This window comes from Brachionichthys hirsutus, chromosome 11 (genome assembly GCF_040956055.1).
Source record: "Brachionichthys hirsutus isolate HB-005 chromosome 11, CSIRO-AGI_Bhir_v1, whole genome shotgun sequence".
Lineage (NCBI taxonomy): Eukaryota > Metazoa > Chordata > Actinopteri > Lophiiformes > Brachionichthyidae > Brachionichthys > Brachionichthys hirsutus.
The window spans coordinates 908787-973690 of record NC_090907.1 but is presented as its reverse complement, the minus strand read 5'-3'; the positions used below and the strand labels follow the sequence as shown (position 1 = coordinate 973690).

The 64904-nt window shown below is 50.1% G+C and overlaps 7 protein-coding genes across 7 annotated transcripts in view; 3 read left to right on the top strand and 4 right to left on the bottom strand.

The window, feature by feature from the left end:
• The first annotated feature begins 17847 nt into the window (after positions 1-17847).
• il15l (interleukin 15, like) lies at positions 17848-19455 on the top strand. The gene is made up of 4 exons (XM_068745515.1): positions 17848-17988; positions 18427-18474; positions 18769-18903; positions 19254-19455. Exons 1-4 carry the CDS (start codon positions 17848-17850, stop codon positions 19383-19385), a joined length of 456 nt encoding a protein of 151 aa, XP_068601616.1. The 3' UTR covers positions 19386-19455.
• Positions 19456-19632: 177 nt separating this feature from the next.
• Positions 19633-20588, bottom strand: triap1 (TP53 regulated inhibitor of apoptosis 1). Its single transcript, XM_068745516.1, has one exon. The coding sequence runs from the start codon at positions 20562-20564 to the stop codon at positions 20289-20291; it is 276 nt and encodes a 91-aa protein (XP_068601617.1). The 5' UTR covers positions 20565-20588; the 3' UTR covers positions 19633-20288.
• A 757-nt stretch (positions 20589-21345) lies between these two features.
• Positions 21346-29400, top strand: supt5h (SPT5 homolog, DSIF elongation factor subunit). Its single transcript, XM_068745213.1, has 29 exons — positions 21346-21443; positions 21653-21745; positions 22282-22429; positions 22513-22578; positions 23221-23232; positions 23321-23390; positions 23467-23535; positions 23633-23698; positions 23782-23812; positions 23904-23972; positions 24186-24527; positions 24603-24673; positions 24761-24866; positions 24940-25030; positions 25237-25373; positions 25454-25609; positions 25693-25839; positions 25928-26074; positions 26150-26275; positions 26346-26430; positions 26566-26688; positions 26780-26882; positions 26992-27119; positions 27197-27302; positions 27399-27557; positions 27698-27866; positions 28164-28361; positions 28979-29074; positions 29150-29400. The coding sequence occupies exons 2-29, from the start codon at positions 21662-21664 to the stop codon at positions 29288-29290; spliced, it is 3246 nt and encodes a 1081-aa protein (XP_068601314.1). The 5' UTR covers positions 21346-21443; positions 21653-21661; the 3' UTR covers positions 29291-29400.
• A 791-nt stretch (positions 29401-30191) lies between these two features.
• On the bottom strand, positions 30192-32997 carry rnaset2l (ribonuclease T2, like). Its single transcript, XM_068745611.1, has 8 exons — positions 32734-32997; positions 31610-31677; positions 31444-31501; positions 31297-31364; positions 31023-31136; positions 30891-30939; positions 30533-30604; positions 30192-30459 (listed from the first exon to the last, which is right to left on the bottom strand). Exons 1-8 carry the CDS (start codon positions 32908-32910, stop codon positions 30235-30237), a joined length of 831 nt encoding a protein of 276 aa, XP_068601712.1. The 5' UTR covers positions 32911-32997; the 3' UTR covers positions 30192-30234.
• A 745-nt stretch (positions 32998-33742) lies between these two features.
• Positions 33743-35014, top strand: cox7a1 (cytochrome c oxidase subunit 7A1). The gene is made up of 4 exons (XM_068745450.1): positions 33743-33835; positions 34335-34421; positions 34533-34617; positions 34717-35014. Exons 1-4 carry the CDS (start codon positions 33821-33823, stop codon positions 34773-34775), a joined length of 246 nt encoding a protein of 81 aa, XP_068601551.1. The 5' UTR covers positions 33743-33820; the 3' UTR covers positions 34776-35014.
• An 11619-nt stretch (positions 35015-46633) lies between these two features.
• On the bottom strand, positions 46634-59039 carry dlc (deltaC). The gene is made up of 11 exons (XM_068745692.1): positions 58989-59039; positions 58433-58666; positions 58200-58260; positions 57680-57937; positions 56746-56937; positions 54510-54679; positions 54145-54361; positions 48786-49527; positions 48539-48653; positions 47953-48071; positions 46634-46682 (listed from the first exon to the last, which is right to left on the bottom strand). Exons 1-11 carry the CDS (start codon positions 59037-59039, stop codon positions 46634-46636), a joined length of 2208 nt encoding a protein of 735 aa, XP_068601793.1.
• Positions 59040-63544: 4505 nt separating this feature from the next.
• The window catches only part of timm50 (translocase of inner mitochondrial membrane 50 homolog (S. cerevisiae)), a 9111-nt gene continuing 7751 nt past the window's right edge, over positions 63545-64904 (bottom strand). Inside the window, 3 exon segments of the mRNA XM_068745485.1 lie at positions 63545-64322; positions 64402-64508; positions 64578-64734. Coding sequence (XP_068601586.1) covers positions 64224-64322; positions 64402-64508; positions 64578-64734 — 363 coding nt within the window. The 3' untranslated portion in view covers positions 63545-64223.

Sequence of the window (64904 nt, the reverse complement as noted above, 5' to 3'; positions counted from 1 at the left end):
TCTGAACCACGCCCACCAAGCCAGTGAGCTGGGCTTCTGACCCGAGGACAGAAAAAACAAAGAGGTTTTGTCCACATTGTATTTTTCTACGTTTTGCTCCCGATGTGGTCGCAGCTGGAGTCGAATCGAACGTCTCATCGTTGTCAGCGAAAAAAAAACAAACGCTGATAAGGATCTTTAACCGAAATCAGAGTCAGAGTAAATCTATCCGTTCCTCATTTCAAAAGAGAGTACCCAGGTGACACGTCTCACCTGAGGAAGCACCTGCGTGAAGCGCGGCTGAAAGCCCCCCCCGGTGGCCAGAGAAGCATCGGCATCCCAGTTCTGCAGGCTTTTCTTGGATGGGTTTTATAACTTCAGTATTTCTTCATTTGTTTTTCTTTGTGACTTCACCTAAAGCCCGCTGCCCCCCCCCCCCCTCTCTGTCGCCCCCCCCCCCCTTCTCTCCACAGTTCGGTGGCCGTGCTGAGGGAATGCATGAAAAACAAAAGTCTAGTTCGTTTCTTCCAGGGGAGAGACAAACGACCCTGAACCATTCTTTACCTCTGGAGACGTACCTGCTGAAACCGGTGCAGAGGATCCTCAAGTACCACCTGCTGCTACAGGTGACCCCCCCCCCCGCTGCTACCCAGTCCTACGAGTTCTATCGCTTAATACCACCCGCTGCAACAAAAACTACATCTGATACTTCAAATTGCACTTCTTGTTATAGTTACGAATATAAATACTACATCACTGCATGTAAAGCCTCAAAGTCAACCAGATCCTTCTACGTCATCTCCTTCATTTATGAGTTGCATGTAATACTTAAACATCCCCATGCAGTACCTGCAGTACTACATGAATTCACTAAAATACTTCTCGATGCCTTAGAAGGAAAGATGTGCGCCACCGTTTTAATTCTCCTGGAAGCTCGTGCCAACCGTTTGGTTTCCAGGCAACGCGTCTGTTTACATCAGTAAACGGAAGCTAAATTTACGCAACGATAAATCTTTTCTTTCGACCTGTGTGAAACGTCCAGAGGAGACGGGGGTCATCCTAGGACAAGGACGCCTCAGCGAATCACGTCGCTGCGTTTAAAGATGAACCGCTGCGGCGTGGACTCGGCCGTACGTCAGTGTCGGCGCACATCTGTGTGGTTTTACTCCGGCAGCGTATAAAATAAGGACCAGACCATGACATCATCGTGTCAGGCGAGGGCCACTGCAGCGAGGAGGGTTTTTTATGTGATTATTTTTAAAGGAATATCAAGATTTATTTGTGCAATTAAACAACTAAAACGTCTCGAGAGAGTTTGAGCAGCATAAATCCGGTCGGATGGCCGACTGAATGGGACCAATCCAGGCTGGAGATTACCTGGATGAGTTTCTGGATCACCAGGTGACAAATACTCGAAGTACTCCTGCCATGTACTTTGAGGGAAAGCTCTTGTGTCCCCAAGATATGGCTGGAAAGTCACAGCGCGGTTCAAGTGAAGAAGACGGGCACTTCTTTGAGACACTGCTTTTATTTTGGTAGGACGCCCCGGACTCCTTCCTGGGCTGGAATAGATCATTGATGATTGCATTCATGATCGCGTGTCTAATTGATTGCTGCTCTCTGTTGAATCAGAACCTTTTCAGACACCTTAACACACTCATGGTCAGCTTTCCGTGGCGTGCACACACACACACACACACACACACACACACTCAGCGTTTCCCCTGTAAACTTGTGGCGTTTCTGTACTGGTTCTGGTCCAAGCCCACCTCTGAGAGGGATGATGAAACAAAGAGACAGTCGCTTCAGCCGCTTCGCTTGCGTTTGGCCTGTTTCTTTCTGGCTCTACGGAGGCCAGTTTAAACACTGGGATTTTCCATCTTCCTCAGACGGTCCCGCTTCAGCTGTTCCCGTGCTGAAGTCCGGGCCCAGTCCGTGAGCAGGTTAGAAGCTTTGTCAGGAAGCTCTTCAAGGTTTTTTGCGTTTGTTCGTGAGCAAATTAACACAAAAGATAAAAGGAAACAAGGACTTTAATGTCCTTAATCTCAATGAAAGTTCCACCGAGATTATTTGTAGACCGGCTCCCGAGGCTCCTGATGGGGGGACATTTTCCGGCTCGTTTGATGAAAGCAGTCTGAAGACTTTGAGCCGAGGTCAAAGTGGATCCTTCCCCGGAGGATCTGGAGAGAGTTATCGTTGCCTCCACACTGGATCATTGTGACTTCCTTTATGTGGGATTAGATCCGTCTTCACTAGTTCAAAATGCAGCTGCTTCACTTTGAACTGGGAAACAAACGGGACCTTCCACTGGTTCCCAGTACAGGTCAGGATATTTAACTTTGCACTCATTCACCAGTCAAACCAACCAGTTTTCCCAGTTCAATCTCAGCACTCCTTAAATCAATGCTGGCCTCTAATGGGAGCTGAGCCTGACATCTTGATTTTACATTTGTTTTGCTCTATTTCTTTAATACCGTTGTTTTTATTATGTTTCTGGCATCTGTTATTCATTAGTTCAAGACATTTCAGCACTTTGGTCAGCGTCCGGCTGTTTTTACATTTGCTTTATGAATAAATGTGGAGACATTGGGGATAAATGGATGGATCCAAATTGTATTTTTTAACTTTCAGGATAAGGGACAGATTTAGGACACCAGATTAAAAACATTTGGTACCATTTCCGTTCTATGATCCTTGTAATTTCCCCCTTTCTGGACTAATAAAGGGAATATCTTATCTTATCTTATTTTATTAGCATCAAAGCTACTGCAGCACAATCTGGGAGAGATTTTCCTTCCGTTCAAGCGTCGTCTCTCTTCTCAGGAACTTTCAAAGCACTTAGACAAGAGCGACCCAGGATACGAGGTCGTCGAGGACGCCATCATCACCATGACAGCGGTCGCCTGGTACATCAACGACATGAAGAGGAAGCAGGAGCATGCCGTGCGGCTGCAGGTATCCACACAGATTTTTGGACAGTTTTTGACACTAAATGACCTGAAATAACAAATAAAATACATAAACATAACATAAAACATCTCATGAACACAAATGATCTACAAAGGAAACCGCTGCTCACACCAGAAGTGTAGGGACTCTCAAACGGCTCCTTGAGGAATGCCTTCCAGAGTTGTCACGTCCACTTCCGAGTTTTTTCCACAACTTTTTTTGAGCGTTCTCTGAAGGTAAACACTATAAATACTTTTACTTGCATGCTGTTTGCTACGTAAAGAGAGACTTGGCATGAGCCGTTGTTTTTGACGCGCTGTGCTCGTCTGCCTTTGATCCAAGTCGCTGATTCGCTCCACATGTGGAGGGTTTTTCTGCTGAGCTTCAAGAACAATGCTGGCAATGTTTGTTTAATTGTCAATAAATTCCATGAAGTTCCTCAAATAAAATGTTTTTTGGGATTACCAACTTCTTCAACCAGCTGCTCAACACGATGTGTTTTTTTGGGGGGGGGGGGGGGGGGGGGTTCTGGTCTACGGAGGAATTTTCCACATTTGACGCTTTGGTGAACATTTGTGGCTGTAGCGCTGTGGATATAGCGATGATGATGATGATGATGATGATGAAGGTCCCGGTTCAGCAGCTCCTTACATTTTCTCTCCTTTCTTGTCGTTTGGGCCGGGTCTTTACCTCCGCCACGTAGACGTCGTATTCACCTTTGACCTTTGACAAACTTCCCACAGGAAATTGAATCGCTGCTGGTGAACTGGAGCGGGCCGGACCTGAGTGGGTTTGGGGAGCTGGTTCTGGAAGGTTCCTTCAAGGTCCAGAGGGTGAAGAAGGAGAGAGCGTTCTTCCTGTTTGATAAGATGCTGCTGATCGCCAAGAAGAGGCTGGAGCAGTTCGTCTACAGCACACACATATTCGTAGGTTTGGTGGGAGAATGTTTACTAGTTATTAATGTTTATTAATGTTTAATAGTTATTAATGTTTACTAGTTATTAATGTTTATTAATGTTTACTAGTTATTAATGTTTATTAATGTTTACTAGTTATTAATGTTTACTAGTTATTAATGTTTATTAATGTTTACTAGTTATTAATGTTTACTAGTTATTAATGTTTATTAATGTTTACTAGTTATTAATGTTTATTCGTGTTTACTAGTTATTAATGTTTATTCGTGTTTACTAGTTATTAATGTTTACTAGTTATTAATGTTTATTAATGTTTACTAGTTATTAATGTTTATTAATGTTTAATAGTTATTAATGTTTATTAATGTTTACTAGTTATTAATGTTTATTAGTGTTTACTAGTTATTAATGTTTACTAGTTATTAATGTTTATTAATGTTTAATAGTTATTAATGTTTATTAATGTTTACTAGTTATTAATGTTTATTCGTGTTTACTAGTTATTAATGTTTATTAATGTTTACTAGTTATTAATGTTTATTAATGTTTAATAGTTATTAATGTTTACTAGTTATTAATGTTTATTCGTGTTTACTAGTTATTAATGTTTATTCGTGTTTACTAGTTATTAATGTTTATTAATGTTTACTAGTTATTAATGTTTATTAATGTTTACTAGTTATTAATGTTTACTAGTTATTAATGTTTATTAATGTTTATTAGTGTTTATTAATGTTACTAGTTATTAATGTTTATTATTTACTGTGTCGATTCATTTTTTATTACTTTGTTGACATGCAAAGGTGAATCGAGGTGAATCTGTAGCTTTGATGCAAATATTGCAGGTACTGTACATACCTATACTTTTCTAAGCCTAATTGTTAACCCTTCGTGCTCGCCGTGCTGCAGTGCTGCAACCTCCTGCTGGTGGAGACGCTGAAGGATCCTCTGTGTTTCCGGGTGTCGGATCAGACCATTCCCAAACAGCAGCACGTCGTCCAGGTGAGCGACATTCCCAGACTCTGATCTTTGTGATGCATGGATCCCATCCGTCACCGATTGGATGTCCCCGTATTCCCCCCGTACGTGCTGCGGTTCCAGGAGCCCGTTCGCAGGCGCAGCCTCTCCTCCGTGTGAATTTGTCTTAAAAGCCATCTGCAGGTTTCTCTACACCAGCAACTGTAACTCGTCTGTCAGGCTGAGCCCGGAATGAAATAGAATTCCTAAAACGAGGTTGCTGCTGTGATACCAAATTAGGAAACATCCTCTTTTATCTCATCTTAAAAGTGAGGCCTAAACAAGCCTTTGCCAAATGTTGTCGCCAACTCCTGATGAAACTGAGACGTGAGATGAGAATCGGGACAAATGACATGAATTCTCATTACAGACCAAAAACCAGGAGGAGAAGAGGTTGTGGGTTCACTACCTGAAAAGACTGATTGTAGAAAACCATCCAGCTTTACTCCCACAGAAGGTAAGGAGGGCGAGGGAGGGAGAGAGAGAGGGAGGGAAGGAGGGAAGGGAAGGAAGGAGGGAAGGAAGGAGGGAGGGAAGGAAGGAGGGGAGGGAAGGAGGGAGGGGAGTACTGGCAGTTTTGCGGTGAACTGTGCTGCCACCTGCTGGCCATTCATCGAAACACCTTAAATGTGGAGGACCAGGCTCCGTAGAAACAAACGGCGTCCTCCCCTCCTTTGATGTTTTCAGTCCTCCTCGCGGTGCGATGGCGAGGAAGCGTTCATCCTGTGGCTCCCGTCGAGTCGCGTTGAGTTTAACGAACGCTCTCTCTCTCTCCAGGCGCGGCAGGTCCTGGGAGACGACTCCTGCCAATGTGAGTCCACGCCAACGTTTGGATTTGAACAATGTGTCGATGGGGTGACGTCACTTCCTGTGTTGCAGCGCCTCAGTTCGATCAGGACAACCTGAGGATGTGCTCCACGCCATCGCGATTGGACGACATCCACGGCTATCACAGAGGCAGGCGCCAGTCAGGTCCGGGTTAGCCGTCTCTTGGCTCACCTCCACCTGGACCAGAGTCTTCCTCACACTGTTCTTTGTCCCTGCAGAACCTCCAGAGCTGCTCATGTACACGCCTGAGAAGTCCAGGAAGGGTTTGCCGCTCCTGCTGGAGGGAAACCTTCCGTACAGACGCACCAGGAGGCAGTCAGGTAGATCCATCATCTCCTGCCTTCAGTCAGCAGCTCAGGGCCCACAAACCCACACGCCAGAACATTACTGTGACACAGAGTTTATGAGATCGTCAACATTTGTCTTTCCAATAGCAGAAGGAGAACTTTAACTTAAAATCTGCTGTTAGGCAGGACGTTTTCTGCCCCCCCCCCCCCCCGGTTTGTTGCCGTGGCGTTCGTCATCACAGCAGGTAAAAACCTGTATAAACCTGCTTGCTTGTTTCCTCTCCAGCTCCGGCCAAAGACATTGAAGCGATGTTTCTTCCAAACGGTGAGAAACTGTCGCGCTAATGATGCAACGTTAAAATCAGGCCCGGCGGCTTGAAACGGAGAGACTCCGTTCCTCAGGATGGGTTTGCCGTGTTTTCTAGTTTCATACGGAGCCTTCGCACGTTCACTTTGTTTTCCTCAGTTAATGATCATCTTGTTCTTTTATTGATTTATTTTACTCAAATGAATGAAAAATGATTCCACACTTTTGACAAATAATAAAAATAATCATCCTTGCTTTTTTTTTTGATTTCATTTGCTGTTTCTGTAAATAATAGCCTCTTAACTCCGTCTTCTGGAATTCGTGATTTATTAATGATGTTTCTGGCAAGTGTGATTTTTGGCAAAGCTCTCCAGTGAATTTCTAAACAGACCTTTGAGCCAATAAAACGTCCGGGACGCTTTCATGGGACTTTTTCATGCTGGAGGGAAGATGCCAAGTTGTTGAGTACCTGTCAGCACTAAGATCCTGATAACATCTCTCTCTCTCTCTCTCTCTCTCTCTCTCTCTCTCTCTCTCCAGCAGGTCTGAAGGTAAGCAGCGTTTCGGGACGTTCATGCTGCAGGTGCAAACGTGTTCTCCGTGTCACGCACGGTTTCGTGTTCCTGCAGCAGGCGGGCAGCGAGGGTGAACTGTGCCAGGCTGACAGCAGCACCCTGGCATCCTCCGTCATCGAGGTGGGGGCCGAGGGGCCCGCCCCCAGGCTGGCGCCGCAGCGGCAGCTGAGCCGAGAGGAAGAGGTGTGGGCCGACGTCCGATTGGAATACCGTCGATTAGATTATGTAGAAATATCTTCTTACTTCACTGCATTCTTGTCCATCCTGTTTCGGATGAGGAGGAGGAGGACGACGAAGAGGAGCTGACCCCCCTCAGCCCTCCTCCCACCCTGTCCATCACGGAGGAGATCCTGGAGTTCATCAACCAGAGCCGAGCCAGAGAAGGACTGGCCGCCATCCGCGCTGATGAAACGGTTCTTAAAACGGCCTTTGTGACATCAAAGACTGACGTGTACTTTAAAAAAGAAAAGTATCTCCAAATTACAACAATTTAAAAAGTCACGGGCTGCACGGTGGCGTAGTGGTTAGCGCTGTCGCCTCACGGCGAGAAGGTACCGTGTTCTAGTCCTGCCTGTGTGGAGCTTCAGAAAATATGTTTACCGTGTTCTGTATTTCTTTATTTTTTTTATGGAATATTTGTAACGGTTTTATTTCTACACAAACGAATACTTCTGTGTTGTAATCCCGGCCTCACGGTTTTTCTTCCAGGAGCAGGTCTTGGATCAGCCCCAAGAGAGTCAGCCGACATCTGACCGGACCAACTTCACCTCCCCGCTGCCTCCTGTCGCCTGCCCCCCCAGCCCAGAACAGGCACCCACAATGCAACAGGAGGAGGAGGATGCAAATACGGAGGACGTCGTCGCCGTCCAAAGTCACGCTGTTGGCTCTGCAGAAGAAGACGGACCTACAAACGAAACCAACGAAAATCTCGATGAAGCAAGTCGACTGGAGGCGGGAGTGGGGGCCGTTGGGGAGACACGGGGAGGAGAAGAGGAGGAGAAGGACGGAGAAAGTATCGTCCCTGTCCCGACGTCAGATCTTCACCCCTCGGTCTCAGCAGAGCAACGAAAAAGCCGTCATTTATTCCAGGAGGAGACGAGTGCCGACGTCCCCTCGACCTGCCCTAATCCGGACCCCCCCGACCCCATCGGGAGAACTCAGCCCCCCACCAGAGGCTCCCACCTCGCCGGGCGCGATAAGACGATCATCGAGAAGATCAGGAGTTACTATGAAGCGGCAGCCAAGGCCGAAGAGGAGGAGGAGGCGGAGGAGGAGGAGCAGCGGGGAGGAGGAGTGACGTCGAGGAGGAGAAACAGTTTCTCACAAATCCCGTCGGGCTTGGTGAAGGAGTCTGTGTCGCGTTTCGATGTGAGTGGACAGCAGGGGGAGCCAGAGAGTGGACAACCCAGGCGTGAGACAGCTGGAGGGATCGATGGCGAGGCGTCTTCTCCCATCATTTCACCTCCTTCTGTCAGTGCAGACCCAGAGGAGGAGGAGCCAGTCTCTACAGAGACCCCGACCCAAGTGGGTCTGAATCTGCAGTCTGACCCGAGCAGGCTTACAGAAGAAGTGCCCGAAGTTCTGGAGAAAGATGGAAAGGTCCGCGTCGGGCTGAGGAGGATCCACGAGGAGGAGCCGAGGGGCGTGGCTACTGCTCAAGGGGGTGGACGAAACAGAGACGAAGCGACGATGAGAAGTGTTGACCAGCAAGCGGTGATGAACGGGTACGACCCGGACCGGGAAGGCCAAGCGGAACCAAGTGGAAGCCACGAAGAACTCTCTGAAGAACCCTCTGAAGAACCCTCTGAAGAACCCTCTGAAGAACCTCTGCCCCCTTCAGATCCCTGGAACAAGCCTGAGAGCAAAACTCAGTCCTCTTGGACAAGAACCAATCAAAAGGATCTGCTGAAGACCAGCAGGAACCTCGAGGGTCCTCCAAGGCAGTTAAAAATGGGTCAACGGTCTCACCAGTCCAGAATCGTCACCGCCAACCGGGCCTTGTTTGAGGCCATGGGACCGGACGTGGCGGGCATCGGGCTGTTTGAGGTCAGCCCCGTGACGGACCCCGTGCTCGTGGAAAACTCCGAGCGTATTCTGAGCAAGGTCCAGACTCTGGCCCAGATGTACGGCGCCAAAGCCAGCACCACGAAAGGCCCGCTGCATCAGAAGGGAGCCAGCGCTTCACGGAACCCGCCCTGGGGTTCAAATAGACCGTCTGGACCCTCAGCTCGGACTCAAAGCCCGACACATGTTCAGTCTCAGGCTCAACCAGAGACCCATCGGCACACGCAGTGCCAAAGAGAGGTCAAAGTTCAGGACCGACCCACAGCGGCGATGATGCAGCAGTCACAACTCCAAACCAGCAGTCAGGCAGGGTCACAGTACCAGATTCAGACCCAGACCCAGATCCAGAACCAGACCCAGAATCAGACCCAGATCCAGAACCAGACCCAGATCCAGACCCAGAACCAGATCCAGACCCAGAATCAGACCCAGACCCAGATCCAGAACCAGACCCAGACCCAGAATCAAACCCAGATCCAGACCCAGATCCAGAACCAGATCGAGAACCAGAATCAGACCCAGATCCAGAACCAGACCCAGATCCAGACCCAGAACCAGATCCAGACCCAGAATCAGACCCAGACCCAGATCCAGAACCAGACCCAGACCCAGAATCAAACCCAGATCCAGACCCAGATCCAGAACCAGATCGAGAACCAGAATCAGACCCAGATCCAGAACCAGATCGAGAACCAGAATCAGACCCAGATCCAGAACCAGATCGAGAACCAGAATCAGACCCAGATCCAGAACCAGATCCAGATCCAGACCCAGATCCAGAACCAGAACCAGAACCAGATCCAGAACCAGAACCAGACCCAGAACCAGAACCAGACCCAGACCCAGACCCAGAACCAGATCCAGAACCAGAACCAGAACCAGAACCAGACCCAGGAAGCCGGGCCGATAAAGGGAGCCCAGAGCCCCGAGGCTGGTGGGTTTGGGTTTCCTGTCAGGCTGCTACGCGGCTAGCATCTTAGCATCCTATTCTAATGTAAATTACGATCCACCAGTGATGCTTTTGTTTCGTTGCTGATCTCCAGATCTCCAGGAGACAAAGATGTCCTCCTGGGAACCTCTGCCATTCGTCAAGGAGCAGCCGACCCCGCCCTCTCACCACCAGACAAATGGAGTCATCCTCTCCAGACCCAGGGACTTCATCTCGGCCTTATCCAGAGAGAGAGATCCCAGCGAGGCCTTTGGACCTGGGGTCAAACCCGAGGAAACCCCAACCACGCCACTGAGTGATCAGACATCCAATCAGGCGCGAGCTCCCAGCTGCACCTGGAGGTCCGCCTCCGCTGACGCGTCCTCGGCACCCAGGCACGACCTGACCCGCCAGCCTGAACATCAGAGCTCCGCTTCGTGTTCCTCTGCTAGCGGTAGCCTGCTGATGCCGCCCGTGGCCCTGGATCGCAGAATCGCCGAGTCCACCGCTTCCACCGTGAAAGAAGCCGCCTCCCACCAAAGCGGGAAGCTTTATTCTGATACTGAAGAGACACAGACGAAGGAAGGGTGAGTGGACATTATTCTTTATTTCCCTTCAGTGTGTTTGTGCTATAACGAACTGATGCATGGTTGCAGCTCCGACTCCGGTGCCGCGCCCTGAGGCCCCGCCTCTGTTGTTACTGATGCATGGTTGTAGCTCCGACTCCGGTGCCGCGCCTTGTGGCCCCGCCTCTGTTGTTACTGATGCATGGTTGCAGCTCCGACTCCGGTACCGCGGCTTGTGACCCCGCCTCTGTTGTTACTGATGCATGGTTGTAGCTCCGACTCCGGTGCCGCGCCTTGTGACCCCGCCTCTGTTGGTACTGATGCATGGTTGCAGCTCCGACTCCGGTGCCGCGCCTTGTGACCCCGCCTCTGTTGTTACTGATGCATGGTTGTCGCTCCGGTGCCGCGCCCTGAGGCCCCGCCTCTGTTGTTACTGATGCATGGTTGTAGCTCCGACTCCGGTGCCGCGCCTTGTGGCCCCGCCTCTGTTGTTACTGATGCATGGTTGCAGCTCCGACTCCGGTACCGCGGCTTGTGGCCCCGCCTCTGTTGTTCCATCCAGTAGTCCGGGGGGATTTGAGCCATTTCCTCCTTCATGCTGGACATTCTTTTAATTCTCCTGCCGGTTCTCTGCAGGCTGGGGCTCGGCGCCGGATGCCCAGTTTACCCGCCCAGAGAAGACTCTGTAAACATCGTTACTCATCCCCCACACTCCGTGCCAAATCCCGCCAGTAACAGCACGCCGTGGTGGGAACGGTCCAAAGATGGATGTGAGCGGGGCGATGCCACGGTACGGGATCAACAGGTTCAACACAACCTGTCCACAGGACATCCTGATGTCAGAGAGGTGCACAGGCCTGACTGTCTGGACCGCACTGGACCCGCGGCTGGACTGGAACTCATAGGAACATCTGCTCCGAGCCAGGGATCAGGACTAGCTGCAGAGCGGGTCCAGAGGGGACCTGTCTACCTGCTGGGGGGTTGTCCGGCACCGGTGGAACCCTCTCAAAGGCCAGAGAAAGATGAGACCATGGAATTACGTCAGACAAAGAATGTTGTGGATTATTCTTCACCACAAACCAGGATGACTCTGGAAGGCGCCACTGTGATCTTCACCGGACCGGTTTATTACACATCAACGGGAGAACCGGGTCAGTCTGTGCACCTGACCTTTGACCCCACACAGGTCTCTGTTCGCACAGTCAGAGAACCTGTAGAGGATGGCCAGGCGGTCCCAAGTCCATGGTCATGGGCTCAAAACTCTGAACCGACTCTGTCCCACCCTTCAGTGCTGTCTGTGGACGTCCTGCCAACATTCCCCAGCCAGAGACCCACCACCACGGATAAACGGGCTCTGTCTAACACCTGGAATGAGAATAACGCTTCTCCCTATGAGCGCAGGTACGTTTGGAGACAATAAGACATGTCAAAAGGTCATCGTAGCTATAGACCACTTCACTTGTTTAATTACGTAGATCTTCCACGAGCATTTTTGTAGACAGCTAAAGTCCTTCTGAACTTGCGTTGGCAGGATTTCAACACAGTTAAAAATACACATAAACTCTGATTCACTTTGACTTTTCATCGGTGTATAAAGATACCAAGAACAATCTAGAACCTTCTGGTGCTGATCCAGATCAGCATGTGGACGGTGTAGATCCAGCTAGGAGGGGGACGAGCTGCTTGGAGGAGGTCTACAGTCTCTGAGTGCTTTTCTAGTTTGTGTTATGCTCTTTAGCAAAGACATTAAAATTAAAAGTTATCTTCGTAAACAATTCAAAAATCCCTGCATTTTTAAATCTGTGCTGTTTTGTCAGTTTCAGGGAACCAGACCAGCAGGGCTCACAAACCTTCACAAGCCCACCCCCCTCCAGTCCTTCAGGCAGCCACCTGTCTTCTAGCCCCCCCTTGGAGACCTCTGGTCCAGTGGACAGACGTAACCCTGCCCAGGACACAAACGCCAACACAGTCCCCTCAACTTTCAGACCCAACCTCAGAGACTGCTCCCCTTCCCCCATTGAAACGCCTCCTTTTTCCACTGTCCAAGCACCTCCTTGCTCCTCACCATTCCGGATCATTTCAGTATCTTCTCCCACCCCTGTATCTGCTGATGATGCCTCCATGGACACTGTCCCTAGGTCTACTTCCTGTTTCTCTGCTACTCCCTCTGCTTTGAGGAGTTCCCTAATGCAAGTACCTTCCCCCTCTCCTGCACCATCCCCAACTGTCATTCCTTCTTCTTCGTCTTCTGGGAGATCATCCCTAAGAGCCGGTCCTCCTTCCTCCCTGGGACGATCTTCCCTTCAGTCTCCTCCATGCTCCTCCCCCATCGCTTCTTCCTCCGCATTCACCCGATCATTAGCTGCTTCCTGTATCAGCCAGTCTATCAGTCAGAGTATTGCGAGAACAAACACCGCTTTGCAGCAGCCGCCATCCACAAACACTGTCAATGAAAGACACTCCCCTTCGCCTAGACCCCCTCCTTGTCAGCAAAGCTCCAACAGACCTACTCTTACCCAGCAGGGGTGCACTAAAGATGGACACCTGGGGTCAAGGTGTGCACCATCCTCTCGCTGGTCCTCTAGCCCTTCACCTCCTCCCCCTGTTTCCCAGCGCTCTCCCTCCCCATCTGTGACTCTCACCTGTCAGCCTTCACACTCTTCTTCCTCTTTCCCTCGGGCCTCATTTCTCCACTCCAAACCCGAATTGTCTCAGAATACAAACAACAACAACAACAACAGTGTTAGCTTAGCTGATAGAGCCTCCGTGGCCAGCCTTGGGAATGCCACCGGCTGCAGCATCAACCACGGTGTCACTCATGGAGGTTGGTCAGTAAGGTCACAGAATGCGCCGCTGGCTAATGGTAGCGCTAATGCTACGCTAATGCACCAGACCCCTGATCCTCTCTGTTTGGCATCGCGTAATCGTGTAGCGCGACCATTTTCTGCCTCTGAGCCCAGCTCACGAGTTCATTCCCCGTCTCCTACCCCAACCCCTGCCTCGTTTGTTCGCCTTTCTTCTCCACCTCCTCAACATAACTACTCATCCCCCATGGCGCACAAACCTCCCCATCCTCGGAGCACAAGGGCAGGAGGTACAAATTCCTGTAATCACCTCGGACTCACTTTGGAGCTATCACGGGCTTCTTCAACATCTTCAACATCTGGGCAGTCTTCTTTTTGTCCGAGCCCTCAGATCCTTTCCCCACCTCCTATTGGTGTGTCAGTGAATGTTTGGGCAAATAACGTGGCTACACCTCAACCCAGAAACCCTAGAAATACACCTTCCTCTCCCTATCCTCCCTTTACTTCCTCTTTAGGGTCACCGACATTGGAGAATGCCTCCTTTCCAACTCCCACATCTTCTTTGGTACCACTGCGTATTTCCAGAACCTCTTCCCCTCCTTCTCCTTGTCCTCCTACACATCAAACAGCTTCTCAAACCCTCCGTAGGTCTTTCTCATCCAACCTAGCAGACATTCCCCCTAGTCCAACCCAAAGCAACCACAGTGGACTGAGTCGGTCCTGGGTAGACACTAGCCGCAGGTCCTTTGGTTTTAGTGGTAATGGTCGAGGCTCCTTTGACAAGCAGGAGTCCTGTCCAACTAGTCCAAGGAGTGGACGGTCCTCATATGGCAACTCACCACCCTGCCTCAGCCCTCAAGCTGGGCTTCAGTCCCCACGCTCACAAAACCGGCTTAGTCCAGAGAAGGGCTCTCTTGGTGGGCAGCATTTCACCAGTGTACCCTGGCCAGATGTATGTGAGCTTTCAAGCAAATATAATGGGGCTGAAAGCCACGAGGAAACTCTTATCATCTCCTCCCCTGTCCCATCCGACGGTCAGGCAGAATGGGGAGACCCTGAACTCGTAGACGATCATTGTCGAAGCCAGTTGATATGTGCTTATGTTGCCCGGCCTTCTTGCAAAGAAAACCCGCCCTCTGCAGGAATGACTTCACCTCCACCTACCCCCTACCACAATTACCAATCCCAAGTTAATGCACAGCCTCAGGTCCAAGTTGCCGACACACCACCTCCTACATCCTCAAACTCTTGCAGGTTGCCCTCAAGCCCCCCATCACCCCTGCCTGTTGGCCGTTCGTCTCCCACCAAACATGGGAACAAGACCAGTTATGCCACCACGGTCAACCTCCAGATAGCTGGAAGTGGCCGGATAACTTCCTTCAGTACTGCTCAAGTCAGCCTGACCCAAACCTTGCAGAGCGGACCTGGAGCCGCAGGACCAGCAAAGGGGCAGGTGAGGAGGAGAGTTAGTATCAATGGACTTTCACACCTTCCTCAGAACTGCAAAAGACTATGAAGGTATTTCTTTCCTGGAAGACAAGGCGAAAAGGGATATGAGGAAAATGTGACTAAAAAGGGGTCAGAGAAGACCCGAAGTGAGTGTCAGATTCTTTTGATTCTGGTTTTTGAAGCCTTGCCACTTCCAGACAGAATCGCTGACTTTGATTATTTATCTTGTGGCAAAACAAGACTGTGATGTGAGGTGGAATCCGGGGGGACATTACGACCCCGATTTTGAGAAAGTCCTCGAACCGTCATGGGAAGCATTTTGCTTCATTCCAACTTCAAACTGAATCTTGGCAGGTAAGCGTAATTAACTTTCCAGAATGAAAATTCTACCTGCACATGGTTGATATTTTTTTTTCCATTTGGGCCAATCACATTGAGGGAGCTAAAATAATTTAGCTTAAAGCCTGGTAAAAGTACAGGTATTACTAGAAATGAGTCATTTGGCTGTGATTTTTCTGGATGCGATGAACGGTTGCTACTTAAGAGACGGGATCACACTTCTGTCTTTGTGAACTTTCTTTTCTTACACTCGGTTCCTAGATGGTAAATCTCAGCGTTTAATAGCTGGAGTACCGACAGACATGCTGAAGATCCAGCATCCAAACAGTAACTTAATGTGTTTTTTTACTCTGTTGGTTTTTGACGCCGGTGTTTAAGGCTGGTGATAAATGTGGATATTAATAATCTTCTTTTTAACAATTTTATTACCTGTTTTTTTATTTTTTATTTATAAGGTTAGTCTTATCCTCTCTGGCACTTATCTTTCTAGTAATGTTGGTGTTTTGCACAGTGTCCGCAGCTCCTGGGTGCCTCCATCCAGTGTGTGATAGTGTCAGAAATGGCGTGTCTGAGGAGTTCGTCTTCAAACTCAGACCAATCCTAGTGTTGCTCGTTCCTCATGGCGGTTTTATTTACTCTAAAGTCTAAACCCATCGTTGAAACAAAAATGAAATCGGTGGGAAATTCTTCACGGCGATGACTTCATAGTGGGTTTGGCAATAAGTGAATGCAAGGCGTAACCGTTGAGGCTTCTAGTGTGTTTGTTTTATAGATATCCAATAAAAACATGCACATTTTGTCAATGTAACTTAATCCTCTATGTTTGATGCCCCCCCCCCCCCCCCCGTTTTTTAAATTGAGGAAAACATTTCACACATTACAGCTCTGCATACAAAATTCTAAAACGCTTCCAGTGACAGGAAGGTTTTAAAGTTTAAGATTTAAATGTATGGGTTTTTTTTTTATATAATAGATTATTTAAAAATCTTTTCTGCCAAAGTTTCCATGAAAAATAAAAAGCTTGCAGATTACCATTTTACCGGTAATTTTAAAAAGATGTATTTGACAGAACATTTTGTCAGGAGGTGAAAAAGGAAATAATACATACCGGTCGTCTAGTCTTCAGTGAGTGGTATATGAAATAAAGTCTCGTACAACATGAAAACCAAGTCTCGTGCTTTTTATTGATCATCACATTTCTCAATACTTTATATACCGTTCACACAGTGAAACAGTCCAGGTTCACACAGTGAAACAGTCCAGGTTCCTACAGTGAAACAGTCCAGGTTCCTACAGTGAAGCAGTCCAGGTTCACACAGTGAAACAGTCCAGGTTCCTACAGTGAAGCAGTCCAGGTTCCTACAGTGAAGCAGTCCAGGTTCACACAGTGAAACAGTCCAGGTTCCTACAGTGAAACAGTCCAGGTTCCTACAGTGAAGCAGTCCAGGTTCACACAGTGAAACAGTCCAGGTTCCTACAGTGAAGCAGTCCAGGTTCCTACAGTGAAGCAGTCCAGGTTCACACAGTGAAACAGTCCAGGTTCCTACAGTGAAGCAGTCCAGGTACGTACTTGGGTGTTTTGGGGGGATGGAAATGGGGACGATATCAGCGCTGATCTGTGATTCAGTGTTTTATATCAATGCTGGTTCCTCAGATTAGTTTCCTTTAATAAATAGAAGGCCAGAATCTGCAAATAATCCTGGGGCTCATATGGAGACATTTTGTCTGTTGAAATGTTGAACTGGGAAACACAAACCAAATGTTTCATAGTTGAGCAACAAGGGAGACAATAATATTTATGGTTCTACTAAGTGAGGATTTGTAATTTTAACATTTAATCTTAAAATATGTTGGGGAATAAAACTCCTTTCTACCCTCACAGGCTCAAAGGGGATATTGAATGGTTTTCCTCAGAAGCTCTTATCGTCCTTTATTATTTTGGGATCCAGCAAAAATGGAAAGGACTTTTTTTTAGTAGCTTCCTCTAACTGACCCTTAAACTAAACTTGTTTCTGCTGAGGTGATGGATCTTTACTGGAAAAATGTTCTCACTCTCCCACCGGTGTCCCAATGAGCTAATATTTGAGCCTTAAATGTTGAGCAGGTCTGAACAAAAACAGAAGTTACCCCACCCCCACCCCCCACCCACCCCAACACACACGCAGTTGCACAATTCTTCTTCTTCTTCTATATTAAACATCAACAACATAAATTACTAAAAACTGATGTGAAAAGCAAAATAAACAGGAACATCCGACTGACTCATGCAGCTTCCACTTTCTTTAAGGCTTTTTGGACAAAAGGATTCATCCGGCGAGAGGGAAAAGGAGGTGGAAAAAGATCCCCGCGCTCGGAGGAGGAGGAGTAATGGGAGTGTTGAGAGAGAGAGAAGAGGAGGGAATGGTCCACGGAGCGGCGGCGGCTGCAAACCACATTGTGCAAGGAGAGAGAGCGCTGCTGCCGGAGGGAGACGTCCCTCCTTTCGCTTCTTTTGGGGAAGATTCAGCTGAACCGGAGAAGGTCTGGTTCCCGGACTCATGTGGGCCGCCTGACTGAAGCAGGATTTTAACGTGAACAACCCCCCCAATGGAGTCATGTTCACCCCAGATGAGCTCCTAAACTGACTGGAATCACTGCCTTGCTCAAAGGCACCACAGCACTGGCTGTAAACTCGTCTCGGGATTCCAAGTGGCTCCTGGAAGGATTACAGGAACTTCGAAGGCCGTGGTGGATTACGGATTTAAGGCTGAATCCTGACCGGGATGATGATGATGATGATGTAGCGACGCGAGAGGAGGAGGATGATGATGATGATGACGACGCTTGGCTGCCTGTGACATGCTGACAAGGAGGCTGACTCTTGCGAGTGTGCATCTGTGTTTAACCTGCCTCCTCGCCCTGACGGCGAAGCCCCCGGCCAAAATCTGCACCCGAGACATCATCGCCAAGGTCCAGCACCTGAAGGACGCCCCTGACCTCGTACGACCTTCCCCTTCATAGCATGTCCCAGCCGTTAGCTGCTCGGGTTTCATTTACATTTATGTGTGACGCCGTCTTTACCGGAGGCGACGTCGATACGCGTCGCAGGAAGTTCCCCCAGAGCTCAAAGTCCAGTTCCTCTTTTCTTTAACCCTTAAAGTATTCTAATTCTGTACAAGCCTGTCGCTGCTGCCGTTGTCAACTAGTTAATGATTAGTTATTACTAGTAACTATCAACTAGTGACAGAAAAAAACATGACGACCTACACGGCATGAAGGAACGCATTATTGTTCAAAACCGCACGAGAATAAAGAGTAAACGGAGAATTAGGATCGGCTCAAACCGATCTGAATATTTAAACGCACAAACTCGTCAAATGTGTCGGGATGAGCATGAAAGCAGGAAGTGACACGTGTGTTAATATCCTCTCCCCTCAGATGAGCCTGGAATGCAGGCTTTACACGCCCACCATCGAAGACTACATGGTACGAGCCATCACACACACACACACACACACACTCTCTGTTTATGCCTCGTGGTTCTGGAGCTAACTTTACAAACAAAGGGGATGCTGTAACTGAGAGCTCATTAAACATCGCACACCAGGCTCGATTTATCTTCTGCTTCGGCTTCCTCCTCCGCAGCAGAAGCACGAAGACGTCTGAGATCAGTCCGACCGGCCGGACCTGCTCTTTGATATGAAATCAAACATTTGAAAAGCATCCGAGACGGTTTGCAGAGGCCTGATTGAGATCTAGTCCATTTGTCCCCCCCCCCAGAGATGCCCCGGCGCCACCATCAAATGCTTTGCTGATGAAATTGGAGTTCTGATCCAGGAGTGGGAGAGAGTTCCTCGCGGCGGCTTCAAATTGAACGTCAAACTGGGAAAACTTGCGCGGCAGTTCTTAAACAAGGTAAGACGTGGAAAAGAGACCCACAAACCGAACCGACCGATGGATCCGGATCGGTTTCTAGGGGAACACAAATAAATGATCGTGTTGGATTGGGGCCATTTGGGGCTTGTGATGTTCGTGAAGTCGGCTTCATCGGGGGGTTTATACGCCCACGCCGCTCGCCTGCGTGCCACATATCTGCTGCATCATGTCTACGTTTAAATATCAGCAACCTTCAACGTGGACTCTAAAGAAAAGTAGACCTGGACCGGAGCCCTGGGGCACGCCATGACTTTAGAAATGGAAGTTAGGCCCATCTGGAGCAACTTTTAACGACTCTCTCGGTCGCTGGTTTGCCTTGTCGTCCTCAGGCCCCCGAGGACTCGCCGTGTTTCCGGTGTGAGCTCTCCAAGGAGCAGAGAGCAGGAGAGTTCCTCCAAGATCTTCTCTCGACCCTCCAGGCGGTGAACGCCCAACGCTGCTCAACACCCGAGACATCGTGAGCCTCTCTCCTTCTGAACGTTTCGTATTCCCGGGACCAAAATAGAGTCCGACATGCCGCATCCAACGGGGAATAATTCAGATGTTCTAAACGGAATGAAGAATCTGCCTTTTGGGAGACGAATATTAGCATCTGGACAACTCCGGATCTAAATCGTGTGGTTAGCACCCCGACTGGGGTTTTAAATTCAGTAACATCTGCATGAATGAACCGATGCAGCTGCAAATCAGCAACTATTTCTTTTTTAAATGTGAAACTCCTTTATTAAATCATTTTTTTCTGTCTATAGTGCCGGTTGTTGCCGGCGTGTTCCTCAACATTCCGTTAGTGTTGTTCATGTTTAAAACAGTTAGCACACGACCTGACAGGCCTCACTCAGGGATTAAAGGTTCATCCGGCCTGATTTAAATAAACAATAGTTAACAACTCTACCCATCAAGGTAATGTTTTTATTAATTACATGCATGCTGCTTATAAACCACCTAAATCGTTCAATGTGATTCAAAACAGATTTATACACGCACACAACCAGAATTACAAAGGACAAATGGGCGTGGCTAACTTGTCTTCTACCTGGTTCTAGTAAACCAATAAAGAATAGGTGAGACAGAAGACAATTTGAAAATAAAATCAAAATGCAGGAGATCAATTCAGGTGATCTGCTGCAGGCAGAAACTAATCATCGTGTTTGCTGATCGATCTCCCAGTTCCAGGATCAGCTGGTTCTCTAAAGGTAAACAAGCCAATCTCCCTGTGACGTCATCGGGCCTCGTCCCGCGTTGAAAGGACCCAAATCCAAGCAGCAGATGTGAAACCGGAGCTCTGCGGTCCATCTTGCGCATGCGCAGTAGACCCCCAGCGGGCGCGCTTCCCGGCCTCCGCGGTGTATTGATTATCAGTTCGATCAGCTCTCGGGTTTGTCCTTGTTGGGGCCCATGAACTCCACCCCGTCCACCGGGATGCCCTTGTCCCTGATGGCCTCCTGCAGACACCGCTGGTACTTCCGGAAGCTCTCGGTGCACGGGTCTCCGCTGCGGTCCCCCTTCAGGAACTTGTCGGAGAACCAGCGGTTGAAGCACTGGTCGTAGTCCCGCTTCAGGTCCGTGCAGGCCTCCCCGACGCTCTTCATGTCCGACAGGCGCCCCGAAACGACGAGGGAACGGGCCGCGGAGGGATTCATCCGTTTCCGTCTGACTTCCTGGAATAGCGTGACGCGATTGGCTGTTCCACGAATCCGCCTCTGAACGTCATCGGAGATAGTGCACTAAAGAAGAGGGGCCACTCTGAGTCATCACCGGGGTCCGATGTTTTCTGCCGTTTTAAAACGATGAAATAATGCGAACAGAACAAAATCTAAATATTATTATTTTTATTGTTGTATTAATGTAAAACAAAAGCAAGATATTCAACAGCATTGGATATTATTTAGTTTAATTTTTTAACCAATGCTTTGCTTTAAACAATTTATTGTATATTGTTTTATAAAGATGCAATTTTGTTGAATTTTGTTTTGTTCGTAAAAAGAAGGACAAGGATCGTATCAAAACCCCAAGGCACTTATTATTAAAATATTAAAAACGCACTGATTGTCAAGTTCATCCGATTCAGTGGTGTTAGCCTCCAAACGGACTCCGGTGCGTTCGGGTTCTTCTTCACGTCTAACTGTTCCCTTATCCAAAGAGCGTTTAATCTAATAAACTCAATCTGAATCAGGAAGCGCTGCTGTCTCCTCGCATTTTGTGTGACGAATATTGAACTGTGCAGCAATAACACTTATTTTTATTATGTGATTTGATTTTGATTGGAATTTTGATTTGAAAGAAGTAAAGACGTCTGTAAATTTCTAAAAACGAAATACATTGTTTTTAAAGGCAGAGCGTGAGACCTCCATTCATAACTTAATAGCTGTTCAAATCTCGCGATACTTTTCTTGCTTTCCGAAATCTCGTAGTTTCCGGAACGACGAAAGAGGGATCCGCGTAGCTGAAGTGATCGAAGCTAATTTTCACATTTATTTATCGACTTGAGTCAAATAAAATCAAGACAGGAGTTGATTCCGGTAGGGGAAGGCTGGCCGACGTTTGATCTAACCTTTGATCGCAGCTGTGTTCTATATTTATGTAGCATATTGTATCGCTGTAAGCTGCGTTAGCATGGTTTGCTAGGTCATCTCAATTGTTATGGCCGGATGTCTCTGTGCTGCTAGCATGTTGTTAGCCCTTTAGCTTGTTTTACATGAAGTTGAGGCTGTCTCTTTTTCCTGCTCAGTGCTGCAAAATGTCTGACAGCGAGGACAGCGACTTCTCCGACAACCCGAGTGAGCGCAGCAGCGACGGGGAGGCCGAGGAGGTGGAGAACGAGGTACTGTATGCTAACCCGCTAGCTAGCCACAGTACATGCAGGTAAACAAGATGGGAAACGGCTGCTTGTATAGTGGATTAAGCTGCTAAACTGGCACCGCTGGCGGGGTTTTAACAGCGTGAAGGTAATTACATACAAAATTATTCAAATCTAATCGTATTTCAGGTTTTGTAGAATCATTTTAATACCTCTTCCTAGAACCTAGCAAGAACAAGTTAAATAGCTTTAATGTAAAATATCTTACACGTTCAACATGAACTGGAGTTTCAAAACCCTGTTTACATTGTTAATCAGATTTATTTTTCACTTTTCCCAGCCCTCCAGTTGAACCATCCAGATCAGATTTAAAAAAAAAAGTTTAAAAATGCTTTTTGGCCGAACCGTGGAACAAACGCTGGAGCCTGACGCTAGTCAGGAAACGCTATCTTCTGCACGGAAGATAAAACTCTGATGTCGTTGACGTTCCGATAATGATAATTATCGTAAATGATGAGGCGCACCACGAGACTGACGGTGTTGTTGTGGTCCGTCACAAGGAGGAGACGGGCAGCCCCGTAGGCAGCGACAAGGTAGCGGAAGAGGAAGGGGAGGACCTCGACGAGGAGGAGTACGATGAGGAGGAGGATGACGACGATCGCCCCAGGAAGAAACCGAGACATGGAGGGTTCATCCTGGACGAGGCCGGTATGTCGATGCCCCCCCCCCCTGCTGTTCTCAGATTTTCTTAACTGAAGTACAGTTTTAATACTTTTCTCCTTCCTCTCTAGATGTTGACGATGAGTATGAAGACGAGGATCAGTGGGAGGAAGGAGCCGAGGATATCCTGGAGAAAGGTGTGGAGCGTGTTCCTGCGGGTCCGACTGATAGCCTTTTGCTTTTTGTTGATTATTAAATGTAAATCCAGACGCGCTCCTTCTCGATGGAGGTGACGCAGCGGTTAGCGCTCGCCGCTGGGTTTCTGTCACCTGAAACCCCCGGTGACAGGTGACCCCCGACCTCGTGCTCCGCCGTGCTGCCCAACATTAACGTGTTTTCCTGTCTTTTTTTTTTTCTCCCATCATGCTTTGTGTTGCGGCTGCTGCCTGGACGGCCCCCCCCCCCCCCCCCCCGTGTGCTCTGGCCTGATCTCTTCATCCTCATTCCTCCCTCCTCTATCTTCTCCTACTTCCTCCTGTTCTGCCATCTCTTCTCCTCCGCTGTGCTCTTCCTCTTCCTCTTCCTCTCCTCCGCCCGTCTCTCCTCCTCCCCTGTGCTCTTCCTCTTCCTCTTCCTCTCCTCCGCCCGTCTCTCCTCCTCCGCTGTGCTCCTGCTCTTCCTCTTCCTCTTCCTCTCCTCCGCCCGTCTCTCCTCCTCCCCTGTGCTCTTCCTCTTCCTCTCCTCCGCCCGTCTCTCCTCCTCCCCTGTGCTCTTCCTCTTCCTCTTCCTCTTCCTCTCCTCCGCCCGTCTCTTCTCCACCGCTGTCCTGTCCTGAGCAGAGGAGGCTGAAGGTAAGTCTGTCCTTTGCTCATCACTTCTCCTTTATTCCTGACCAACGTGGGCAGGGTGGGCGGGGTAACCCGTCTGTCTCTGTCTCAGTGTCCAACATCGACCCCGGGGTTCTGGATGAAGATCACTCCGGGTCCAGGCGGCTGCAGAACCTCTGGAGGTAACGAAGGCCCGCTTGGCTCGGACCAGAAGGTCTCCTGTAACGCGGCGTCTTCATGTACGCGTTTGTGTTCCAGAGACTCCAGGGAGGAGGCGCTGGGGGAGTACTACATGAGGAAGTACGCCAAGTCCTCGGGAGGAGAGCGGTGAGTCCGTTCGTTCCGTTCGTTCCGTTACCGGCGCCGCGGGACAAAAGTCCACCTCATCCACGGGAAACCTTCGTTCTTCTTCTGTGGTGTGCAGTCACTCCAGGGGGTCCGAGGAGCTCTCTGATGACATCACCCAGCAGCAGCTACTTCCTGGTGTCAAGTACGTGCAGAAGCATCCACCAATCAGGAGGCACGGCGAGTGTTTGTTGGTAATCGGCTTGTCTTGATGTTTGTCGCCTTCAGAGATCCCAATCTGTGGACGGTCAAATGCAAGGTGTGTGTCCTCTTTGTTTAATCACACACACACACACACGCACACGCACACGCACACACACACGCACAGCTCAACGTGTTCTCCCTTCTAGATTGGCGAGGAGAGAGCGACGGCCATCGCTTTGATGAGGAAGTTCATCGCCTACCAGTTCACCGACACCGTAAGTATCGGCGCTTTTATTTTGCTACTTATTCGAATGCTCTGCTCTGATTGGCTGAGAACCTTTCTTCAGAACTAAAGTGTGTCGTTGATAGTAAATGTTTTGGCCACACGAAACGGTAAATCTATTTACTTTAAATCTTCAAGTGGATGAAGAAACTCTGAAGCGGATTCAGAGCTTTTGACCCCGCCTCCTCCTCCTCCTCCTCCTCAGCCCCTGCAGATCAAAACGGTGGTGGCGCCCGATCACGTCAAAGGCTACATCTACGTGGAGTCATACAAGCAGACCCACGTGAAGTCGGCCATCGAAGGCATCGGCAACCTGCGGATGGGCCTCTGGAACCAGCAGATGGTTCCCATCAAAGAGATGACGGACGTCCTCAAGGTCGTCAAAGAGGTCACCAACCTGAAGCCCAAGTCCTGGGTCCGGCTGAAGAGGGGCCAGTACAAGGACGACATCGCCCAGGTGGACTACGTGGAACCGAGCCAGAACACCATCTCCCTGAAGATGATCCCCCGCGTGGACCTGGACCGCATCAAAGCCAAGATGAGCCAGGTAGGGCGGCGGCGGCGGCCGACCCGACGGCGTTCCCGCTGCCGGGCCGACTCACGCCGCTGCTTGTGTCTGTAGAAAGACTGGATCGCGAAGAGGAAGAAGTTCAAGAAGGCCGCGCAGAGGCTGTTTGATGCAGAAAAGATCAGGTGAAGAAGCGAGACCACGCCCTCTATCTGTAGGGGCGTGGCCACACAGTGACGGAGTCTGGGGGGGGGGGGCTGTTTGATTGGCAGGTCCCTGGGAGGCGAGGTCAGCCACGACGGAGACTTCATGATCTTTGAGGGGAACCGCTACAGCCGCAAAGGATTCCTGTTCAAGAGCTTCGCCATGTCTGCTGTGGTAAGCCCCGCCCCCCCTCTGGTCGGCACGCCGGCGTTCAGCGTCCGCTCAGCAGCCGGTTTCTCCCTGACAGATCACAGACGGGGTGAAGCCCTCCCTGTCGGAGCTGGAGAAGTTCGAGGACCAGCCCGAGGGAATCGACCTGGAGGTGGTCACGGAGTCAGGTGCGGCCCATCAGCGGGGAGACGGCGCCCGGTCCCGGGGCGTTCTCAGACCCGTCGGCGGGGAGACGGCGCCCGGTCCCGGGGCGTTCTCAGACCCGTCGGCGGGGGGACGGCGCCCGGTCCCGGGGCGTTCTCAGACCCGTCGGCGGGGGGACGGCGCCCGGTCCCGGGGCGTTCTCAGACTCGTGTGTTTGTTGTGCGTCCAGGTAAGGAGCGCGAACACAACCTGCAGGCCGGCGACAACGTGGAGGTGTGTGAGGGCGAGTTGATCAACCTGCAGGGGAAGATCCTGAGCGTGGACGGCAACAAGATCACCATCATGCCCAAACACGAAGACCTGAAGGTGCGCCGGTCCTCCTGCGGCTCTGCTCCGTGACCATCGAGCCTCTTAGCCCCCCCGGTGACGTCGCCGTTTCCTCGCAGGACCCCCTGGAGTTCCCGGCTCACGAGCTGAGGAAGTACTTCCGTATGGGCGACCACGTGAAGGTGATCGCCGGGCGCTACGAGGGCGACACGGGCCTGATCGTCAGGGTGGAGGAGAACTTCGTCATCCTCTTCTCGGACCTCACCATGCACGAGGTAGCGGCGCCGCCCGCGGGGTGGGGGCGGGGTGGACGCGCCGTCGCCGCGGCCGAACTCAACCTGTCGGCGTTCGTGTGCAGCTGAAGGTGCTGCCCAGAGACCTGCAGCTCTGCTCGGAGACGGCGTCCGGCGTGGACGCCGGGGGGCAGCACGAGTGGGGGGAGCTGGTCCAGCTGGACCCCCAGACGGTCGGCGTCATCGTCCGGCTGGAAAGAGAGACGTTCCAGGTAATAGTCTGCCCCGGGATGCGAGAGCAGGGGGCAGGAAGGCCGCTGAGCGCCTGTGTGTGTGTGCGTGTGTGCGTGCGCGTCTCAGGTGCTCAACATGCACGGGAAGGTGCTGACGGTTCGGCATCAGGCGGTCAGCCGCCGGAAGGACAACCGCTTCGCCGTGGCGCTGGACTCGGAGCAGAACAGCATCCACGTCAAGGACATCGTGAAGGTCATCGACGGGCCGCATTCGGTACGGCGCCGCCGGGACATCAACGCCGCCGTGGGCGGGGCCGGCGGCGCGCTGACGCCTGTGTTCCTCCCGCAGGGTCGTGAAGGCGAGATCCGCCACCTGTTCAGAGGCTTCGCCTTCCTCCACTGTAAGAAGTTGGTGGAGAACGGCGGCATGTTCGTGTGCAAAACGCGGCACCTGGTTCTGGCCGGCGGATCCAAGGTCGGTGCCCGATCAGCAGGTCGGGGGCCCGGTCGGTTCGGGTTCTGCACAAACTGTTTCCCTCTTCCAGCCCAGGGACGTGACCAACTTCACCCTGGGGGGGTTCGCTCCGATGAGCCCCCGGATCAGCAGCCCCGTGCACAACAGCCCGGGAGGTGGGGGCGGCTCTAAACGATACCGAGCCCAACAACCAGCCGTCTGCTAAACTGAAACGCAAACGTTTGCTGCAGATGGTTCTCAGAGAGGAGGCGGAGCAGGAGGAGGCGGGGGCGGAGCAGGAGCAGGAGGAGGAGGAGGAGGAGGAGGAGGAGGAGGAGGAGGAGGAGGAGGAGGAGGGATGGGCCGGGGAAGAGGGCGAAGAGACAACGATTTGATTGGCCAGACGGTCCGAATCTCCCAGGGTCCCTACAAAGGTAAGATGGAGGAAAGCGTCAGTTGCCATGGAAACTCCAGCCTCTTCCGTAACCGGCTCTGCGTATTGATGCTTGCGCCTACATTTCCCAGGTTACATTGGGGTGGTGAAAGACGCAACGGATTCGACGGCCCGGGTGGAGCTGCACTCCACCTGTCAGACCATCTCCGTGGACAGACAGCGTCTCACCACCATGTAGGTCCTTCCTGCTGCCTGAGCCCGAGGCTAGCAGAGGCTAGCGGGCTAGCCGGCGATGCTAACGGTCCCGGGTTTCCAACCTAAGGTCTCTCTTCCTTCCCTCCAGGGGTGCTAAGAGACAAAGTGGAATGACCTCCACCCACGGACGGACCCCCATGTACGGCTCCCAGACCCCCATGTACGGCACCGGCTCCAGAACCCCCATGTACGGCTCTCAGACGCCGCTGCACGAAGGTACGACCTCATCGGGGTGGATCCGGCCGAGACGACGGGAATCCCGTCCGTCGTTAAATCGACGAATCCTCTTCCAGGAAGTCGCACGCCTCACTACGGCTCTCAGACCCCGCTGCACGAAGGGAGCCGGACGCCGGGTCAGAGCGGCGCCTGGGACCCCAGTAACGCCAACACGCCTTCCAGGTAGCGCCCGCGCACGCTTCAGCGCGCTCCAGCACGCTCCAGCACGCTCCGGCACGCCGCTCCGTGTTTCAGTCTGACTCTGCGTCTCGGCTCCAGGAATGAAGAAGAGTACGATTTTGGCTACGATGACGAGCCCTCCCCGTCGCCCCAGGGCTACAGCGGGACCCCCAACCCTCAGACGCCCGGCTACCCAGAAGTCCCTTCTCCGCAGGTCAACCCGCAGTACAACCCTCAGACACCTGGAACACCTGCGATGTGAGGATCAACACACCTGAGCGCAAACACGAAAACATGAGAGGAGGAACAGGGTTAATGTGTGTGTGTGCGCGCGTGTGTGTGTGTGTGTGCGTGCGTGCGCGTGTGTGCGTGCGCGCGTGTGTGTGTGTTTTCTGCAGGTATAACACGGAGCAGTATTCTCCCTACGCCGCTCCCTCCCCTCAGGGCTCCTACCAGCCCAGTCCCAGTCCTCAGAGCTACCACCAGGTGGCGCCGTCACCGGTGGGCTACCAGAACACGCACTCCCCGGCCAGCTACCACCCCACCCCCTCCCCCATGGCGTATCAGGTAGGGGCTCCGGCCGGCTGCGTCTGTTTCAGGCTGGATTTCCATCTCGACGCCTTTTCTTTTCCCCGAGTTGTGGCTTGAAGGCGTCGGACGTCGGCATCGTGGCGCCTCTTTTATTCGACGGACGGACGTGGGACGGCCCCCCCAGGAATATTTCCTAGCCTCGTTTTCGTAAACGACTGAGTGTTCTCGTTGCGGCGGTGGAAACTTTCCGGAGCTCTTAAAGGAAGGAATGTTTGAGTGGAAACATTTGCTGCTGCTGCTTCTACTAAGTGTGTCCCGCTGCCCCCCCCCCAGGCCAGTCCCAGTCCCAGCCCGGTGGGCTACAGTCCCATGACCCCAGGAGCGCCCTCCCCCGGAGCCTACAACCCTCACACCCCCGGCTCGAACATCGAGCAGGGCGGCAGCGACTGGGTGACCCCCGACATCCTGGTCCAGGTGAAGGACTCGTTCACGGACCTGATGGGACAGACGGGCGTCATCAGGAGCGTCACGGTAACCAATAGAATAATACACGGACCGGCTGGACCGGAATGGGGCCGGTACGGGGGGGGGCGGTGCGGTACGGGTCGGTTCGGAGCTGAAACCAGACGTTTGTGGGATTCGTGCCGACGCAATAACAGATTGATCTGGTATCGATGGTATCAATGAGCCTTCTGTGGGTTGAGGTGCTCAAACCTTCTAAACCCACAGCCCGACCTTCATACCAGCCTCGCGCTGTGATTGGTCGGCTGGGTGGAGGCCCCTTTAAACCCCGTTAGCTTAGCCGCATTCAAGGAAGACTTGCTTGAAGTGCCTCTGTCTCCACTGTAGCTGTGAAGCTAGTAGCGTTAGCCTAGCATTCCTGATTGGGTTTGTGTGTTCTGTAGCTTTGACGCTGGTAGCATTAGCCTAGCTCCTGATTGTGTTTGTGTGTTCTGTAGCGTTAACGTTAGCCTAGCGTTCCTGATTGTGTTTGTGTGTTCTGTAGCGTTAACGTTAGCCTAGCGTTCCTGATTGTGTTTCTGTGTTCTGTAGCTTTGACGCTAGTAGCATTAGCCTAGCTCCTGATTGGCTTTGTGTTCTGTAGCGTTAGCGTTAGCCTAGCTCCTGATTGGCTTTGTGTTCCGCAGGGGGGGATGTGTTCGGTGTTCATGCAGGAGTCGGAGAAGGTGGTCAGCATCAGCAGCGACCACCTGGAGCCCGTCACGCCCACCAAGAACAACAAGGTAACGCTAGCAGGACTAGCGGCACCGCAGCAGGTCCAGTTCAGGCCGAGCTCGTCTTGATGGTTCTGTTCGCAGGTGAAGGTGATTCTGGGAGAGGACCGCGAGGCGACGGGCATCCTGCTGAGCATCGACGGAGACGACGGCATCGTCCGCATGGAGCTGGACAACCAGCTGAAGATCCTCAACCTGCGGTTCCTGGGACGCCTCCGGGACTGAGACAAGCCGGACCGGAACCGGAACACGATGAACTTCAGCGGACGTGTCGGGACTTTTCACCGCTTCGTTAATCAGAACCGACGAACATGTTTAAATAAAAACAATTTAAAGACGCAGGAGGAGTCCGGCCTGAAACGTTCCTCTCCTCTCTGAGCCTCCGCCATCGTTAGCGGGTCGTTGGTCCAGCGGGTCGTTCGTTAGTCCAGCGGGTCGTTGGTTGGTCCAGCGGGTCGTTCGTTGGTCCAGCGGGTCGTTCGTTAGTCCAGCGGGTCGGTCGTTAGTCCAGCGGGTCGTTGGTTAGTCCAGCGGGTCGTTGGTTAGTCCAGCGGGTCGTTGGTTAGTCCAGCGGGTCGTTGGTTAGTCCAGCGGGTCGTTGGTTAGTCCAGCGGGTCGTTCGTTGGTCCAGCGGGTCGTTGGTTAGTCCAGCGGGTCGTTGGTTAGTCCAGCGGGTCGTTGGTTAGTCCAGCGGGTCGTTCGTTGGTCCAGCGGGTCGTTGGTCCAGCGGGTCGTTCGTTGGTCCAGCGGGTCGTTGGTTGGTCCAGCGGGTCGTTCGTTAGTCCAGCGGGTCGTTCGTTGGTCCAGCGGGTCGTTCGTTAGTCCAGCGGGTCGTTGGTTAGTCCAGCGGGTCGTTGGTTGGTCCAGCGGGTCGTTGGTTAGTCCAGCGGGTCGGTCTCTCGTCCCATTTGAAACACTTTCTTGAGCTTGAGACTGTTTCAGAGCTTTCTAGATCTAGAAAATCTTCGTTGACAAATGTTGAAAAATTAATATTTTTATGCACATTGGGAGACATTAAGAATGTTTGTCTCATGTTTGATCTACAGAAACCATATTAAAACAAAAAATACCCCCGCCCCCCCCCAAAAAAAAACTTTTCATACATATGTTTTTTAAAGCTCTAGGGGGCGCTAAAGAGCCGCGGGTTGCCGACCCCTGGAATGAATGGATTAGTTATTGATGGGCGAACAGCAGCTGCAGGGCTGCAGCGGCTGCTGGTGGTCGATGGGCAGGTAGTAGAACGGGACATCTGGGGGACAGGGATGTCCATGCGAGGGTCTCCACGTGGGACCAGACCCGGGTTCGGGCGCTCCGGCTGCGTCGCCGGGGTGATCGCAGCCGATGGTCAGGTTCCGGGACAAAAGGACCTTCACCTGAAACCACGCCTCTTTGTCCTGAGGAGAAAGACGGATCTCGGAAACATGGAGGGTGTCTTTTAATTAAATGCCTCAAGGTGATGCTCCTCACCTCCATTTGAACACACTGGATCTCGTGTTTGTCGCCCAGATGTGGAGCGAGAACCTGATGGACCTCCCGGACCTGGGTCGGAAGCAGGAAGTAGGAAGCAGGAAGCTGGTTCGGCTGATGCGGCTTTCTGATAAAGCTCATTAGCGTTCACACACAAAACCGACCGCGGCCGCAAGGGGGCGGTGACGAGTCAAAGGTGTGGGATGGCTACAAGCGAAGGCGAAGATGTCCTCGGTGCGGATTGGTAGGTCATTAATAGTTGTTTTATGTATATATATTACCGGTAGTAGTTTTAACTATAATTATACACACATATATATATGCAGTATATATTATTATTTTTAACTATAGTTCTCACCTTGTAGGGTCGATCACATGATGGAGTGATTCCAGCATCTTCCAACAACCTGCAGCAAAGGCAGAAAACGTCACTTCCGCCATCAGCGCTTACCGATCGGCCGTGAAATGAGGCGTTCAGGTGCGAACCGACTTCTGGATGTCGAACTTTTGTCTGAGTTTGAGGCTGATCTGGAAATATCTCAGCGGCGAGTTCATCCCTTCCACGCACGCCGCGCACGCGCCGTGCTTCTGCCACTCCGCCCTCCTGTGAAGACGATGAATCACAATATCTGAGGCCAAAGACGCGAACAGAACGTTTCATTATTAAACCCGTAATTCAAGTATAAAAACCGTCGCCAGGTATTTTTTATAAAAGTTTTTTTTTTTTTTAAAGCGGAGGAAAATCAATGGACGGATTTCTTAACCAGAATTGGAAGCTTGACTTTGTCTTCAGGAAGGAGGGCCAGTGTTCCTCCAGCTGGGCTTCCAGCTCCTGGACAGAGGACATCAGCCAATCAGCTGTCAGCCTTGTATACGCGTCGTCACACGTTCATCCTCATCCCTTCACCCACCTCGACGTCTGATTGGAACATCGGCCAGCAGTCGCAGCGTCCCTCCGCCCAAAGAGGCCTGGAACAAAATCACCTTTCCTGATCGTTGCTGTTTGAATCGATGGAAAACAGGAAGAAACCGAACAAACAACCAGGAAGTGACAGGAAGTGAAGACGTCGTGTTTACCACAAACCGTGGATCGTCCAGTCGTTGACGGTCTGAGGGATCTGACACAGAGGGGGCGTGTCCAGGGACTGCAGCGAGACAGGCAGGCGGAGAGACAGGCGGAGACAGACAGGCAGGGAGACAGGCAGAGAGACAGGCAGGCAGAGAGACAGGCAGAGAGACAGGCAGACAGGCAGGCAGAGAGACAGGCAGAGAGACAGGCAGAGAGACAGGCAGGCAAACGGGTCAGGTGACTTTAAGTCTCAACAGGAAGTCAGGTACAACATCTCCTGTCCTCTTCCTCCTCTGAACTGTTTTTTCCATTGTCTCATTTCTTTTATACCCTTTCCTTCTTCTTCTGTTCCTTCACACCCCCCCCCCCCCCCCCACACCCCCACTTCTTTTCAATTCTTCACAATTCTTCCTCCACTGCTTCCTCTTTTCCTATATTATTTTATTTACCTTTATAATTTACTTCCTTATGTAACGGAGATAAAAGGTTAAATTCCACTTGTCATTCAGACCTGTGTTGTGGTAGCGCCCCTGGTGGCCACGGGAGCGTATAAGGCCTGCAGACGAGGCGTGCTCGGCGCCATCGTGACCGTGGATCGGCCGAGGTGAGTCCTCTTCTCCTCACTAAGACTCTCTTTCCTTTGATGCTTCCCTTTTTGCCTCTTCCTTCCTTAATTCTGTTTTTCTTTCCTTCTTTACTGCAAGTTGTTTCTTTTCTTTCATTTGCTCCTTCCTTCCTGAACCCACTCATTTTCTTCATTCCTTTATCCTTTACTTCCCTTTATCACTTCCTTTCTTTAGCTCCCTCCTCTCTCCTCTTACTATGGCGTCACCTCTTTATTCCCCCCTTCTCACACCTCTTTTATTCCTTTTCCCCCTTCCCTACATCCTCCTGATTTCCCTCTGTACTTCCTCCCCCCCCAAACTTTGTCCTCTTTCTTTCCGACCTCATTTCCTTCCCCTCCTATTCTTTTCAGCTTCACTCCTTTCCCTCTCAATTTCCTTCTGTCTTCCTTTCCTGCTCTCCTCCTTCCCTTTTCTTCCTCGTCCTTGTCTTTCACACTTCCTTGTTTTTTGCCCCCTGAATGCTCAGAACCGATGATGATGATGATGATGATGATGATGAAGCTCACCAGACAGAACCCCGCAGGCCACTGCAAAGTGAAGTGAAGACACCTCCAGGAGCAGAATTCATTATTTTCCGGGTGGCCATATTTGTAGTCCTCTAGGTGTACTTCCTGTGTGTTGGTTTGGTCGGGGAGGAGCAGCAGTTTCAGAGCGACCAGCAGGGGCAGCAGCGAGCAGCGCATCTCTTCAATGGTCCAAACTGTGATCAATCAGGGACCAATCAGAAGCGCAGCTCAGAACATTTACTCATTAAAGCCATTTAAAGGTACTTTAACGCTGAACTTCTACTTCCTGCTTCTTTGACTCCGTATCTCAACTCGACATCTGATTGGTTCAACGTCACAATCATCAATGCTGAACCGTTTAAGAATCATTTGTTTAAGATCGTCTAGTGCAGTACAAGAATAACACATTTCTGTGAGGAGATAAAGTTTAAAAAACATTTATTAACATAAGTTATACTAACAATATAAGAATTAAACATGCAGGCACTATAATATTATTACAATTTATGATGACATTTCCAGAATTTTAAAAGCGGATTCAAAATGAAGCCATCTATTTAAAATCATGAAAAGAGCGACACCTAAAAATGCTGCATCTGTATCAATAATATTTCCCCTGATTAATCTTTAGATGGGTCCCACCTGTCGGTGCTGATGCTCCGGCCGCTTCGATCTGCAGGTACTGATCTGGTGGGGAAGCTGTGGCCCGGCATGGTCCAGGGAAAAGAGGAAGCGGAACCGAGATGGGGAAGTCGCGGTCGGGGGGGCAGAATAAATGTGTTTTCATCTGAACAGAACACCTGGCAGGTGTCAGACAACGAAGGCGTAACCAGACACCGCTCACGAGTAGAGAACAAAATCTAAAAATAGAAACCGCGTTCAATAAAATATATATGTTTTAGTTTAGTAAACCGTTTGTTCCCCGTGGAGTGCAGATAGTTTGTCCTCTGCTGCAGCCCGTAGTTTGGGCTTGTACTGTGTGTGTGTGTGTGTGCGTGTGTGCGTGTGCGTGCGCATGCGTGCGTGTGCATGCGCACGTCCTTGCCAGGATTATTGAGGCAGAGCGGCTCGACTCTCCGTCGCACACATGAATCGCCTACTGGTAATGACTTGGACTTGTTTTCCCGCCTCTCGTCTCGAACCCTCGTCTTCGTCGGTTTCTCTGCGGCGTCTGGAATAATTCTGGGGAGTAAAAAGTGAGCTCAGGAGGAGAAAGGAGGAGAAAGGAGGAGGTTTGTGTAGCAGCAGGAGGCGGAGGTGAGGTCTGACCTTTGGACCACGTAAGGCCGGAGTCGTTCGATTCGAGCGCCGGGGCCTCCTGCTGTCGTAGGTCTATATGCGGCCGGCGAGGTCACGTGATCACGTGACCTCAGGGTCGGGCCAGAAATATTCCTCTAGAGCGGAGAGATCAACAGCTGGGGGGGGGGGGGGGGTCAGCAATCATTAGCACAATGCTAGCAGTGGACAGACTCAGGTGTCAGACGGGGAACCACGTTCACCAGTGAGACCACGCCCACCTCCCCCCCCCCCCTCCCCCCATCCCGGGCGTTAGGGCGCTCCTCCCGCTCCGCGCTGAGCCCGTCGTTGGTTTGTGTTTGTAGAAAGTTCCGGTTCTGGCCAGCCGAGCCTTCGGCAGCTCCGCCAGGCAGCTGAAGAACCGGGTCCCCGAGGCCCAGAGACGCTTCCAGGTAAGAGAAGAACTTTTTATCTCCTCCGTTAAGCCGCTGATTCGGTTAAATGCCGATCACGACATTCTCCTCGTGCTAACGTGCAGAATAATGTTGTTTCCGTGGTTACAGGTGGACAACGGGTTGCCGGTCCACATCAAGGGCGGGGCGGGTGACGTCATGCTCTACCGGGCAACCATGGCGTTAACTACAGCAGGTAGAGCGGGCGGGTCTCCTCAGACAGGAAGTCGTCATGATGGCTGCTACGCTATTTAGCCACGAGGCCAGGTCACGTGTCCCTGTGTGTTCTCCACAGGAACCTGCTACGCCCTCTACTGGCTGCTCATCGCCTCGCTGCCTCAGAAGAGAGCTTAGAGAAGCGGCTCGGTCTATCGCATGGAGAGCAACGCCGGTTCCGTCCGGCTCTGATGTCTGTCGAGGAAATAAATTCTGATTCCATCACCGGCCTTTGTGCAAAAAAATATATATAAACATTTCAATGCCTGCAGAGATTTCATTTGTTTCAAGTTAAAGACAATAAATGAAATAGTAAAGAGGGTTGAGCACAATAAGAGTTTGTTGGATGAAAGAACTATTAAATTAACTTTCTGGGATTTGAAGGCGTTTTCTCCATTTTTCCATCAAATTATAAAATCATGTGTTTCAGATAGAAATGGAAACGTGAAGCCTTAGCGTCGCTGTGCTGTTAAACACGCCATTTTGTTATGTTGAAGATTTGTTTTGTTTGCATATCTTTATTATTTGTGTGCAGTTTCAGTTAGCTGCTAATTATTATTACCTGCGCCGGGGCGAGGGATTACAGGAAGGAGGATCTGACCTCAGAGTGACACCGCAGCCCGTTTCTCAGAACTCCCACACCTTTCCCCACCAGCCTATATCTGATGGGGTTTTCCCAGGGGGCGTGGAAATCGAATTGCAGGTATGCTCGGTATGCGGAAGCAGGTGGCAGGTGAAACGTGGGCGGACCTAGAGATGACAGTTCCGACAGGACGGGGGGGGAAAAAACACTTCAGCTTGTGTTCCAACGACATTACAGGTGAAAGTAAACAGTGAATCCTCGGAACGCGAGCGTCCCAGCTCCGTGCAGGTTTCATTTCGAGGCGAACGAAAGACAGAGAATAAAGAGGAAACATCTGATCTCAGATCGATTGTCAATAAGAGATCTAAGAAACAGCAACACGCAGCTGTGGAGAAGGAAACTGTTGCTTTTAAATCATATGACTGCCTATAAATAAGGAAAGAGGAAACTACTATTATTCATGTTTGCATTTTAGCACGTGTTTGTTCCTCAGAAACTGCACAATAAAAAGATTTCAGAAGCTGAAGTTTCATCCCATCGGGTCAAAGTTTTTGTAAAAGTATTCGGGGAATGCAGTTGTGTAACTGTACCATTGTTTCCAGAGACAGATGAGATGTGACACTCTGGAGTCCAGCTTCCAACCGGAGCGAGGAGGAGCATCCCACTGAGGCTGCTAATGAGAGAGAGAGAGGTCACAGGTCAGATCAGGTCACAAAGCCCCTCAACGAAGAACCAAAAGGTTCCCGATCCGGTTGTGATCAGATGGTGGGGGGGGGGGAGAAAACTGAAACAGCAGCAGGATGACAAGAAGGGCCGAAATGGAAAAACCAACCAGCAGGGGGCAGGCAAGTTGTTTGGGTTCCCTCTGGGTCTGCAGAGCTCAATCAGTCCTGATGGGATCTCGCTGATGTTCCTGTCTCCGGGTTCCTTCCCTGGACCGCCAACTCCGAGGACGGAATGTTCACGTCCTGTCTTAAACGCTCGCCGGGGACACGAACGGCAAACATTCTTTATGGTTGTTTGTTCGTGTCTCTCCGGTTTGATGCTTTTGGTTTCATTATGAAGTGTTTTCTGACCGGACGACGTTCACAAGCTCTGCAAACGCACTAGAACCATATCGTATCCTCCCTTCTCGGCCCGACTGCGTTTCCCTTGAGCGCTAACATGGTCGCCGCCGCGCTGCGGTCAGCTCCATCGCCTGGTCTTCGGGGAACTTCCTGGTTCCCTGTGTTTCGTTTTGACCGTTTCTGCTTTGAGTCGAGAACCTGGGCGTTGGTACGGGGTGAAAAGGTCACCGCTCGGACAATGGCTAACGGGAAATTCTGGGAAGTGGCTGATGGCCATGCAGCAGTGAGGCGACGTCACCGACTAATGCCAGTGACCCTAACGCTGACCCTAACGCTGACCCTACCCTTGCATTAACCCTGACCCTAACAGTGACCCCTACCCTACCCTGGCCCTGACATTGACCCTACCCTACCCTGGCATTAACCCTGACCCTAACCCTAACCCTACCCTGACCCCTTCCCTAAACTGTACAATGAACATAGTCCTAACCCTACCCTTGCATTAACCCTGAGCCTAACAGTGACCCCTACCCTGACCCTAACAGTGACCCCTACCCTACTCTGACCCTAACAGTGACCCTGACCCTGGCATTGATCCTGACCCTACCCTGACATTGACCCTAACAGTGACCCCTACCCTACCCTGACCCTAACAGTGACCCCTACCCTACCCTGACCCTAACAGTGACCCCTACCCTACTCTGACCCTAACAGTGACCCTGACCCTGGCATTGATCCTGACCCTACCCTGACATTGACCCTAACAGTGACCCCTACCCTACCCTGACCCTAACAGTGACCCCTACCCTACTCTGACCCTAACAGTGACCCTGACCCTGGCATTGACCTTGACGTGGTTTCTCGTGCACATCCGTTTAGGAATAATCGAGTTAAGGCCAGCTTCTCTCCGTAATATCTCTGGACTGTGAGCCCATTGGCTAGCCTAGATTCAGGAAGTACCTGTAAACACGGTCAGAGGAACAACCAATAGCGAAGGCTCAAGGGCTGGTTCACGAACGAGCCGCAAAGTCGACTATAATTCTGTAAAAGTTCTTCATTCGGTTCTTTATAAAAGGTTTTGAGTTCATTTTAAAATGAAGGTTTCATCTGAGATCCTGAACCCTGAGGAGACACTCGAGAACGGCTTCCTGTTGGCTTTTGGTGATTGCAGGATGTTTATCCCATTCTTTGAAAGAAACGCCTTAAAAGGTGTTTGTTTGGGATGTTTAGACGTCATCGCTTCCCGAGTCCTCAGATCGGCTCCCGCAAACGTCACCAGGTCTCGGCGACGCAGATGTTTGAGCGTATTCTGCGTGTTTGTGTCGGTTTTCTGTCTCTCCTCTCCGCCTGCGAGGTGGATGCAACCAAAACGGGCAACGTAAAGTCACCATGAGTCGGCAAAAAACCACAAAACACGAACGTTTGGTGAGCTCTTTCATCCGCTGTCTCAGCTGCCACTGTAAACAAACCGGGGCTGCAGTGAAGCACGGCAACCTGCACTAAAAAAACAAGTCGCTGGCAGCAGGTATGAATCACCATAGCAACGGCCGGAATCACAAAGAAAAAGTTCCCTCCTGAATTTCCCTGACGATCAATGATGATCCTTATGATCAATTCATAAACGGTGCTCCAGCTAAAACGCTGGAAACACCCAAAAACCGAACCATGCATTACCCACAATGCAATTCAACCTGGGTGAAGTTGGCCTTCAGGGCTTCCTTTCAGAAAGTCCAAGAAGCTTTGAGTCAAATTAACAAACGGAACAAAAATGACCGGTGAGGCCGTCGCACTTTTACAGTGTTATATTTGTGATATTTAACATTTAAATGACGCTTTGGGCATTAAAAATACTAAAAATGTATGTCAACTTGGTTCAAGTGCTATGCTATTTGATGCACGTTCTTAGAAGATATTACAGCTAAATAATAACAGCATAGCTAAAACAAATCAAGGCGTGGAAGAGGGCGCTACTTCGCGGTGTTTCCCATTAGCATCTATATATAAATCAATAAAGACGGTTTGAGCGACAGCAAACGTTTCTGTTAATCCTCCGCCTGCTTTCACATTCCAGATTCTAGAAGAACCACCTCGCCGGGTTCACACCTGGGCCACGAGGCGATTCTGATTCACCTGAGATGACGGCAGCTTCACTTTCACTACGCTCTGCTATATAACCATTAACGCTCGCTGCAGGAATGCAGGAACGGAAAGTGAAAGCGTCTTCGAGGACGGTGGAGGCGGAGCTTCAGAGGTAGCGCTCGTTGTTGGTTTCTTTTAAAGTGTCACCTGCGGTAAACAAACCACAGACTAACTTCGCTAAAGATCCTGCTTCACAGCGCAGGAGGAAACAAATCTGGTCCGACGGGGAAATGTGAAGAGACAGAAGTATTCACCTCCCTGCTGTCCCCCTAGTTAAAGCTGGGGAACCTGACCCCCCCCAGACTCAGGTCCGGTAATGGAGTTGTCACATCGGATCACAGGGTGACAATGAAGACACCGACCCGCCCGGAGGAATGCCAGGTCGCCCGGCAGGAGGGGAGCAGCCTGGGGGTCAATGACATGTCAGAGTGTATGAACTCTGCGGCGACATGATTCATACGAGATGAAGCTTCGCGTTTCCACTCGTTCACTCTCATTTAAGCGCAGCAGGAACCAGACAGCGTGCGCTCAACGACACGGAGGACAGAACCGCCATCAGAAGCAAACTGGACAGGAAGTTCAGACGTAGACGCGTCAAAGTAGGCAAGTGAAAGAAACCGATGACGAGTCCACACCTTCAGGGCCGAGACAAAGCACGTGGGAAGCATCGCTACATTTCACCGGGGCGATATCTGAAGAGGCGTGCAGAGACCACGCCCAGTTACAGAGATCCCGACGAGTCAGTGACACGTCTTTGGACTCGGAGAACCCGGAGGGAACCCGACCGGACGCATGCAGGACCGTCATGCTAACCGGTGCTAATCTCTTCCCCATTGTACCAACTGCCGGGGCTAGCACAGTTTATAGCATAAAGTAGGGAATCCCGCTCTTAGTTAGTCGTCGCTATGCCGATGGAAGGTCAGGTGACTTTTCTTATGAACAACTAAACGACTCCGTACAGATACTGTGGGCCGATCTACGAGTCCGGAAGCCGCAAGATCCAAAAACCGATTTGACACATTTTAAGTTTACGCTACAATCGTCCCCGTAGCCGCTACGCTAAAAGCGTCGTTGCGGTTCGTGAACTTTTCATTTTCATTTTCATGCACCGCTGGACAACAACAACAATCTTTTCTGCTTGTGTCACAACAACGAAGCTCTGCAGGAAGCTGGTCTCACTTAGCGACGCCTGCACGCGTGCTATCGCTTTGACTTCAGATGGCCTGCATGCTAGCGCTCTTAGCTCAGAGGGCCACGCATCGTCAAACATGGCGTTTGGGTTCTAGTGTGAAATTATGTCACACACAAACACACAAAAATCAAGGTGACGTTCCAGTAAAGACTTGTTGAGCTTCATAACGTCGTTTTCTCTGGAACCGCGCCGCTGGTTTCCGTTTTTAGCCACGCGGGACTCGTCAGAGTCCAGAATGAAGCTGGATCAAACTTTATTTCTCTGCGCGCTCTTTCACCAGGAAGCAAGCGGCTGGCGTGCGGGTCTGGAGTCGGCCCTGCGCGGGCGGAGGCCTGCAGGGCCGCATAGCTGAGGGCCGTTGAGGCGTGATGAGACACGCAGCACTTGAACGGTTGATTTGGGTCATTTCCAGACAGGCGGGAACAACGGCAGAGGCGCTTATTGATTCTGGCATGAAAGAAAACGTCTCTCCATCCCGCAGTGACACGTTTGATAAAATATGTCTCGTCTGAATCTGGATCCGGGGAACTGGATTTGCTGAGAGACCTAAATCCTCCGTCAGATGGAACCCCCCCCCCCCCCCCTTCGTTCGGGCTGGAAACCAGTGCAGCCGATTGTGGATCCGGCCAGCCCAGAAGAAAACCAGACAGAACCTGTGATGCGTTGAGGACTCTGTACCGCTCCGTTCCATTCCTCCCAGTCGGCCTCCGAGTCAACAGGAAGTGACCTCTCACCGGCTGGAGCAGGAAACGGGCCAACGGGAAATGGACGTCTTCCTTCGAGCAGCTTTTTATAGAAACATTACAAATAAGATGTTTATTTACGACTCGTCAAACCTCAGCTGAAGGTTTGAACACAAACTGATATCTGATCCGAGGAGGAGACAACGTCTCGACTTTCCACATTTGCTTCGGTCTCCATTGCTTTGTTTACGGTTCTTCTCGGTCCGTTTAGAGCCTGCTGATTGGTCGGTCATTTCCTGGCATTTCCTGGATTGGAAGACGAGAGGAGCGTCTGAATAAGTGCAAGTACTTCCTCTTTCTTCTGGCTAATCTCTCTCGCCGTTTGTCCTCCGGCGCTTCCTCCCGAGGAAGCTGAGCCGCATGACCAGGTCCGGCACTCCGGCAGCCGGAGTTCCTCTGGTGTGTGTTGTCAGCTTTTTAGATTCCATGCAACGAGATTCCTTCTTAAGCTCGAAGCAGGAAGTCAGACGGCATCGTAACCTGAACAGGATTAGATTATGACCTCCTGCTGACATCTGCTCCTCGATGGAGAGGGTGTGACGGCAGACGTAACAGGAAGAACACATGGGGAAGGCAGCAGAGGTCTATAAATCTAACAGGTGGGCATCGTGGCAGCCACCAGAGGGTCGGTCCTTCTCCGGACGTCTGACGTCATTCAGACGTCTTTTTGTTTGCATTCGACAGATTAGGATCCGATTAGCTTCACGCGATGAAGAGAAATCAGAATACTTACAAACTCAGCGGATGTTTCTGGACTAAACTAAAGAGCGTGACGGAAAGACGGCGAGCGGGAGGAGATTCCTCCTTCATTCCTCCTGTCTGCAAAACGCCCGTGTTGCTTCACAATAATTCGACTCCCAAACAGGATGTGAGGTCAGAGGTCACCGATAGGCTGATAAACGTCAGATCTCCTGTCAAAGAGGGAGAAGAGTAAATCCGTTGGAATCCGTTTTGTGGCTGCCGACTTCTTGTTGAAAAGTACATTTTGGTTAAAATGTTGAACCGTTTGTGAGTTTCGCCTCAGATTCCTCCGTCCTGAGCTCGAGCCTAACTTGTAACCATGGAAACAGAAGAGCTGCATCATGAGGAAAACCCCCGAAATAACAAATGGTACCACTTTATGTTGGGACTGATGGAGATGAAAAGTTTCCAGAAGGCATATTAAAAAGGTTAAAGAAAAGAAACATGACAGAACGACGCCACGCCTTCCTCCTCCTCTTCCTCCTCCTCACTCCCTGAAGGGGAATTAAAATTAAAAGCTATTTAAAAAAAACCTACAATCATTTATTTCCTTTTTGAACAGATGGCATTTACCTGCTGGGCTTCCTCGTCAGGTAAATTACACATCTGACAACAGGAAGTCAGTGAGTGCAGCCAATCAGGGTGGGTTCTCACGCTGCATTCACATCCAGTCCGGGAAATCCCTTCTTCCTGCTGGGTAAGTCGAGTTTCTGGTTTGGTTTCCTGAAACAAACAAACGAGCAAACCTTTTCCTTGTGCGTTAAAGGTCATCAAAAACATTGATAGAAATAATCAATAATTCTATATTTCATACATTTTCTTCCATATATTTATTTTATATATAGTTTTTTTTCCTGAAACCTTTTCCTCAACAACAAAAAGAAAGTACTTTTGTGCTTTTAGCAAGTTATGGCTTTTACCATTTACATCTTTTTGTTTCCATGGTAACAGTTTAGTGTAATTCATAGACAAAGTGTAAGCAAGAATCAAATTAATTTCCATCTGTCCTTCTTTAAATGGAAGCATCTGGATTTTCAACACTTGTTGTAAAATTACAATTTAATAAAGTTTAAACGATCTTCCGCGAGGAAAACAAACTTTCTGCTGAAAATCCACGATGCAAAGAAAAACGGAATGAGATAAAATGCAAGTAATAAAGTAGATTTGAGGAGAAAATGTCCAGGAAAATTTAATGTTTATGCATCCAGATAATTTTATCTGCCAAGATATCGTAGAATAATTGGAGAAATATTTAAACTTTAATAGGACTATAACTCACGGGATACTGCAGATCTAAGGTTTTAAATCCTAACAGAACTCTTTGCCGTGAAACCACGACGATCATCTGCACGTCCCACATCTGAAGCCTGAAACAGCTGCTTCCCGCTCAGTTCCCAGGACATTCCTGAGCAAACGATAAACAAACAAGCGCCTATAAATCACAGCTACCTGATCGATCTGATTGATTCTCGTCAGTGGGGAATCAGGTGTGAGTCCGTCTGCGGTTTAAATTAAGGCCTCCGTCCGCCCAGATCTTCTGGTGGAGCTACAGAAGAAGAGTCATTTCCTGTTCCTGATGTCGAGCTCTGATAAGTGTCATGTGAACGCGTCTGATCCGGATCTATCCCAGAGTTCAACGGTTCACTTTACCTGCTGCTTTCCGTGTTCTCTACCTGCTGAGCCTCCTCCCTGTACGGGCGACGTCTCCCCGGTTCTCCAGGAGGGGTCGGCTCCCCCCCCCCCAGATGGTGACTGATGACAGGCCGTAAATTTCTCTTGTCGTCTCCTGCCTCAGTGACGGAGTCCAGTTACAGCCTCAGAAAGCGAGAGAGAGAGAGAGAGAGAGAGAGAGAGACTTTAACAGCAGCTTAGCTTTAAGGTTAATAAAAAGAAAACCGGAACAGACCATGATACGAGCCCTGATGGGGGAGGAAAGTTCTGTCTTTCTTTAAAGAACGGATGAGGTTAAAGGAATTATTTAAACACAGAGGAGTTCAGGTACAACATCGTGTGTGTGTGTGTGTGTGTGTGTGTGTGCGTGCGTGCTACTGGGTGGAGGGGAGGGGTCAGAAAGGTGTCGCGGTTCTGTTAGACTCATCATCGCCGTGGTAATCTCCTGCCGGTTGTCACGCCGACTCATCCTCCTGAAGAAGTTCCCACGATGGTCGGGGTCAAAGGTCGGCTTTTAGACGGATGAAAGGAGGAAGAGGAGGAGAAAGGAGTGTGGGAAATACAAGGAGAAGAGAGACGGACGCAATATCTATAATAAAAAACGACAAATAAAAACACCCAGCCTGCCGGTGTTTAAGGAAATCCTGGATCCATCCCATAATTTAGATCGAACAAACGAACACAGGTTTTAAAGCAAGCAAACGCTATTGGACGTCACGGTTTCTATGGAGATACAGAAGCACCAGAAGCAAAACAAAGGAATAAATTATCCCGCCCAATCGTAGCGCTTCTCTTTCTGGACCTGGGTGATGTCGTGAGGAGGGAGGGGCTACTGGAATGGCGTCTGAAAACACCGTCACCATTCCTCCGTCACTTCAACATGTTTACAGAACGCTGTGCTCCCATTGGACAAAGTCACCGCGCCAGGCCTTCTGACCAATCACAGAACAACAACCATGTTTGAACAGAAGTCATCTAAAAGTCAAACACGGCGCCGGCCCCCGGCTCCCAGTAACGCGGTGACCTTGCTTTTACCGCCACACGCTCCTCAGGAGGAAGCGCTTCATCTTCCGCTGGCCTCTGCTTCCCGTGCCGCGACCCGGCGGGGGCTGGGCGGCCTCCGAGATTTATGCCACTTAAAGCCTCCAGGGGAGGAGGAGGAGGTGGACGGTTTGTCAGGACAGCAGGAGGTCCGGCGATGCCGACTGAAAAGTGTCCGTGGAGGAGGAGGAGGAGGAGAGGTCAGAGGTCAGGGACGGTGATGGAGTGATGACAGGTGGAGGTTTCATCTCTGTTTCCCTCCGTCTCACTCTCTCAGGATCAGAAACCTTCAGACGTAGCAGGTCCGAGGTCCAGCGCAGCGAAGGGCCGACTCGTTAGCAGCTAGCAGCAGCTAGCAGCTAGCTGAAAGGAGAGAACCAAACAGCGGAGCTCAGCCGGCTGATGGATTCCTCAAGCTGAAACAAAATCACAGTGCCTGTCCACATAGATCATTTCAGAAGCTGACATACAATCAGGATCAATCCTGCGATTGATTGATTGATTGATTGATTGATTGATTGATTGGCTTTCTACTTCCTGATTGCGCAGGTTTTTAGGGACAATGGCGTCGAGGAAACTGTCCTGGACCGCTGCCAGGACTCATAACTCTACTGAAGCTAAAATTATATTCCCTCATTCATCACTTTACACGGAACCCCACCGCGTGTGTGTGTGTGTGTGTGAGCGATCAAAAACAGGAAACGTGTGTGTACACCCAGCAGCGTTTCTGAGGTCTGTCCTGCTTATCGGTCCCTGGTGCGACCCTCTAACACGTCCTCCTCTTCCTGCCGTCTGATTAGAGGAGCTGATTTACAACCTGAGGAGAAACGGGAGCCGACGCGGAGCCCAGAGGTCCAACGGCAGGAAACGGAAGCCGTTAGCGTCGCTGCTATATCGGTATCTGCCAGACGAACGACTCACAACTTCTTTTCCTCATTTGAATTAGCATTTTTAAAGCGTAAAATTCATGCAAATAAGTGAAGTCTGCTTTAAAGAATCGGTCTGAGCTAATCGGTGCGCATTTACTTTACTGAACCAATGATTCCCGGTGATTTGAAGGCTCCGCCCTCATTGATATTTGACACCGCCTCCCGCGGTCGATCAGGACAAAAGACGCTTTACCTCAAACTATATGAACCTGAATGGGGCATAAGCCATGGAGACACTCCGCCGGCAGAGCAAGACACACCTGTCTCTGGATGGGAAGGGTACAGACGTGTAAATAGCAAAGCAGCAGGTGCAGCAGGTGCAGCCACGCCCAGTTTCTGAGAGTCCGTCAATTCATGTTACAGCCCAGAGACACCAATGAATAATTAAAGAAGCGTGCTGGTTTCCAGTTACACCAGGCGACAGTCAGGGAGGTTTACGGTTCGACCTGCGGACAGGTGTGTGATAGCGAGATAAATCCAGGCAGGTGAGCAGCAGGTGAGCCAGTCTCCGGCCGTCGGCCCGTTTGACTGGAGCTGCTCATTAACCAGGAGCGTCAGGATCGTTTATCGAGAAGCCCGTCTTTGTCTCTCTGTCTCGCTCAAATAGACGCCGATTGGCTGCTGGCTCAGAGGCGGGACAACAACCAAAAAACAACAACATGAAACAACATCGTAGCATCAAAGCGATTTTTCTAATTTATTTATGAAAAAATATATTTCTTGATTGTGACAGAGACGTTGGGCACAAGAACATAGTCATATATACAATTCTCTTCATAAATACAAAGTTATTTACAAAGGGGAACTTTAAATAAGACCGCTATCTTCTCGAGGGTATGTACACATTGCATTGTTCTCTTAAATTAATGAAGATAGCGCACAGACATGACAAAACAGGAACAACACATTTTTTTTGGTATCAAATGGGTAAAAAAATATGGAATTTAAAAAAAGAAAAGGTCTCTTTGGAGTCCTGTATAATCCAAACACCTGCGTCGGCGTCGGCGTTCCGGGCTGTGGGAAGGTTCCTGTTTGCTTGTTGTGGATGAAAACGGCAGCGAGAGAAAAGGCAGCGGGTTCAGTGTTTCGTTTAAGAAAAACAGAAGCGTGGGGAACCATAAGAACCACGGGACAAATTAATCTGTGCGAAGAATCAGAGCTGTGACGTTCAACTTACATCCGACATCACCTGGAGGAAACAGATGATTTTCAGGTAGCGATAGAGGGATGGGACACAACTTACGATGGGCTTAAGAACACCAGGAGGAGGGCTGGTTCTGGTCGGTGATTGGATTTTCTAGACCTTGATTGAAGACTTTTTTGTAAGAGGCACTTCAGAGATTGTAAGGTTGCTAAAAGGCCAAAATGTGAAGCTTCTCTTCTAAAGAAGCTAAAAAGGATGGAGTACGGATGGAGAGCTACTCCCAGTTCCGTTGATCCGTCTAAAGGTTCTACGTCCGGTTCATGTCAGTTCCTCTGAGAATCTGACTGTGTATTTGTGCAGGAAACATTTGCCGTAATGATTTGGGAGGAAGTTAAGGCACGATGCTTCTTGATTGTTGGACAGTTCCAATTTGTTACTTCCTCTTATTCTCGTTGGAAGAAAAGAAAATGCAGAATATTAGGATATGAGTTATATTAAGATTTAACGTATATTAAGAAGATAAATAGTGCAAATGATGCCTGACATTCAGTCTTTCATTTCTCCTTCACTGCTCTTTCTCTCTTTTTCTTGGAGTTGGGCTCCAAAACATAAAAGCAAAAATGTATAAAAAAAAAAAAAAAACGTCTCGCTTTTAGTTTCTTTCCACTGAGCAGCAGTAATAAATATTAAATAACGTAAGGTGTGTAGTATAGATCCTCTGGGTGTGTCCAGGACGAGAAACTGTTTCAGGCCTCCAGCGTTGGGAGTTCCTCCACCTCCAGCTGGAGGTTATACCTGAAGGAATAGACAGAGAAATAACGGTTTGTCATCTGCGTATGAAGTTACTTCTTCCTGGTTACACTTGGAATGCAGTCATTATTTATAAAATAGATTGATTTGGAATAAGAGTTCTTTAAAGAAAACGTCTGTCTTGATCATCTAAAGGAAATGAGCTGATTTTGGGAGACTAAAAATTTAGCTTTTTGTTGCACCAAACTCACCTTTTAATTAATTGATTTCTCCGTTTAATGTGGCCACATACTTTTTTTGTTCTGCTAAAGTGCTTCTGCGCTGCAGTATTAACAGTCACCAATCAACACATTATGACTGAATACAGTGGAGAAACAAAATCAACAGCAAAACAGTTCAACAGGAAGATTTAGGTTTAACATTCCAATCTGCTAATTGTCTACATATCTAAACATTAACTTTAAAAGCCTCTGTGTAGCACTTTGGATAAATTACACCCTGCTTTTATGCTAGTCATTGCTCTTCTTTACAGACATTCTGCACATGGAAAGACAACTGAAGGTTTCCACTTCATCAGCTCTTCACTTTAACTCAGCAAAAATGTAAAAAGTCTAAATGTACAGGTGGTGGGGACCATTCGAAAATGAACTAGCTGACATTGTTGTTCAGCATCGTGTTGCTATCTGTTTCTGTAGCTAACAGAATGTTAGCACCAAAGCCTTGCTAACGTTGGTGGACTGTTCATTAACTAGCAATTGCTACTTTTTAGCATCGTATTGCTAATCCCCTCTTCCTGTGAGGTCCATGTTTTAACATCAAATTAGGCTAAATGCTCATTTATAGTCCCTCCATGTGCAAATACAAATGCACGTGTTGTCAAACAATAACATAAAGGTTTATATGTCCTTTATGTCGACGATGCGACCTCAAGACAGCTGTGAAGAGTCAAAATTTAAACAACAATAATAATAAAATAAATGCAGAGGAAGGAGAGAGGGTTAGGGTTCTATCTGTTCTTAATCCTGCTCAAGGATTAACCTGCAAAAAAAACACAAAAACATGTTTTCAGATTGCTTGTTGCGACTGGGCAGCATTTTCATGCGGTAGACACCTGTACTACGTTTCTTCTTCCTGCCAGGGAAGAGGGGATTCAAACGAGTTTTTCTGCAACACAGCCTTCCAACTAGTCGAACCAGTGGCACAGAAACATGCCAACAAGTTTGCCCAGGACTGGATGAAGATCACAACCAGACACTCTCCAGAGGAAGTCCGTTCCAAACAGCATAAACAAAAACATTTGGAAGTCTCGGGCTACCAAAACATAGGGGTCACCCGAGTCTGGCTAGGAAAAAGATTGTCTTCAAATACATTTATCCATCCGTCCATTTTCTTGAAGACGACCTCGATCGTCTCGTCTACAGCCGCTTTATCCACCTTGCGGGTCACGGGTGTTGCTGGAGCCTATCCCAGCTGACTACGGGCGAGAGGCGGGGTACACCCTGGATGTGTCGCCATCAAAGGCTGCATCCAACGCTTTGCATTGCGGTTGGTGATTGTAAGGCTTGGATGCAGCTGCTCGCCACGGAAACCCATTCCATGAACCTGTCTAGGAACTGTTCTTAAAACACAGTCCTGCAAACAGAGCAGAGCTGAAAGTCCTGCAAGCGTTTCGTAGTCAGAAGATTTATATATATATATATATATATACTGTATATATAAGGTGTGATTTACTTTTATTTATTTCTATATCTGTGAACAATCACGTTTTCATGGTGGGATTCTGCTGAGTCACATTTTTTATCCAGAAATATAAGTATAAAATTTACTAGAATTAACAAAAATACACGAATTTTCTGGCACACTTGAGTTTGCGTGTTTGTGTTGGTAAATGTTGTCCTCACCTCAGTAGCAAACACACACTGCTCCATCTGGTCCGGGATGATGAACAGCGGCTGATACAGACTGTCCTTAGCAAAGGAGAGAGGCGGGACGACGATGGACGAGTCACACTTTTTACTGGGACAGAGAGAGAGAGAGAGGGCGAGGGCGAGAAAGTGATCAGAAAACAGATGAAAAACAGAATGAATGGGAGTAGAGGGACGTGAAAGGGACGGACAGACGCCTTTCAAACCATGGGCGGGTCCTTACGGGTCAAACTTGTTCTTCGCCAGGCGCTGCCCCTCCTTCGTCAGGTTGCAGTCGGCCATTTTGTTTTTAAACATGGCCGTGCTGTCGTCGCCCTGCTCCACCATTGCTGCATCTTTATTGGACACTTTCAGATGTCCTCCGGGGAGGAGGAAGGTCTCCTTCTCTCTCAGGCTGCTTGGCGGCGGTGCCGCCGGGAAGCTCCCGTTATTCGGCCCGCCTCCGCCGATGACCGCAGTCCGGTTGTTCACCGTCTCCAGGTCGTTCTTCACCAACGCAGACAACGCCATTAGCGCTCTGCCCCTGCAGACCTTTCGCAGAACGTGGACGGCGGCACATAGCAGCAGACTCAGCGTCGCCAGGCCCAGAGCGATGGCAGCAATGAGCGCAGGAGAGGCGTCGCTGCTTCCCGGAAGTTTCCTGGTCGTCCCGGTGACGGCGTATTCACAGCGTGCGCCCATGAATCCCTGCGGGCACTGGCACACGGGGCCGGTGAAGTGGGTGTAACACGTGCCGCCGTTGTCGCAGGGGAACACGTCACAGGCGCTGGCGCGCACGGAGCAGTCCTTGCCGGTGAAGCCGAGCGTGCACGTGCACGAGAAGTCGTTCACGCCATCGATGCATGTGCCAGAGTTACGACAGGGGTTTACGGCGCAATCGTCTTTGTTGATCTTACAGTACGGGCCGGCGAAGCCCGGCCGACAGCGGCACATTACACGCTTGCCGAGGTCCAAACACTCAGCGCCTGCACCGAGAAAGAGACAAAGGTCATGAACAGCCCGAGGAGACGGTCAAAGGGCGGGGCTTATCAAAAGCAAGATCAGTCAACAACATGATTACAAAATGAAAAGATCTTAAAAGAAAGACTTGAATCGCTTAAATGTCACAAATATTTCAGATTGAGTTTAAACCTGTGCCGGCGAGATTTCTTGAACTAAATTCTTATACTCTTGTGACTTGTAAGCCACAAAGATCGTCTCGGGTAGAAGAAGCAGGAACGGTTTTCTGATGGATCCAAGAAGAAACAGTCGTTTACCTGCTCAGGTAGGCTCAGATGTAAATCTGCCTAATGCAAATGCACCCCCTCCCCCCAAATAACCATTCATATTGTCTCACTTTGCAAAGATGTAAAAAAAAAAAAAAAACCACACTTAAATATCCCATAAAGAAAGTATACAGTAAAAAACACCCAAGAGACCCCCCCCCCCTCTAAGCAGATGACAAAACTGCTCAACTCTCAAATGAGACTAAGGCAGATCCTATAAGAGGGCAAAGAAGAAACCGCATCATCACCAGGATGGAGGGGGGGGGGCGGGGGGGGGGGGGTCGCTACACACCTGTGTGCTTTTACCTGAGACCAAAGAGGTAAAAAACAATCTTTAAAAAACAAGTTTGGCTCCGCTAGAGCAGACTTCATCCAGGCAGAAAGGCGGCCAAGGAGAGGGGGGGGGGGGGGGGGGGGATGGAATGCAGATGCCCTTTCCTCACAACAGATGCTGTTTATTTGAAAACAAATGTGTACGAGATTAGAAACACCCCGAGAGGTTCTCTGTCCATCTAGAATTTAATGTAAACCATTAACAGAAGAAGCCTTGGGGGGATTTGATCAGGAAACTAACCTGACCAATCTTTTTTTCCCACCACAATTACAATTATTACAATTTGAGATTTGCCATAGTGACTTCAATGTTGGGAGGGAAAGAAGAGGATAAACATTGTAGAAATAAGCCCCTTGAATCATCTCCATATTTGGTGCTGCCTGGTTGCAACGCCGCAATCAGCCTCGGCTGAAGATAAGCAGCCGCCGGTTCCTTAACGCTAACGAGGACCTGAGGGAGGACGGACCCCTCAGAGGCGTCGGAATATTCAGGGTCACATTTCTACTTATCAGCGCGTGGATCCGTCTGATCCGGATTATCGGTTTGCTGCCCGGGTGACCCGAAGCCTGAGAACCGATTGAGACGCTTCACTCTTCATCTCCGAAACACGCCATTGTGAACGCCACTTGCTGGAGATCGCCAAATTATCGCTGTATTTCGAGAGGGGTTTGTCCTTTTCCCAAGTTTCCCACAACGCATTGCAGGCGGCCATACTTGTAGGCTGTGTTTACACGCGCAGTGCTGTTGATCGTTCGTCCAGTGGCAATCCCGACCTCATGCTCATTTTATAAACTGGCACAATCGCAATGGGAGAGAAAACAGGAGAGCTTTTATGGCGTTGCTGAGGTTATTTCCTGGAGGGGGAAGCGGCAGAACAGAAGAGTGAACGTCGAAGGAGAGCCTGGGTAGCTGCAATACACCGATCTGATGTGGCGCGCTAACTGTAGCTAAGGAACACACTTTTATTCCCGCCTTTAGCATGGTGGTGAACATTCCCTTACACGTGACTCTCCAGAAACACCGTGAGAGCCGAGAGACAGATAAAAGACAAAATACACAGGAAGAGCAACGAAATCCATTCAGCTGCTAAAATTCGTGTTCGCTCGGATCATTTCAGGCGCGTTAAACGAACCGACGTCGATGTAACATCGGAGTAAATGAAGCCCACATTCCAGATTAAATTGATGCTGTTCAAAAAGTCGTTTGGATTCTGTGATCGGAGCCGAGTTTATGCAGAGAAACACAAACATCACGGCCCCGTCCAGATCAAAACGATCGCAGCCGTCAAGACTCCGATGATTCTGAAAGTCCTTCAAAGAGCAAAATGAGCTGGGTTGAAAGATCAGGTCATTTATCAAGTCCAGGTAGGAGACATCAGGGAACGGGAAGTGATCTTTACTCCACTCGGACTTGTCCATCTTGTGAGGATCTTTGCCCCAATGAGCCGTTTTCTCCTTGTAACGAGTAAAAGTCTTCATGTCCAGCAGCTCGGAATACTTCATGTTCCAGAGAATCCAACGGAAAGTTCACGTCCGGCGACTCGGAATACTTCATGTTCCAGAGAATCCAACGGAAAGTTCACGTCCGGCGACTCGGAATACTTCGTGTTCCAGAGAATCCAACGGAAAGTTCACGTCCGGTGACTACTCGGGAAAATGACGCGCATTATGACTAACGCTCGCGTATGTCTCGGGTAAACGCTGCCCACAAACACGGCCGGTGGCGTTGCATTGTGGGATACGGTTACGAAAAGGACAGACCTCTCTATTAACAAGCAACATCTGCTTGGAGGAAGTAAACATGATTTAATTTCCGTGACGTAGAGCGAATGGAATTAACAGACTTCAAAAAGCCCTGCATTGCACGTCGCATACCAAACGCCGTTGTAAAACTTTAATGCGAGGCTCATTTCGTACTTTTAAACTTTTGGCAGCAGTTATCAGCAAGGCAGAACCGCCGGCGCTGGATCGCTGCCCGGGACGGCACCAGGGGAACGAGCGTGGCCTGGTAGATCCAGACCTACCGCTAAAAACAAAGCGCCCAAACGCAGATGTCTGACATCACATTCCTGCATCCATTCATTGGATGCTGATCAATCCAATAAAGGTGTCCGTTTCAGACGACGCTGGTAGGGGGCCCATTCCAACAGCGTTTATCCGCAGGCCTGATGCAAATTTATCCCGCAATGAAAACGTAATAGGGTGCTAATGCGGTGCGGTAATGGTGCTGAACCACGACAAAGCAGGCTCGTATCTTCAGGTGGTTTCAAGACGGCTTTGTTCACATCCATGTACGTCTGGAAGCAGGTCGACTTCTGAAAGCTTCAGAACCGCACGAGATACCAAGCGACACCGGTCCCAATACAGTTTAGCATAATTAGAGGAAGACGCAACAAGAATCTGTAGAGCAGAACTTCCTGCATCGCTGCCTCCACATCGGAAGCTTTTTAAATATATATCAGGTGCATTATTGGAGCTTTTCTACTTCGCCCTCTTTACCAACGTAAAGGGTTCGAAACAGATGCATTAACTTTTATACATAGAGAACTTAGAGGAAAAAAATACATTTTAAGTCGTTTTTTTTTTTTAAGTAAACTTCAGGTCCTACATATATAACTTAAATTTGACTTTAAGTCAGTCTCAACATGAATCCTGGAGAGATTATTATTTACTTGCTATTCCTCTGTAAGTTTTATAGGATAATGATTCTGTTTGGGTTTCATTATAGATGAATATATATCTATAATATATATATATAGATACACACAAATGTACTGCAAAGTAATCTAAACCCCACGAGATTTGAAGTTTTTATGAAAGGACCAACACAATCTAGTAAAATGATCACCCTTTGATCATCATAGTAATCGTTAGAGTTTGGTCTGCTCACTGCTCATAAGTCATTTCATTTATTTTACATTCATGCTGAGACATGATTGTTAATGACATGACATTCTGGTGAAACTTAATATAACAGGATCTTCAAAGAGATTCAAACCTTATTCTAAAAAATAAAATCAGAATTGACAATCACATCGCGATTTTGGCGATCTGTGACTTATTAGCTTTGATGTCTGATACGGGGGGGTCGACCGTAAGTCGGCCCATGTTAAATTACTGAAAGTATTGATACGGAAAATATCGGAGTAGAAAGAGACCATTTCCACCCGCTCGACATCGGGGACGAGACCGCAGAATCTGTCCCGAACTCGCCTCGCTCACGTTCCGGTGTGTCGTAAAAACATCTCGTAAACAGGCAAAACAACAACAGATGCGGTTGTAACGTCGAACCGCCGCATGTGTCGTAAGTTGACGAAAAAACAAGTACAGGGGGGGTATTTGTTTTTTTTGCGTGCACCAGGGCCATGGATTTGGAGGTGCTGACCCGCATCCCACCCGCTTCACTCTCGGCTGCAAACAGCCCCAGAACACGCCGAAGGTCCAGGGCGGAAGAAGCCAACAGGACAACAGAAATGAAGTCCTGTGGTCCCCAAACCGGACCCCCTCCGGCCCCCGGCTGCATCTAGAGATCCTGTCCAGAAAGGTTATGAACAGAACCGGTGCCAAAGGGCAGCCCTGCCGGAGTCCAACACGCACCCGGAAGAGGTTCGACTCACCGCCGGCAACGAGAACCAAAATCCTACGGGGAACGGACAGCCGTGAGCAAAGGGCCCCGGACCCCCCACCCCCTCCCACCCGATGGAGGGTGTAGCGCTGGTCCGGTGTTCCACGACCGAGACAAAAACCGCATCGTTCCTCCTGCATCCGAGGTTCGACCATCGGTCGGATCCTCCTCTCCAGCACGCTGGAATAGACTTTCCCCGGGAGGCTGAGGAGCCTCCCTCTGCCCCCCCCCCCCCCCCCCGGTCTACCGGTCCAGAGGCACCGAGTCATCCCGGCCTGATCTAGCTAGCGACGCTACCCTGAAGCTAAATTCACGTACGACCCAGAAACGGCGTTGGGCGAACGACGAACTCTTTGTACCGTTAAAGCAGGGCGTGCTGCTGCACCGGTCGGCCTTCTTCTCGCAGTTGGATCCCTTGAAGCCCGTCGGGCAGCGGCAGCCGTACCCGCCGGCGGCATCCTCGACGCAGGTCCCCCCGTGAAAGCAGGGCCTGTCCTCGCACTTCATGTCGCCGATCTCGCAGTTCTTCCCGTGGAAGCCCCGAGGGCATTCGCACGAATAGTTGCTCACCAAATCCTGGAGGAGAAAATGGCGTGAGGGCGTGAAGACGTCTCCGGCCGCGGCTCTGCGTCTGCTCGTCTACGCTTTCCGGTTAAGAAGACGTTTTGCGAGCGACCGAAGGCTAACCTCGAAGCCGTCCCGCAGGCCCGGCGCATCGACTTACTTTGCAGCTGCCGCCATTCCTGCAGGGGTTGCTCTCGCATTCGTTGGTCTCGATCCGGCAGTTTTCGCCGGTGAAGCCGGGCCGGCAGGCGCAGGTGTAGCTGCCCCGGCCGGTGTTGGTGCACGAGGCGTCGTTTTGGCACGGCCTGTGGTTGGTGCAGTAATTCAGGTCTGGGGTTCAGAAACGGGAAGGTGAGCTCAGCGAGCGCCAGCGTGGACGTCACGTGACATCGTGGGTTCAAGATGGCAAGAAATCAATCATGTTGGAAATTACGCTCGAAATGTTTTTTATAAACAACATTTTAAATGGACATTTCAATGCCGCACAATCTGCCGACAAGTTTTTTTTTTTCTTTACTTAACTTCAACCAAATGTGAAAATCTTAAATTGTATTTTTACAGAAAGACGTCCGCTGAGCCGCTTGTGGCGCTGAACGCTTTCACGCCATCCGAATATTCAGAACGCGGAACAGGAGCGGATTTCTTTTTAGGCTTTAGAGACGATTGGACCGACTTTAACGCCAGGTTTCTGAAAAACAAGGTAAACGTTTAATAAATTAGGTAAGATTCTAAAAGCAGAACACCGGGAGCGCTTCTGTAAGAATAATTTAGGCTTTGATGAATGAATAATTTGTACATTCTCGATGGCTTCTTCATCGGTTTTTGAATCGTGTAAAGCAGGCGAAGCCGACCGCCCCGTTTGAGCTGATTTACAATCCGCCGCCGCCGTCGTCTTATTCCCTGCTGCTGATTCTGAATCTATTCCACCAACTCCTGTCCTGGCTGCATACACAAGCTAATTTATAATAAAGTAATAACGACATGGTGAAACGGAAGAGGACCGATGAAGGAGCCCTGAGGCACACAGATTAGCTAAAAGATGAAGATGACTTGTGTTCTCAGACACAAGTTTCATCCCTGAGAAATAAACGAGTTACTATCATAAACGTTATGCATGTAAAATCTTCCACACTATTTAGACGTTTATTTTAATGCTAAAGAAAAGTTGTGTTTGTCCTGGGATTTAATCCTAATCCCAAAACTACAGGAAATAATAATGCAAATTAGGAAATTAGAATAAAGTCAGGCTGGCGTTTCTATTAGTCAAGACCAGAATAACCTCGGTGTAAGAGCAGCAGTGCATTATGGTTAAATTGATCGATTGGCTGTATTCCTTTGGGGGGGGGGGGTATTTGCTCATATGCAGATGATTAACAACTTTACATTAAAGCCAACCTGGTTGACAATCTATAAATTATTATTATTCTTTTTTTAAACAGACTGAGAGTCTTGATTTACCGAATCTAGTCTATTAATAAACTGAAGTAGAAGTAATGAGTAAAAGAACACAATTATGTACTTTAGAATGTGTGAAATATTAATAAATAAATAGTACTATAAGTAGCCAAGTAGAATACACGCATCCTAGAATGTTATTCTGAAAAGTCCCACCCTGCCCAATGTGTTCAGTATATTTTCATATATTCAATATCCCAGTTTGGGGTGAATAAAGTAAATTGAACAACTTCGATCGAGAATATATTGAATATTTTTAACGTGCTTCAAAAGCCATTGATTTTAATCACTTGCGCTTCCATTCATCCATTTTCTTGTTCCCTGTTGCTTTTCTGCTTTGCGGGTCACAGGAGCAGAGCCTGTCCCAGCCTGCTACGGGCGAGAGGCGGGGTACACCCCGCACATGTCGCCAACGCATCACAGGTACACAAAGACACACACAACCTTTGACAATACATTCACCTAAATGGCATGTTTTTTTGGAGTAAACCGGAGAACCAAACTCCGCACAGATAGGATTGGAACCTCGCATCTTCATGCTGCGAGGTGACAGCGCTAACCACTACGCCACCCTGAATTGTAATGCCCAACGTGGGGCTGGATGCCTGAGATTAAGAGTCTCACTCTGTGTTTAAAAATGTCTGCATTCGTTTCACCCGTTTGAATAATGTGGACGAAAAAGAGCAGAAAAAAATAATAAAATAATAAAAGGCTCCACGTCGTGATGCGTTCAATGACCTCACAGAACCCAGGACCCGTCAGTGACTCCATTGCTGTTGAGCTGTTTGACTCTTCACTGCCCTCTAGCGGACATTCTTATCAGCGTTTTGAAAAGCAAAGCATGGATGAACTGTCCGAATTATTATCGGACAGGCAGTTGAGCAGTGACGTCATTTGTGGAACGGGTGAGTTCTACGTTTCCCGCCGGGCCTCGAACCCACCTTGGTCGCAGTACAGGCCTCCCCAGCCCTCCTGGCAGTTGCACTGCCACGGCTGCTGGCACGTCCCGTGCACGCAGTACGGGTGGCGCGCGCACTCGTCGCAGCGCGTGCCCTGCCAGCCCTGGAAGCACACGCACTTCCCAGGAGACTCGCAGTGCCCGTGATCCACGCTGCAGCCCCCGACACAGATGGCTGGGGGGGGGGGCAAGGGGAGAGAATATTACTATTAATCACGTGGTGCGTCTCATGTTCGCCATTCAAAAACACAAAACAACCCCCCCCCCCGCACACACACACGCGCAAAGTGCTGAGCGAAGCAGCTGGCCCGCACGACAAAAGAAACACATGCCGTCTCTTTTCACGCAAGGTAGCGCGCATTAGGCTTCAGCGCGTGTCCGGGTCGGGGGGCCCATTGTTGAGCTGAAAACAACCCCCCCCCCCCCCGAGCCAACACACGCGCGCGCGCGCGCACACCCACACACACTGAAGCCGTCGATGTTGATAACTGCGTGATTTAACAATTTCAAGGCTGCTTCACAGAAAAAATGAAGCGCCAAGAGGGGTCTCATTCTGCCCCCCCCCCCCCCCCCCCGGAATAAACGCAATGAAGCCCGGAGGGGGGGGGAGAGGCTGGACCTGAAGTTGAATGTCAAATGTTTTAGAGTTTCATGACTTCTGGTTTTAAACTGTATGAAAACAGCAACACAAAGTAGATGGAAGTGTGAACGCGCACGCACACACACACGCACGCTCATTTCCGGACCCCACGGGCCCTGTTCATACTGTAAAAACATCCATCCGCGCCACCTCCCCGTCCCGGTGCGTTCAGGGACCACCTCCCCGTCCCGCCGTGGTGCGTTCAGGGACCACCTCCCCGTCCCGGTGCGTTCAGGGACCACCTCCCCGTCCCGCCGTGGTGCGTTCAGGGACCTACCGTCGGAGCAGTACTCGCCGCCCCAGCCGTCGTCGCAGCGCCGCTTGCCTTCCTGGTCGCAGGTGAAGTGGCCGAAGGTGTCGTTGCGGGGGCGGCAGTAGGCGGCGCAGGCGGCGCCGTGGTAGTGCGCGTCGCACACCACGTGGTAGGAGTAGCGGAGCGCGCTCTGGTTGCCGGAGTGCGCGTCCTGGGCCCAGTCCGGCCCGACGGGCAGCCTGCGGCGGGTGGCCAGCCGGCTGATCAGGTTGTTCTGGTTCTCTGGGGGGGGGGGTCGGGAGAGGAAACGCTTCAACATGTGTTCGATTCTCAGGAGCTTCCTGTCATGGGGTTGGAGCGATGACGTCACGGGCTGCGGACACGATCGAGGACGTTAATCGTCATTATTATTATTTATTTATTTTTTTTACCACGAATCATCTCAACACCGTTTCCGTCTGCGGTCCGATCAAACGGGGGGCGCGCAGAGGTCTCTGCTGTCGCCGCCTGGCGGTGAAGCAGCGACGCTGCAGCGGAGCTTTACCTGTCGAGTCCAGTCCTGAAGACTCCGCGTTCCAGGCTTCGATGATGAGAGAGAAAGTCCCCTGAAATCAGAGGATATCGATTATTGATCGAATCCATCCGGCTGCATCTCAAGCACGCGATGGATGCGCGTGTTGTTTCCGTGGCCTGGTTGCGCGCCTCTGGGTGATTTACGCCATCAGGAGACGCTGCTTGATGGCGGTGGAAGCTGCCGGTGTGATTTTCGTCACCTACCGGCCACTTGAAGTGAAAGGGCACCCTGATGGGCGCGCTCCCGGAGATGGAGTTGGAGTCGCCGCCAAAGATCTCTGTCAGCGCGGTGCCGTACGTGCACGGCGGCTCCGGGTTGATGACGTCCTGGGAGTGTTTGAGGCACACGCGGAAAAATATGTGGCAGTCCAGGGTGCAGACGCCGTGGGGGCTGCTGAAGGAGTTAATCTTCAGCTCGAACACTCCAGAGGAGAAGGTCTGGGGGGGCGACAGGGGGGGCGTAAACCGGCAGTGAGTCTATCCTCGTCCGATAGGACCAAATAATCAATGGATTTGGGAGAGAAGGTTCAATAATGAGCGCAAACATGAAAGGAGCCGCCCCGGCGTGCATTGGGGGGAAACGCGGGTTCATTCATTAGATTTCTGCAGACGATGAATATATTTGTGACGTTTTTACCGTTTACTCTTTAGATATTTGCCAATATATGAAATGACGAGTCCTGAATGAAGTAAAACATGCAAGAAGCGCGCTGCGCGTAAAAGCGCACCAGAGCAAAGTGCCCCGTCGGGGGCCACTCACCGTCTGCGCTGACCCGAGCAGCAGGAGACACGACAGGAACAAGCGCGCCATGTCGGCACGGGGCGTCCTACGGGAAGAACCGGAGATCCGCGGAGGGATGGGGGGTCAAATCCAAACGGGTCCCCGGGAAACCGGGGTGTCTGGGTAAAAAAAGAAAAAAGAAAAAAAAACTACTAAAAACAAACACAAATAACGTCAAAGGAGTCGGTTCGAGTGACCGGACGGAGAAAAAGAAATGAAACCGGGAAACCGGGAAACCGAATCCGCTCGATGCTGAAGTCTAAAGAGTAACAGTAGCGGTAGGAGCTTTATACCTTTATTCCAGGAGGAGGATCCGAGGAGGAGGAGGAGGAGGGGGAGGAGGGGGAGGAGGAGGAGGAGGAGGAGGAGGAGGGGGGGGGGCGCTGCAGAAGACATTCACCTGAAGAACGACTCCGCGGCTGGAACCAAGAAGTCAAAGCGAACCGCTTTCCGAAAAGTCCAGCGTCTCGTCAAACAGGAGGAGCCGCTCGTGCGCGGTTTTACCGCAAATCACGCGCAGCGGGTTCCCATCAGGACGTTCCGTTTCTGCTCATGTAAAAATATCCTGCGTGAGTCTGCAAAAATCCCGCAAAGGGGGACACTTCTTACAGTGTGGAGGGCCAAGGGGCGTCTGTGTGTGAGGGGGGGGGGGGTCTCCGCTTTGATTCGCTTTCACCACCGCGGGGGCAATTACAGCAGGGCAATAAAACAAACTGTCAGGCGACGGCGGCAAACCAAACGCTCCTTTTACTGGCTCCCTCTGGTCAACGGGGGGAGGGGGGGAGGGGGGGGGGGGGGGCTGAACTCACCTGCAGGCCGCGGAGCCCCCCCACACACACACACCTGAACGCCACCTATTAAATAAATATTAAAAGTGTTCCTCATTCAAACAGAGGAGGGGCATTAATCATGCAGGTGTACTGGGGGGGGGGGGGCAGCTGTATGGTAATGACCCCTCCCTCGGGGTGTGTGGCTGCTCTGATATCATGAAGATAATTATCACTCTGCCCATCTTAAACGGGCGGAGGAGGGATTCGAACCTTCATCCTCGTTCAGGAGGAGCAGCGGAGAAACGCCGTGCGTCAGAAAGGACAGACTTTATTTTGAAAGTCACACTTCCGCCTGGTCGCAGTTCCATTGGGTCACGTGACACAGGTGAGCCAGGTGCCGAAAGGCTGTTTTCACCGCTGAGAGCTCGCGACTCATCTCGTCCCTTTCTTGTCATTCTAATGAAGCAGCGCGTGCCTCCGATGCCCCGCCCCCCGAACACAAGCCTCCTGTTGTGTGCGCGTACTCACAAAATCAACACGCAGATGAAAGATGTGCTCAAAGCCAGCACGCGCGCTGCAAACAATGATTCAATCTATAAATAATGAGTCATTTTAATCAAATATTTAGCATCACAAAAAAAATTTTTTGGTTCATCTAAATAAATATTTCTTTTTTCGAAATTATTTCAGCAAGAATTTATTTATTTTTACCTCAAAGCAATGAATATTTTCATGCGCATAGATTTTAATACTTCAGAGTTAAAATAAAATTCTCAAATGAACTTCAAATTTTGTCAAAATAATGACGAACTTAACTCAAAAATAAAACTTTAGTCTTTAAAAACCAGCTTTCTCAAAACGACTCCGGAACTCCAAATAAAATAATTATACTTTGGGAAAGTTTCTCATTATCGCGAAGAAATTTAAATAAAATAATAAATAAAGAATGCTACGTCACGTGTGTAAACAATAATTCCTCTATCACTAATGTGCCGCACGCGCCCGTTCATCATCATCATCATCATCATGTATGAAGCTACCTGCCCGGCACGCGCGCGGCGTCCGCTCCCCGCAGAGCGGAAGCGACGCGTGCTCGCCACACCAGGAAGCATCACGCACTGTGCTGTATTCGATCGCGCGCCATCTGCTTATCGATCCGCCTGCAGGCACGCCACGCGCCCCGCCGCACGGGCAGGTGCGTGCGCGCGCCCTCCTTCCATGGATCGTTGTCGTCGCCACAAAGGACGGTGTCATTCCGGTCCGTCACGCGCGCGTCACCGCGGGTGGATCGAAGGTGAACGAATGATCGAATGGCGCGTGGCCGGATGGATTTCTGTATAAACTGGTTTATTTGTTGTATTGATTTAGGTTCCCTTTGATCTCGTTAATAGTTATTATTATGCTGTATATAGTAAATTCTATCATTTCATTTAAACTCTCGTTTTTGTTTTGGCTCAAATTGAACTTTGTACTTCATCTAATTTTAATCTATTTCTTCTTCTCTTCTTATTAAAGTAGTTTAAGTTCCTAAATAGAAGCGCAGGTCTGTCTGTCCGTCCGTCCGTTAGCAACATAACTCAAAAAGTTCGGGACGAATCTGGATGACATTTTCAGGAAATGTTACCAGGAACATGATTATGATGACTTCTGATGACGTCATAATCATTCGTAATCAAATGTAAAAGAAAATATAACAAAACTCCATTTATGGATTCAGAAATCAGTTAAAAATAAACATCAACTCTGATTCACTTTTACTTTTCATGGTTGGGGTATAAATGTAGAACCTTCTGTGCTGATCCAGGACCTGTCTTCGCTCTCTGAGGGCTTTTCTAGTATTTTATACATTTATTAGTTTAGTACTTGTCTTATAAATTCTCTTTAGGGCTCTAGCTCCACCTTTTGTCCCAACACGTGTCCAAATGGCGGCACGAGCTTTTGTTGAGGTGAGAGAACACACGGAGAGCCGCGTGGCTGGGGGGGGCGTGGCCGGGGGGGGCGTCGCCGGGGGGGGTGCGAGGGTGACATACACCCGTGGGAAACTCCCGGGGCGTGAACGGAGGCTCGCACAAGCACGAGCAGAAGTGTCAGGACGGACACCCGAACAGGCACGCGCAGAGACGAGCACGCTCACTTGGCTCGTCTGGTCAAAATCAATCAATCAAAATGACTTGTACGGAATCAATAGATTGCATCAACCCGTCGTCCTCTACAGAAGCGGCCTTCTCTAGTTTTAAAGGGGAAACCGGTTTTATTTTTAAATATGAAACTAAATTCCAGGTTTTTACTTTTTTGTGTTTGAGCGGAATTCCTGTCTGCGTGACAATAAAACCCGCAGGACACGCGCGCACACACACACACACACATGTCCGTCCGTTGATGATGTGCGTGTGTTCGCAGGGAGCGCTCAGCCCCGCCCCCCTCCATTCTCTCTACCTTTCATTTTCTCTTCAAACGGCGTCATTAACACAACTTAAAAAGGCGCGAGGGCACGCGCAGAACCGCCCGTGCGCGAGGCTCAGACCCCGGGAGTTCACGCGCCTTTTCATATTCAGTATGGAAATTAAATAAGCTTTGATTCAACCATCAATAACATTTATTATTTACATCACTTTACGACCAAATAAGGACCATTTCCACTTCCTGCTACTTTCTTAGGCTAAACTACGCTATTAATGTTCACATTGTAATTATTGATCGGGTAGCCGTTAGCATTAGCTCCTGTGGTCTCTGGCTTAGACACTTCTAATCTGTAAAAACAGGATTGTTCACCTAAACCTGTGCAAACAATCCTTAATCCTTAATCTGGAGGAGGATCCTCCCTGAGCCGCTTTCCTTCCGTCCGTCCGGCAGGTCCCCGCAGAGGATCAATGAGACGGGCTCATCTGGAGAAGCCGAGAGAGCCTTTAATCCGTTTGTTTTAAACTAAACTAAAACTGCTCCGAGTTTATCCAGGCCGGTCTCGTTTATCGGCTTTAATAGTATCAGAACCAATCAGGAGCTCAAACACTGGGTCAAAGTTCACAGCCCAAACGCCGCTTTGATTCCTGGTCCGCTCAGATGGACTCCATAAAGGATCGGGGGGGGGGGGGCTCAGAGGGAAACATCTGCATCTGTGAGGAAGATGAGGTCTGGTTCCGGGAGTCGTCCGGGTCCATCGATTCGCACCGATCCGTGATCGATAGATCCTTCAGTCGAGGGCGGCGCCGTCTAGTTTAAAAGCCGCCTCTGTCCCGCCTCCAGCGAGTCGTTTCCCGTCTGGCAGGCCACGCGGGCGAACACGGGTTTTAAATTAAACGAGCAAATGCTGCTCATTAAGTCCGTTTATTCACAAAGACGTCCTCGTAAACTTCAGCTCGATGCTTTCCTGCACTAGCTTAGCATCACAGCGTCAGCAGGTCAGCCGAGGTTGCCATAGCAACGAGCCAATGAGGAAATGGTTTTGTCAACATGGGTTCGAGCTCCTTCATCCACAGCATGATATTTGTGCTAGCTAGCCAGCGTTAGCATGGAGCTTTCAGACCGGATCGAACTTCCCGGAGAGGCTAGTCGGGATCCGGAGCACCCGGAAAGAGGCGAGGGAACGCACGTCCACGCCAGGCGGACGGTCCAGAGGGATTCAACCCCATCAGAGAGGAAGGAAACAGATTTGTGTGTTCAGGACTCGGCTGGGACTCGGCTGGGACTCGGCTGGGACTCGGCTTTAAAACAAGAACGTGAAAGATGTTCGTCAATATTTAATACGGGGCAATGGAGGAAAAATAATAATCACAAGGTGTTTATTGATCATCTCGGATCAGAAAACATAAAAAACAGATTCTTTGTTGTGCAGAAGAAAGATTTAGATGGAGACTTGCTGAAGCTAACGACTTAGCTTCCTGTAATCCGACAGGAAGCGGAGGTGCTGCTTCTCCGGGGTGTGAACGCCGCCCCTTTGCTCCCGGCGCGTTTAAGGCGGCGCCAAAGCCGGTACCTAAAGCCGCCTGGCGTCACGGTCGGAGTGAAAACTGTTCAGAGTCACTTCATGGGATTAGAACAATAAGAATGACACCACACCGATCAATAACGAGTAAATAAAACGCTTCAACAGGAAGTCTCAGGTTCAGTTTGCTCCAGGAGGGGGCGCCGCTGATCTCAGGTCACACCTGAGAGGTAACGGCCGCGCTGATCCGAGATCAGCCCCTCACCCATAAATAGCATTTAACCTGATCGGGATCCTCCCCCGTTTTCTTTTAAACCAATCAGCAGTCTGAGATGTATCAAGGTGAGCATGGGCGGGGCCAACGATGTCCTCCCTCCCTCATTGGTGCATCACCCTCGCACCGCAGACCCGCCCACTCAGACAGGACGGTTGTTCTGTCGCGCCTCCACGCTCCTCCCTTCGCCGCGACGCTGCAGGTGAGCCAGGCTGCGATTGGCGGAGGCGTCGCGAGGGGGCGGGAACTCACTGCTGCTTGGGGCGCCAGAATCGCGAGGCCAAGGATCCGAGAGAGAGAACCTGCTTCTTCTGCTGGGAGAGCTCCGACAGCCGCTGCTCCTCCCCCTGAGGGACGAACGGGCCAATGAAATCAGAGCGAGTCCAGACACGCGACACAAAGGCTGCGTCCCATTGCTCCGCCCACCTGCGCCAGCTGAGCCTGCCGGCGTTTGAAGGCCTCGATGGGGTCGTCCTCCAGGGCGTAGTTCTCCAACACGGTGCGGACGTCGTCCACGCCGCTCAGAGCGATGGCTGCCGGACAGAAGAGCATCCGTCATGACGGGAAAGCGCTCCGCCGGGGTCGCGGACGCCGCGACTCACTCTTCAGGAAGTTGGCGAGGTCGTAGAGCGTCCGGTCCTCCGAGTTCCCGTCCCACCTCTTCAGCGCCATCCCGTTGAAGGGCTGCAGGCTGAAGGCCTCGCGCTTACAGTCCACCATGATCACCTTGCTGGTGTCCCGGTTCAGACACGCCACGTCCTGTCAGAGAGACGCAGACGGGGGGGGGGTTACCGGGACATCTACCCCCCCCGTGAATCCACATCAATCAAATACTTTATTATTGTCTGAATATTTAAATGAGAAGCCCCGAAACAAACACACTTTCTCTGGTGCCTCCAGCTGGTGGCCATTAGTGAGGGCCAGATGGG

Excerpts from the sequence above, each read along its gene's own strand:
- il15l (XM_068745515.1), top strand. The coding sequence starts at position 17,848 with ATGCTGACAAGGAGGCTGACTCTTGCGAGTGTGCATCTGTGTTTAACC. Across the intron at positions 17,989-18,426 it reads TGAAGGACGCCCCTGACCTC|ATGAGCCTGGAATGCAGGCT; the intron begins GTACGACCTTCC and ends CTCTCCCCTCAG. Across the intron at positions 18,475-18,768 it reads CCACCATCGAAGACTACATG|AGATGCCCCGGCGCCACCAT; the intron begins GTACGAGCCATC and ends CCCCCCCCCCAG.
- dlc (XM_068745692.1), bottom strand. The coding sequence starts at position 59,039 with ATGGCGCGCTTGTTCCTGTCGTGTCTCCTGCTGCTCGGGTCAGCGCAG. Across the intron at positions 58,667-58,988 it reads TGCTCGGGTCAGCGCAGACG|ACCTTCTCCTCTGGAGTGTT; the intron begins GTGAGTGGCCCC and ends TCGCCCCCCCAG. Across the intron at positions 54,680-56,745 it reads AGGCCTGTACTGCGACCAAG|ACCTGAATTACTGCACCAAC; the intron begins GTGGGTTCGAGG and ends TCTGAACCCCAG.
- cox7a1 (XM_068745450.1), top strand. Across the intron at positions 34,422-34,532 it reads AGGCCCAGAGACGCTTCCAG|GTGGACAACGGGTTGCCGGT; the intron begins GTAAGAGAAGAA and ends CCGTGGTTACAG. Across the intron at positions 34,618-34,716 it reads CATGGCGTTAACTACAGCAG|GAACCTGCTACGCCCTCTAC; the intron begins GTAGAGCGGGCG and ends TGTTCTCCACAG.
- supt5h (XM_068745213.1), top strand. The coding sequence starts at position 21,662 with ATGTCTGACAGCGAGGACAGCGACTTCTCCGACAACCCGAGTGAGCGC. Across the intron at positions 23,391-23,466 it reads CGGCTGCAGAACCTCTGGAG|AGACTCCAGGGAGGAGGCGC; the intron begins GTAACGAAGGCC and ends TTTGTGTTCCAG. Across the intron at positions 25,840-25,927 it reads TGGAAAGAGAGACGTTCCAG|GTGCTCAACATGCACGGGAA; the intron begins GTAATAGTCTGC and ends TGCGCGTCTCAG.
- rnaset2l (XM_068745611.1), bottom strand. The coding sequence starts at position 32,910 with ATGCGCTGCTCGCTGCTGCCCCTGCTGGTCGCTCTGAAACTGCTGCTC. Across the intron at positions 31,678-32,733 it reads GGCCTGCGGGGTTCTGTCTG|TCCCTGGACACGCCCCCTCT; the intron begins GTGAGCTTCATC and ends GTCTCGCTGCAG. Across the intron at positions 31,365-31,443 it reads TGTTCCAATCAGACGTCGAG|GAGCTGGAAGCCCAGCTGGA; the intron begins GTGGGTGAAGGG and ends TCCTCTGTCCAG.
- triap1 (XM_068745516.1), bottom strand. The coding sequence starts at position 20,564 with ATGAATCCCTCCGCGGCCCGTTCCCTCGTCGTTTCGGGGCGCCTGTCG.